At 45.9% G+C, this 60834-nt stretch overlaps 1 protein-coding gene across 2 annotated transcripts; it reads right to left on the bottom strand.

Moving 5' to 3' along the window:
- Nucleotides 1-5622: 5622 nt before the first annotated feature.
- Nucleotides 5623-33074, bottom strand: TSPAN33 (tetraspanin 33). 2 transcript variants are annotated; one of them, XM_023223487.1, is made up of 8 exons: nt 32705-33074; nt 14141-14198; nt 13352-13476; nt 12966-13040; nt 10962-11057; nt 8403-8531; nt 7749-7910; nt 5623-7537 (listed from the first exon to the last, which is right to left on the bottom strand). In XM_023223487.1, the coding sequence occupies exons 1-8, from the start codon at nt 32804-32806 to the stop codon at nt 7436-7438; spliced, it is 849 nt and encodes a 282-aa protein (XP_023079255.1). In that variant the 5' UTR covers nt 32807-33074; the 3' UTR covers nt 5623-7435. The 2 variants fall into 2 exon arrangements, with proteins under 2 accessions (XP_023079255.1, XP_023079254.1); XM_023223486.1 differs by having other exon boundaries at nt 6474-7537; nt 13352-13479.
- Between the last annotated feature and the right edge of the window lie 27760 nt (nt 33075-60834).

Raw genomic sequence — 60834 nt, 5'->3', positions numbered from 1 at the left:
AAAAAAAAAAAAAAAAAAAAAAAAAAAAAAGAAAGAAAAAAGAAAGAGAAAGAAACAGTACAAAAAAATGCTTGATCATCTATCTTACCACAAATGGTCATAATATATTCTATTATGCATCTGTGGTTGGCAAAATAATAGGCCCTAAAGATGTCCATATCCTAATCCCCAGAACCTGTGCATACATTACCTCATATGGCAAAAGGGACTTTACAAATGGTGTGATTAAGGCTACATCCCATGAGATGGGGAAAGTATCTTGGATTATGCAGATGGGCCCAACGTAATCACAGGAGTGAAGAATCTTTCCTGGCTACAGACAGACAGTAGTGCCAGAAGTTCCTGCCCTGCCTTTGCTGACTTGGAAGATGTAGGAAGGGGCCACCAACCAAGGAAAGCAGGTAGCTTCAAGAAGCAGAAAAAGACAAAGAAATGTATTGTCCCTGGAATCTCCAGCAAGGAATGCAACTCTGCTGATGCCTTGGTTTCAACCCAGTGAGACTCATAGCAGACTTCTGACCAACAGAATGTAAGATAAGAAATTTGTGTTATTTGTGTTGCCTTTTTTTTTTTTTTTTCGAGATGGAGTCTCACTCTGTCACCTGGGCTGGAGTGCAGTGGCATGATCTTGGCTCACTGCAACCTCTGCCTCCCACATTCAAGCGATTCTGCCTCAGCCTCCCAAGTAGTTGGGATTAGAGGCATGTGCCACCACACCTGGCTAACTTTTATACTTTTAGTAGAGACAGGGTTTTATCATGTTAGCCAGGCTGGTCTTGAACTCCTGACCTTAGGTGATCCACCCACCTCGGCCTCCCAAAGTGTGAGGATTACAGGCATGAGCCACCGTGCCCAGCCAAATTTGTGTTGTTTTGAGCGCTCAGTTTGTGAAAAGTTGTTACAGCAGCAAAAGAGAACTAATACAGCATCTTACTCTGATTCTAGCTTTTCTATTAGCTCTGCTTGCAAGCAAGAGAAACCAGTTGAGCTTCCCCCAAGCAAACAAAACAGGCTTTACTGTAAGCAGACAGGGAAAGCAGTGCCGCTGCAGAAAGGTTCTGGATCATAGAGAAAAGGTGCTTCCAGGAGGACTCCTCTTCTTCCTCCTCACCCTACCCCACTCCTTCCTTTTCTTCTTTCTGGGAATAGACTTTCTCCATAATCAGTCCCTGGAGCCTAAGAGGGCTGGCACCTCAGCCTCCCTTTGCTTTCTGTCTTTATAAGACCAACCCAGGCTGTGACTCGAACCTCATTCTCAATTCCCAAGTCCCAGGGAAATAATTCTGTTTGTTACTGTTTGGGTTAGGTGCCTGTTGTGGGTTGAACTGTGTCTTCTCAAAAAAGATATGTTGAAGCCCTAGACCCCCGCACCTCAGATTGGGACCTTATTTGGAGATAGGGTCATTGCAGCAGTAATTAATTAAGATGATGATACAGAGGCCAGGTGCGTGGTGGCTCCCACCTGTAATCCTCGCATTTTGGGAGGCCGAGATGGGCAGATCACCCGAGGTCAGGAGTTCAAGACTATCCTGACAAACATGGTGAAACCCCCGACTTTACTAAAAATACAAAAATTAGCTGGGCTTGGTAGAGTGTGCTTGTAATCCCAGCTACTAGGGAGACTGAGGCAGGAGAATTGCTTGAACCCGGGAGGCGAAGGTTGCAGTGAGCCGAGATTGTGACACTGCACTCCAGCCTGGGTGACAGAGCAAGACTTCATCTCAAAAAAAAAAAAAAAAAAAAAAGATAAGGATACTGGAGTACAGTGGGCCTTGATCCAATAAGACTGGCATCCTTATGAGAAGAGGGAAACTGGGACACAGACACAGGGGAAGATGAAGAGGGAGGCAGAGTCTGCATTTACGCTGCCGCCAGCTGAGGAATACCCAGCTACCAGAAGCTGGAAAGGACAAGGAAGGATCTTCCCCTGGAGGCTTCCGGGGAGCACGGCCTGGTCAACACCTCGATTTCAGACTTCCAGCCTCCAAATCTGTGAAACAATACATATCTGTTGTTTTAAATGATCTATGTTGTGGCACTTCGTGATGGGAGCCCTAGGAAACGAATAGAGTGACTGAGCTGGATCCAATCAGCTATGCCTAGGGGACCAGGCCTTAGAGGATAAATATGGCTCCTCAAGACTCACCCCTGTGGCTTGAGGGGTGGACACTAGTTTCCAAAGAAGAAGGAATCATGGCAAGTTGGGCAGATACACTGAAAAGCTGTCTACTCTAGCTTCCTAGAGCTAGGACAGATTGATATTCCCGTTTTCTTGTTTGTTTTACTTTAAAATCTTAGCTCTTTTACCCTTCTGGAATGCTTTGCAGTGCACAGTGTGAGGTGGAAATCTGTTATTTATTTTCCACACTGTAATAATTCATTTGTCTAATAGTATTTATTAGTGATTACAATCACAGCTTCTTCTCAACATTGCGTTGCTTCTTGTTTATTAGACAGTGAGCACCGATGTCCAAAATATTTCTGGAATCCCTTTGCTATTTCCATTCATTTGATTGATTTTCCAGGTTCCCGATACGGTAATGAGAAGACTCGGGAGGCTTAACTTCCAACCTGAGTTCTAGACCGTGGTTTTCCCTTACTTTATTCCATCCCGTAAGTGCTTTATCTAAGATGATTTGAAAGATCTAATTACTTTTATTTTTGGGGGTGGGGTGGGCGTGTTTACAAAATAGAACAGAAGAACTGCTGGTAGAAGCAGCTATGCTGCTTGCTGGTTTTTTTTTTTTTTTTTAGAAAGAGTCTTTCTCTATTGCCCATGCTGGAGTGCAGTGGGGGTAATCACAGCTCTCTGCAGCCTCAACACCCACCTCCCTGTCTCCCACCCCCACCCCTACCCGCCCCCAGGCTCAAGTGATCCTTCCCACCTCAGCTTCTGAAGTAACTGGGACTGACCCAGAAGGCTAGATATCAAGAGACAGTAGAGGCCAACACGTCACCATGCCTGGCTAATTTTTGTGTTTTGTACAGACAGGGTGTTCCTATGTTGTCCAGGCTGGTCTCAAACTCCTGAGCTCAAGTGATCCTCCTGCCTTGGCCTCCCAAAGTGCCAGTATTACAGGCATGAGCCACTGCACCTGGCCTGCTCTCCTTTTTGAACCTGGTCTCTGGCCCTGTTAACATATCTGGTCTTCAGGATGAGGATAAGTCAGAAAATAGCAAAAGTTACATATTAAACTTCATAATAAATATGTGCCTGGTGCATAGTAAGCACTCGATATATGTTACATAATTATCAGAACAAAGGCCAGAGAACACCTCAAACTCTTGCTAGCATCCAACATCAGCTCATTCCCAAATGCCCTGCACCTGAAGGCATGCATGAGGCTGGAAAGGGGGATGTAATGAGCTAAATCCTGCCACCCTAAAAATGTCCACGCCCTAATTCCTAGAACTGATGCATCTCTTTCCTTACATGGTAAAAGGGACTTTGTAGACGTGGTGAAATTCATGATCTTCATTGGGGAAGGGTGTCATGCGCGTCCGTGTGAAGAGACCACCAAACAGGCTTTGTGTGAGCAATAAAGCTTTTCAATCACCTAGGTGCAGGAGGGCTGAGTCTGAAAAGAGAGTCATCGAAGGGAGATAAGGGTGTGGCTGTTTTATAGGATTTGGGTAGGTAAAGGAAAATTACAGTCAAAGGGGGGTTGTTCTCTGGCGGGCAGGAGTGGGAGTCACAAGGTGCTCAGTGGGGGAGCTTTTAAAGCCCAGAAAAGGACTTTCACTAGGTAATGTCATCACTTAAGGCAAGGACCGGCCATTTTCACTTCTTTTGTGGTGGAATGTCATCAGTTAAGGCAGGGCAGGGCATTTTCACTTCTTTTTTGATTCTTCAGTTACTTCAGGCCATCTGGGTTTATACGTGCAAGTCACAGGGGATGCGATGGCTTGGCTTGGGCTCATAGGCCTGACAAAGGGCATCCTGGATAATCTAGATGGGCCAATACAATCACAAGGGTCCTGTCAGGGGGCAGTATGAGAGTCAGAGAAAAAGGAGATGTGATGACAGAAGTTGGAGAAAGGGACCACCCAAAGGTATGCACGTGGCCGCTGGGAGCAGGAAGCCCTGGAGAAGGAATACAGCCCTGCTCACACCTTGATCTTAGCTCAATGAGACCCATTTTGAACTTCTTACTTCCAGAATGTAAGATAAATTTGTGTTGCTTTAAACTACTAAATGTCTGGTAATTTGTAACAGTAGCAATAAAGAATTGATAGGAGGAAATCAGAATTTCACTGAACATTCTGCAAAATTTGCTCTTCTGGACACAAGTCTTTCTTTAACTGCAGGGCTTAATGCTCACACAACTTAATGGTGCCTTACTTGGCGTGCCACCCTGCCAGGTTTTCACCATCCTTCAGGCCTTTGTCTCCACCTCTGTCTGCGTACCCAGCCTGATTTCTGCTGTCCCCAAGAATCTCCTTTCATTCAACCACCTTTGCGGCCTGTATTTGATTAGCTATTCTAAAGTAGTGGTGTCAGAGACGTTTGAACCAGAGCAACTCCATCTTCAATAGGGGCTGGGTAAGATAAGGCTGAGACCTACTGGGCTACATTCCCAGGAGATTAAGGCACTCTAAGTCACAGGATGAGATAGGAGGTCTGCACAAGATATAGGTCAGAAAGACCTTGCTGATAAAAACAGATTTCAGCAAGGAAGCTGGCCAAAGCCCACTACAACCAAAATGGTGACGAGAGTGACCTCTGGTCATCCTCACTGCTACTCTCCCACCAGCACCATGACAGTTTACAAATGCCATGGCAATGTCAGGAAGTTACCTTATATGGTCTAAAAAGGTGAGGCATGAATAATCCACCCCTTGTTGAGCATATCATCAAGAAATAACCATAACAATGGGCAACCAGCAGCCCTTGGGGCTGCTCCGTCTGTGGAGTAGCCATTCTTTATTCCTTTACTTTCCTAATAAACTTGCTTTCATTTTATGGACTTGCCCTGAATTCTTTCTTGTGTCAGATCCAAGAACCCTGTCTTGGGTCTGGATCAGGACTCCTGTCTGGTAACAGTGTGTGCTTGGGGGGAGAGTTACTAGAAATAGGTAGAAATTCAAGGAGCAAACATGAAATATAAAACTTCACACATTTCCTTCCCCAGCATCAGACCGAAGAGAAAGAAAGCTAGAGACTGAGAATCAGGGACATTGGCAATTTGCAATCTAGCTAGGAACCCTGAACTGCACTATACTGAACATTTGTTCTATGCGTTACAAAGTCTGGGGCATGAGCAGAAGTTCCCAGCCTTTTAGTCCAGACCTAGGCGGCTAGATATTGAGAGACAGTAGAGGCCACGGTGAAAGTGTAGTTTTATTCAGATTTGAATGATCATTCTGAGGGTCAGGGTTCCTGGTCTCTTACTTCCTCAAAGGGGCCCCAAACGGAGCCCGCTGCAGGGTGAGCTCCTCAAAGCCGCTGAACCCAGAGAGCGCATCACTCTGGCCTCTAACCCAAGACATCGACTTCTGGGTCCGTGTCACTTAAAGAAGTTTATAAAGTGCACGTCTCTGGCACTAAGCAAGAAAGGCAAGTTAGCAAGAAAGCGCGCTTTTTAACTGTCCTCTCCCAGAATAAAGGACCCTTACTTTTTATTCTGGATTCTAGATGATTTTATTTTTTCTTCCGTCTGTTACTAGTTGGGAGCTAAACACTGGCCGGGGTCCCAGGCGGCTGCTGGAAAGGCGCCTTCCTAGGGGCAGAAGGCTCGCTTAGGAGACACTGGGGGCAGGGAGCGAATTCGCGGCTCTTTGTCCCCCCAGCAGTTCGGTCGAGGCTTTCCCCCGCCAGGCCGAGCCCCTGGTCTGGGCGCCCGATAGCTGGGTGAGTGGAGAGACTCCGGGAACACTAGGTGGGAAAGCGGCTCGCACAGTCCCCAGCTCCTCCGGGTGGGGGGACCCAGGCGCGGGCAGAGGCCGCCGCGGGGGCGGGGACCACCCACGAAGCCCAGCTCTCCGCCCCGGACGCGCCCGCCCCGCCTGCCTCGCTCGCTCCTCCCGGCGCCTGGAGGTCCAGCGCACCGCGCCGAGCTTCCTCGGAGTCCTCCCTACAGCAGCCTGGGGGAAAAGGGCGTGGAGGGCCCGGATAGGGAAAAGGGCCTTCTTCCTCCTCATCCCCCGTCCCGGCCCCAGTGGAGTGCTCATGTCCCTCCTCCCCATCCCCCTCCTGTTTTGGGTGACAAATTAATTTTAATTAGAAAAAAACACATCAGGTTTTGGAACAAAATTATGCTGTTTCTAGATCGGAACTGGGACTCTTTCGACCTAATTTAGAGCTGAGGGCGAGGCTGTGGGAGGGTGGCAATGCATCGGTTGAAGGAGACGTGCGTGTGGGGGGCAGCAAAGGGGAGGTGTGTGCGTTTAGGAGTCTCCAGTGCCGTCCTCTGCAGGGCCCTTCTACTCCTCCCCTTCCAGTTGCCAGAATGGAAAATTCATGGAGTCCAGCGTAGCCCAGGTCAACACGTTTTTTATTGCCACTTCTGGCTCCGCTCGTCCCAGCAAGATTCCTACCTCTTACCCTGCAGGAATACTGAGCTCCCATGCAGGGGAATGGGGTGGGGGTGTTACCACTTCTCCTCTGCACACTGCCAAGTTAAAGAAAACCCCACTTGCTGGAGAGGGAGGGCCAGACAGGGAGGAATTCAAGGGCATGTATGGCTCAGTCCCACTTCTGACTGCAGAGTATAGGGACCAGGGTTCCAAACTTTTTTTCAAAGTAGGGGAGGTGGGGAAGAATTTGGCTGCTGCTGTACCCCGTGCCCTAGCTGCCATGTTTCCATGGAAATGAAGGCGGGGCAGGATGTAGCTCACTCTGACTACCTGGGAGGATGGCAGGGCAGGCATTTGGTAAACATATCCCCCTCCACTCCCAGCTAGCACATACGGCTGTCCCCAGCCGACCCCCAGGCTCGCTCCTCACTGTCTGCTTCACTCCCTTCCCTTCTGGAGCTGGTATCATGCCAACTGAACTCCAGGCAGGGCTGCCAGTGCTACTCTCCACAGCCAGGTCTCAGTGGCACGTTAGGATCTAAGTATGTCCGCCAAGCTCAGGAGCATCCCTGATAGAGCTGGTGGTGGCAGTGCCTCGGTGAAACGGCAGCAGCACTACACTGTAACTCTCCGTGCAACTGCTGTTTCCCAAACAAAACTAAAAACATAAACCCAAACGCTTAAGGGTATCACTCTCGCACAATGCTGAGGGCTGGGATGGGGGAGAAGGGGCGCATCCTCCTGAGACCGGAGCCACCTGTGCACCCTGCCTTCTGCCCATCTGGAGTTTGCTTCTTCCCACTGGGCTGTCACTGGGGGGCTGGAATCCAAATCTCCGTTTGGTGCTGTTCTCAGCACCCGCTGCTGTTGGTTGATGAGGCTTGCCAGTTGACATGGTGAGGAGGTGCAGGATGGCTTCTCAATACCATGGGTCAGCCCGGTGCTGCTGGTTGTAGAGCTGTAGCTTGATCTGATCTTTGATCTGATTCACTAGGATCTGGGACAGCAGAATTCCCACCAGCTGGGAGAGGCAAGAAGGAATTGGGCCCTCAGCAGTGAGTGATGGCTTTGTTTTCCCTGGCTCGATCTTTCCAGTGCGGCCAGCACTATCCCTTTCCCCACCCTCAGCCACGTCAGTGCCTGACACCCTCGCTGATTCCCGAGGGCCTTCCCCAAAACAAAGGAGTCTTTACAGAGTGTGTGGGACCCACAAGTCTCACAGGGTAAGTTACCTGGGGGATGGCCAGGCCTAGAGCCACACCACCAAGTAAGAATAAGTTGCTGTGTATCCAGTTGACCAACTTGTCAATACAGCCATTGGTGTAGACGACTTTGCTAGCTTCCAAGTAGTCAAAGGCCTGCATACCTTGGCCACACATAGTGTTGATCACTGCCTGGGGAAAGAGTTGAAAAGCCAGTTGGGACTCTAATTCCAATAACTTTTTGTTTGGGGCCTTAGCTGATGGGCTTCCGGAACACCCTTCCTAAACTCCTAAATTGTCAGAGAATATATGTGGAGGATGTTGGGTTGGAAGTTGCCAAATGCAGACTTCCCTTCCTCTGAGAGGTCAGGGTCCAGGTCTCTTTGCTCTGGGTGGTGGAATAATCTGTACAACAAACCCCCAAGACACAAGTTTACTTATGTAACAAATCTGCACAGGTACTGAACCTGAACTTAAAAGTTAAATCTGTACCTTCTGAACTCCATGTGGGCTACAGGAGTGCGAGGTTAACAGAAGCATCAGGCCGGGGTGAATGAAAACACCTGGCACCTGTCCCACATGACTGGTTAAGCTAGGGGATGGGGATTCCCAATAGAAGCTGCCCCCATCAGAAAGTGACTCAGCTCGCTGCCCAGGAGGAAGTGAGGTGGGATGCTGGCTTACCTGGTCAGGGGTAGGCAAGCAACAGGAGTAAGGCACAGAGCAGCGCTCTCGACTGGGGTTGTCTTCCGAGCAGTTGAAATACATGTTCTGGGACCAGTCCTTGTAGGAAATCCCTCCACAGCAGCTAAACTGCAACAAAACCCACCAGAGGTTAACAATTACCCACCCCTCACACTGAGGTGACAAGGGGAATTCTCAGAGCCACCAAAAGTCTATAGGAAGCTTCCACTGGGAACTTCGGGTTGTGTTTTAACACAGCCTTAAACTTTGAGCTCCGGCTTCCCAGTTGCCTTCGCCTGAAGATATTCTCACTTCTTAATTTCTATTACTTTGTATATCTGGTTATAACTTACCACTGTGCTTGTTGGTATTACAGTTGAGTTGTACATATATTTTGTTTTACATAGTCAGCTATAATCTTCTTGAGAGAAGTTTTTGGCTTTGCAGGCAAATGGAAGTGATCAAAAGTATTGACTGATATAATTAAAGGATCAGTGCTGAAAAACTTCTCCTTAAGATAGAGGAATCTTCAATATTGTGAGTCCATCATTACTCCATGAGAGCAAACTGGATCTCAAAGTCAAGTGTCTATTGCACCAGAGAAAGGGGAACTCAGGACTTGTCTCAAAGCACTTTTACTTAAAAGTTAACTTTTTTGGCCAGGTGCTTGGCTCACACCTGTAATCCCAGCACTTTGGGAGGCTGAGGTGGGCGGATCACCTGAGGTCAGGAGTTCAAGACCAGCCTGGCCAATATGGCAAAACCCCATCTTTACTAAAAATACAAGAATTAGCTGGGTGTGGTTTGGGGGGCACCTATAATCCCAGCTACTCAGGAGGCGGAGACAGGGAGAATCACTTGAACCCAGGAGGCGGATGTTGTAGTGAGCCAAGATCATGCCATTGCACTCCAGCCTAGGTGACAGAGTAAGACTCTGTCTTAAGGGGGGGAAAAAAGTTAACTTTTTATTTTTTACTTATTTATTTTTGAGACAGAGTCTCTTTCTGTCACCCAGGCTGGAGTTCAACGGCACGATCTCGGCTCACTGCAACCTCCACCTCCCAAATTCAAGCTGTTCTCGTACCTCAGCCTCCTGAGTAGCTGGGACTACAGGTGTGCACCACCAAACCCGGCTAATTTTTGTATTTTTGATGGAGACAGGGTTTCATCATGTTGGCCAGGCTAGTCTCAAACTCCTGACCTCAAATGATCTGCCTGCCTTGGCCTCCCAAAGTGCTGGGATTACAGGTGTAAGCTACCATGCCTGGCCTAAATGTTAACTTTTGATTCATAGCAGCCTTGTTCACAATAGCCAAACGGTGGAAGCAACCCTTGTCTCCACTGGTGAATGAATGGATAAACAAAATGTGGCATATACATACAGTGGAGTATTATTCAGCCTTCAAAAGGAAGGAAGTTGTGGCACATGCTACAATAGAGATGAAACTTGAAGACATGCTAAGTGAAATAAGCCACTCAAAAAAGCATTAACACTGTAAGTCCACTCATTTAAGGTACCTAGAGTTGTAAAATTTACTGACAGAAAGTAGAACAGTGGTTGCTGGGGGAGAGGAAAATGGAAAGTTAGCGTTCAATGGATACAGAGTTTCAGGAGAGGAAAATGGGGAGTTAGTGTTTAATGGATACAGAGTTTCAAGAGAGGAAAATGGGGAGTTAGTGTTTTTTTTTTTTTTTTTTGAGACGGAGTCTCGCTCTGTCACCCAGGCTGGAGTGCAGTGGCCCGATCTCAGCTCACTGCAAGCTCCGCCTCCCGGGTTCACGCCATTCTCCTGCCTCAGCCTCCCGAGTAGCTGGGACTACAGGCGCCCGCCACCTCGCCCGGCTAGTTTTTTGTATTTTTTAGTAGAGACGGGGTTTCACCATGTTAGCCAGGATGGTCTCGATCTCCTGACCTCGTGATCCGCCCGTCTCGGCCTCCCAAAGTGCTGGGATTACAGGCTTGAGCCACCGCGCCCGGCCGGGAGTTTGTGTTTGATGGATACAGAGTTTCAGCTGAGGAAGATGAGCGTTTGTTCAGGTGATGGTGGTGATGGCTGCACAACAACTGAAGGTACTTCATGCCACAGATCTGCATGCTTAAAAATGGTAAATTTTACATTATGTAAATTTTATCACAATTTTTAAAATGTAACTTTCTTTTTTTTAGTTTAGTCAAGTGCAGAAGTGGAATGGGGAGGGGGGAAGAGTAGAACAAGGAGTTCGATCTGTAGCTGACAGTGAACAATCAAATGAGATAACTCACTCCCTTCGGAGCAGCCGAAAATGTCACTTTCGAAGAGGTAATATTCAAGAATCTGCGCAGTTCCTCATCCCCCTGTAGGTAACCACTTATAACACAGTAGATTACAATATATACTGTTCTGTGTCTTTAAAAGTACGTTTAAAGCACTCTGCTATGTATGGTTTTTTGCCAAACCCCTTCCCAGAAGCCATTACCTGGCAGGTAATGAAGAGCTCCACAGGCATAGAGGGTGAGGCAACTCTTGGGATGACGTTCACTTTTACCCACAGTCCCCCGGACCACTGGCTGACCCATACCTTTTTCTGGCCAAAATCAATGAGGTTCTGCAGATCCAAGTCATCTCGGTAGTGCACAATGGCATTGTTGATGATCTCACTCACTTTCCCTCGAGCCTGCCGGAGACATGGGCAAGGAATCAGAACAGAGGACTAATCCCTAACTTGCTCCTTCCTGCAAAAATAACAGTAGACAGGGGTCATCCTTCTTAATTGAGTCTGCCTTGAAATCAGAACTGAGTCCTAATGGTGGAAGACAGCCAGTTCAGTTCCAAAGCCCATCCATCCCAAGGCCCTCAGGTACCAGTGGGCAGGAGAAATGCTGGACCTGCTGTTGAAGCTTTTCAGAGACACATTTCAAGATATTCCAATGCATATCTATCTCTGAATGCTACTATCACAAAATACTTGTTGACTGATGAAAATAAATTAATTTTTAATTTTTTAATAGGAAGTAGCTTACTGAGCTGAGGCACTGCCCTCTAGTGGACATGAGATAATTGCATCTCTTTAGACTCAGCTATTTAATACATCATTTCAGGATCTTTCTAAGCCAGGAGGACTAGGAAACTGGGAATTAACTCAGCGGCTCTCGATTTCATAATTTTCTCTTCTCTCCTCCCCTCCCTACCCCTCCCCTCTTCTTTTCTCTTTTCTTTTCTTTTCTTTTTTTTTCTTCTCTAGAATACAGTTTTACTGTCGCCCAGACTGGAGTGTAGTGGCACGATCTCAGCTTACTGCACCCTCCTTCTCCTGGGTTCAAGTGATTCTTGTGCCTCAGCCTCCTGACACCCAGCTAATTTTTTTGGTGTTTTTTAGTAGAGACAGGGATTCGACATGTTGGCCAGGCTAGACTCGAACTCCTGGCCTCAAGTGATCTGCCCGCCTCGGCCTCCCAAAATGCTGGGTTTACAGGCATGAACCACCGCGCCTGGCCCAATTTCATAATTTTCTACCATAGTCTCTTCCTTCCTGCCCCACTACTTTTCTCAAATTTTCTTTCCATAGTTTTGTACTCTGCCCTTGGCAATCATTTGCCTTTTGGGAAAGGCATTCTAGTTCTTAAAAAGGAATGTCACTGAATGGCAGACCATTTCCAGATATGGCAAGCATCGTTCAAAACATTTTCGTGGCCGGGCGCGGTGGCTCACACCTGTAATCCCAGCACTTTGGGAGGCCGAGGCAGGTGGATCAGGAGGTCAGGAGTTCGAGACCATCCTGGCTAACACGGTGAAACCCCGTCTTTACTAAAAATACAAAAAATTAGCCGGGCGAGGTGGTGGGTGCCTGTAGTCCCAGCTACTCGGGAGGCTGAGACAGGAGAATGGCGTGAACCCGGGAGGCGGAGCTTGCATTGAGTCAAGATTGCGCCACTGCACTCCAGCCTGGGTGACAGAGAGTCTCCATCTTAAAACACACACACACACACACACACACACACACAACCCTTTTCTTAAGCCAAGCATGGTGGCACATGACTGTAATCCCAGATACTTAGGAGATGGAGGCAGGAGGATCACTTAAGTCCAGGAGTTCAAGGCCAGCCTGGGCAACCTAGTGAGACTCCCATCTCTTAAAAAACAAAACCAACAACCACCCCCCCCACAAAAAAAAAAGAAAGAAAAAAACCGCAAAACAAAATCTTGTTCTCTTCCCCCTTCCTTCCTTCCTTCTGTTTATCTCAATAAACAATTTTTAAAAGAAGTAAGAATGGCCCACTTGATTATTGAGTTTGATTCTGTCATTTGCCATTAAAGTTTCTAAATTATTTTAACTTTGTGTTTGTATAATTTACTTCCCTGTTAGCTTCTCAGACTGTCAGAGGAAAGCACCTTATGATCTTAAAATTCTCTTCAAATATGATGAGCTTACAGGCAATTCATTCACCCTTAATGAACTTTGCGATGGCTGGTGTTTCTCAATGGAAGGAGCGCTGTGGTTCATTAACCAGGCTAAACGTGGGCAGGAACTTTCCCTCCTCCCTCTGGGCCACACCTGAGGAGGCCTCCCGGCTCCCAGCATTACCTTGTCTGAGAAGACGAAGCCCAGGATCCCAGCGGCCAGCTGCAGCAGGAACACGGCGGTGAGGCAGAGGGAGAACTGTGGAGCAGCAGGAAGAGGAGGCGTCTGGGACCACTCAGGGCAGCGGCCCTTCCCAGGGTCATGGGGATGCTGGGAGCTGCCAGGCAATTCTCCCAGATGCCCCACACATGAGAAAGGCAGCTGCCTCTGGGACACTGTCCTGGGGGTGGCCACCCTGTGCTGGGTCACCTGGGCTGAGCTCTGCACTGAGGAGCGGACAGCACAGGCCTGGGGGTAGGGTGGGACAAGGAAACCAAAGGGCCCTAGGAGGCTAAGAGGCATGATGGGGAGAGGGCCAGGGTCTTTCCTGTGGGGCCTTGACCACTCACCGTCTGCAGGAGGCAGATGTTCTCACGGAGGGACCCAATGCAGCCACAGAAGGTGAGCAGGAACATGAGGACACCCACCACGACCAGCAGGATGGCAGGGTCCACCGCCAGGCAGGCTAGGGCTGCTTCTGGAGAAGGAGCCGGATCTCAGCCTGAGCCCGGTGCCCACTGAGGAACCCATGGATGGGGTGGGAGGGTGCCCCAAACTGTTCTCCTTCCCCTGGTGGGGGAATCTCCAGTATGGTTGGATGAAGGTTAAGGGGAGGCAGCACCCCTGTCCCAGGGGGAGAACCAAAAAGGGGCCAGAAGGGTTGTGTCATTTAATTTGAGAAACTAATGAAATAAAAGCCTTCATTCCTGGGCTTAAGAGAGGAGGGGCTGCTTTCCCTCCAGAAAAGAATTAGAATGGTATTAGGCTCACCAGCTTTGCAGATTCTGTTTCCTGGAGACTTGTGTGGTGAAATAGGAATGGTGGTTGGGTTTCTCCAGAACAGAGCTAGGGAGGGGCTACAGCCCTTGATGACTGTCTGCTCCCAGGGGCCTAGCTTCTTTCTCAGACACTTCCTAAGCCTCAAATGTAGGCATATCCTGGAAGACTCAGAGGGGCTCAGGGAAATCCAGGGGCACTGGTATGGAGGGGGTCTGACACCTAAGTAGACCATGAAGATTTGGCTCCAGGGAGGCTGCCTCCTTCAGCACCATAGCTAATGTGTGAGGGCCAGGCTGAAGGAGGCAGAGGGGGAAGGGGCATGGCACAAGGTGGAGCAGGGAGGGAGAGCTACAGCTCACCTGCATGCTTCATCAGTCGAGCGTAGACACCCACAGCCACCATCACCATGGAAATCACCTGTGGAGACAGGGAAAGAACCAGACCCTGAGATTCTGGAAACCAGAGAGCCCTGAATGCCGTGAGTAACCTAGGAGAGCAGGAGAAGGACAACTTTCCTAGGACTCAAAGGTGAGCATCTTTCACCTCCCCAGTGATTCTGCTGATAGAATCTGCCAGGGATTTACCTCCATGAGACTTTTTTTTTTTTTTGAGATGGAGTCTCACTGTGCTGCCCAGGCTGGAGTGCAGTGGCGTGATCTCAGCTCACTGCAAGCTCTGCCTCCCAGGTTCACGCCATTCTCCTGCCTCAGCCTCCCAAGTAGCTGGGACTACAGGCACCTGCCACCATGCCCGGCTAATTTTTTTTTGTATTTTTAGTAGAGACAGAGTTGCACTGTGTTAGCCAGGATGGTCTCGATCTCCTGACCTTGTGATCCGCACACCTCAGCCTCCCAAAGTGCTGGGATTACAGGCGTGAGCCACCACACCCAGCCTCCATGAGACACTTTTACTCACATTATATTTTTCATTATTCATTCAGTCCTCACAACACAATTAGGTTGTGAGGCAGTTATTATGCCCACTTTGCGGATGAGGACATTAAGGCAATCCAGGGTTAATACTAAACAGTGATTAAGAATATGGGCTTCAGGCTGGGCATTTTGGGAGGCCAAGGTAGGAGAATCAACTTGAGGCCAGGAGTTTGAGACCAGCCTGGGTAACACAGTGAGAGCTTGTCTCTAGACACACACACAAAATAATAATTAGCTGGGTGCAGTGGTATGCACCTGTAGTCCCAGCTACTCAGGAGGCTAAGGCAGGAGGATGGTTTGAGTCCAGGAGTGCAAAGCTGCAGTGAGCCATGACTGTACCATGGCACTCCAGCCTGGGTGACGGAGCGAGACCCCGTCTCTAAAAAATTTAAGTTAAAAATTAAAAAGAACACAGTCTTCAGAGCGAGTCAAACTTGGGTACATATAGGGTAAATTTCTGAGCCTCAGTTTCTGTATCTGAGGATGGGAAGTAAGAACAAACAACTGATAAGATTACTGTAAGAATCAAATAAAATAATGCATGGAAAGCATTTAACACAATGCCTGACAATAAATATTACCTATCATTATTGATAGTTAACTTGCCCAGGGTCACAGAGAAATGGAAAAGTTTTGAATTCAAATCTATCTGCATCAAAGGGCAGGTTTTATACCTAAAGCAGGCCTGGGCGGTTGCATACTCCCAGCTCTCTAACCCTCTTAGATGTCAATATCGTGTCAAGTACAAAAAGAAAGTGCACTCCAATGTGAAGGACTGTGTGTGAGTGTATGTGTGTAAGCACCGGAACTGCCTTGGCAAAGGAACCTTTATCTTCACAAACTCTGATTCCATTGTGGAGGAATAGAGAGGAGTTTAGATCTTTCACATTTTGTGGCTTCTCCCTGAGAGAACAAACCCATCAGAGACTAATAGGAGACCCCAAAGGGGCCTTATCTGCCCCCCAACCCCCAGGTCTCCAGGGGTGCAGCGCAGCCCCAGTGCCTACTTCCCTTGGCTACCCTTTTTTGTGCCCAGTCTCCAGGCTGGTGCTAAGCAGCAGCTGGCTGTTGCCATGGCAACAGATGGGGCCAAGCTCTGGCAGGAGAGAGTTCTCAGCAACAGGGTCTTGACCAACTCAGTGGGGAAGGAGATGGCTGGCTAGACACCACTGTCCTGCAAGACAGAAAGTAGCTGGAAAGAGCCACCATGAGGCTTTGGTGGAAGAAGCGAGCTAGGCCCCCAGAACAGGTAATAGGGTCAGATGAGTCCCTTGGTACAAAGACATTTTTTCCTGTAGGCCTCCTTGTTGAAGGTCCTCTGCCATCTGGCAGGGGATGGCAGGTGCATTCAGCAGTAAATGGCAATCATTATCTAAAACCACATCTTCCAGAACTCTTCTCTGCCTGTATGTACAGCCCCCTCTTTTTTGCAGGGTGGGGGAGCAGGGTCTTGTGCTATTGCTCAGGCTGGAGTGCAGTGGCATGATAATAGCTCATTTCAGCCTTGACCTCCTGGGCTCAATTGATCCTCCCACCCTAGCCTCCCAAAGTGCTGGGATTACAGGTGTGAATCACGGCACCCGGCTAGCCCCGGTCTCTTCCCACCTCACATCATTTGACCATGCCTCTAACTCAGGGCCCGAAGTGTTATTGCCAGCCTTCATACTCTTTGTCCAGGAGGGAGGGAGCTGCTAGTAGAGCTGCAGGTGCCAGCTGGCGCCTTGTCCCACAGCACTGCCAGGCTCACAGAGCATGGGGGAGGCAGGGAAACTACACGACAGAGATGCCAGTCATTCCCCAGGCCTGGTGGCCAGTCCTCCGCCACAGTGAGTGAGCATCTCTGTCTGCCCTTTAAAACCCACCACAGGCCGGGCGCGGTGGCTCACGCCTGTAATCCCAGCACTTTGGGAGGCCGAGGCGGGTGGATCATGAGGTCAGGAGTTCGAGACCATCCTGGCTAACACGGTGAAACACTGTCTCTACTAAAACTTCAAAAAATTAGCCGAGCATGGTGGCAGGTGCCTGTAGTCCCAGCTACTTGGGAGGCTGAGGCAGGAGAATGGAGTGAACCCGGAAGGCAGAGCTTGCAGTGAGCTGAGATTGTGCCATTGCACTCCAGCCTGGGTGACAGAGTGAGACTCTGACTCAAAAAATAAATAAAATAAAATAATAAAATAAAATAAAATAAATAAAATAAAATAAAATAAACCCATCACAGCCAATCACAGTTCTGAGTGTCATTTCACTGAACTATCGAAAAATGTGTATCTGCTCTTGATTTCTGTTGCTCCCAGGCTCTCATTGTTTTTCATGTTAAAATTTCACCAGGGTGTATAATTTTCCACAAAGATGTTCCCTGATTAAATCGTAGTACAGATAAAACAACAAAGGCCAAACAAGCACTCTTCACAATAGCAAAGGCATGGAATCAACCTAAATGCCCACCAACAGTACGGGATAAAGAAAATGTAGGGCCGGGCCAAACGTGGTGGCTCACGCCTATAATCCCAGCACTTAGGCCAAAGCGGGTGGATCATGAGGTCAGGAGTTTGAGACCAGCTTGGCCAACATGGTGAAACCCCATCTCTACTAAAAACACAAAAATTAGCCGGACATGGCGGCACATGCCTGTAGTCCCAGCTACTCGGGAGGCCGAGGCAGGAGAATCACTTAAACCTTGGAGGTGGAGGTTGCAGCAAGCTGAGATCGCGCCATTGCACTCCAGCCTGGGTGACACAGTGAGACTTCATCTCAAAAAAATAAAAATAAAAAAGAAAGAAAAGAAAATGTGGGACCGGGTGCGGTGGCTCACCCCTGTAATCTCAACACTTTGGGAGGCTGAGGCAGGTGGATCATGAGGTCAAGAGATCGAGACCATCCTGGTAAACGTGGTGAAACCCCATCTCTACTAAAAATACAAAAATTAGCCAGGCATGGTGGCATGTGCCTGTAGTCTCAGCTACTCAGGAGGCTAAGGCAGGAGAATGACTTGAACCCAGGAGGCGGAGGTTGCAGTCAGCCAAGATCATGCCACTGCCCTCCAGCCTAGAGAAACAGCGAGACTCTGTCTAAAAAAAAAGAAAAGAAAAAAGAAAATGTGGTCCATATACACTATGGAATACTATGCAGCCATAAAAACCAATGAAGTTGTGTCCTTGCAGCAACATGGATACAGCTGGAGGCCATTATCCTAAGCAGATTAACCCAGGAACAGAAAACCAAATTCCACGTGTTCTCACTTGTAAGTGGGAGCTAAACATTGAGTACACATGGACACATGTACTTGAGAGTGAAGGGCAGGAGGAAGGAGAAGATGGAAAACTACTAATGCTTATTACCTGGCTTATGAAATATCACCCCATGACACACAATTTACCTATATAGCAAACCTGCACATGTACCTCTGAACCTAAAATAAAAGTTGAAAAAATGGGTGAGTAAGTTAACTCTATTTACAGGCCTGTAATTACAGCAGTTGCTCTGTCTCTATCTATGGTAGAGAGAATAATGTCCCCTCAAAGATGTCCATGTCCTAATTCCTGGAACCTGTGAATGTGTTATTTTTCATGGCCAAAGGAACTTTGCAAATGTGATTAAGAATTTTGAGCTAGGGGGATTATCCCCAAGGACTCAATACAATCACAAAAGACCTTCTAAGAAGGAGGCAAGAGGGCCGGAGGCAGAGAAGGAGATGACAATGGAGGCAGAGGCCGGACTGCTGTGGTGCTATGGATGGAGGAATGAGGGCTGCCTCTAAAAGCTGGAGCAGGCGAGGAGGCGGTTCCCTCCTAGCACTTCCTGAAGGAATGCAGTGCTGCCGTATTTTAGCCCCGTAAGACCTGTTTGATTTTAGCCCGGTGAGACCCATTTTGGACTTCTGGCCACCAGAAATATAAGAAAATTAGTTTGTGTTGTTTTAAGCCACTGAGTTTGTGGTCATTTGTTACAGCAGCAACAGGAAACTAATACACTATCCAAACCCAATTCATCCGCTGCTATGCAGACAGTACACTGAGGATCCTGAATCCATGTGCTATATGGTGGAGGGACAAGAGCATTTATAGCTGAAAGCATATGCTCAACTTTGGCTGCCATTAGAGTCGCCTGGAACTTAGGGTTGTTGGGAGAGAGGCTTAAAAAACTGCTAATGCCTAGGCTGCATCCCAAACCAAGTGGATCAGAATCTTTGGCATTGGGACTCAGGCAACAGTATTTCTGAATGTGTTCTCGGTTATTTCAATGTGCAGCCAAGTCTGAGAACCTACAAGCCTAAAGAACAATCAGCCAGGGATCTAGAGCCACAGATGCAGGCTACATTAAAATCAAGATTAAGTCGGCTGGGTGCGGTGGCTCACGCCTGTAATCCCAGCACTTTGGGAGGCTGAGGTGGGTGGATCACAAGGTCGGGAGATCGGGACCATTCTGGCTGACACGGTGAAACCCCGTCTCTACTAAAAATACAAAAAAATTGGCCGGGCATGGTGGCAGGCACCTCCCAGCTTCTCGGGAGGCTGAGGCAGGAGAATGGCATGAACCCAGGAGGCGGTGGAGCTTGCAGTGAGCGGAGATCACACCACTGCACTCCAGCCTGGGCAACAGAGCAAGACTTCATCTCAAAAAAAAAGTCTTTAATATTATTAATATTTAATATGATCATTAATGATATCTCTACCCTGAGCTTTCAAATTCTACATTTCACAGCTTGACCTTGCACACCCCCATTCCTGCCCCCACTTCCCACCCTGGATTCCTCAAAGCTACTGCCTTTCCAAAGTTAGTGCTGCTGCTGCTGTTCGTAGCATCACATTTGGAGGTGAACAGAAATTTAGAAGTGGGTTTGGCCACTCACCTCTTTTTATAGATGAGGCCAAAAGAGTGGAAGTAACACTTAATCAAGTGCATATGGGTGCAGTGCACCATCTGGACCAAATCCAACCTCCCAATCTCATTCTGGAACTCTTTCCTCTATGTCAGAATTTTCTGTAAAATCCTTATAGCACCTCACAATATCATGAATGACCTCCTTTTGCGACGAGGATGGAGATAAAGACATTTCTCTTCTTTGGATAGCTTTTCACATTCTGACTAGAATGAAGCCTAGCTGGAAACTTTTAAGAGCTAGATACAACTTTTAAAATGGCTGAGTCTAGCTTTTAGCAAAATATATGTTCCTGAAAAGTTGTCAGTCAAATTATATAAAATGATTTGCACACACCAGTACCATTATCTCTATGTAAGGTGAGTGATCACCTTGTAATGAAAATAGCCATCCCCTGGGCTCCTTGGAGAAGTGGCTGATTCTAGGATGGGGGCAGGAGAGGCACAAGATGAGCCTAGGGCATCTTTTTTTTTTTTTTTTTTTTGAGGTGGAGTCTGGCTCTGTTGCCCGGACTGCAGTGCAGTGGCCAGATCTCAGCTCACTGCAAGCTCCGCCTCCCGGGTTTACGCCATTCTCCTGCCTCAGCCTCCCGAGTAGCTGGGACTACAGGCGCCCGCCACCTCGCCCGGCTAGTTTTTTGTATTTTTTAGTAGAGACGGGGTTTCACCGTGTTAGCCAGGATGGTCTCGATCTCCTGACCTCGTGATCCGCCCGTCTCGGCCTCCCAAAGTGCTGGGATTACAGGCTTGAGCCACCGCGCCCGGCCGCCTAGGGCATCTTGTAGTGCCCCAAAGAAAGGAAATGCTCACGAAGAAACAAAAATGAATTCCCCACATCACTATCCCCATCAATGTGAGCATCCCAAAGGGACACAGAAGCCAACTGAAAGAGTTCCCAATGGCCAAGGCTAGAATGATTTGAGCGTCAAAATGAAGAAATATTGAATTATTACCCAAAATAAAAAATACACATCTGTGGGCCCATGCTGATATAAATAAATGACTTAATGAATAGTGCAGAAAAGACAAATCTCCCACGTAGAAGAATTTCAAATAATTCTCAAGGAGGTAGAGCTTAACTTCTTACTCCTTCAGTGAAGACTGTGCATAGTGACTTTCTTCCAAAGAGCACAGTGCGGAACACAGGGGGAAAGGCTAACTCTACAGCGGAGGAACCTGATAAACACTACTTCATCGAGGCCATCATCGACAATGATCATGTTGCCAAATCACTTGTATGATATGATGTGATGTGATGTGCTGTGATGAAAATGGCACTTTACTTCTCTGGTCTTCCTCCCAAAAGCCATAACCCCAGTATTATAATGATGAGAAAAACAGCAGGCAAGTTCTGATAAAGGGACATTCTACAAAATACCTGACCAGCACTCCCCAAAATGGTCAAGGTCATTAAAAACAAAGTAAGTCTAGGAAACTGTCACAGCCAAGAGGAACCTAAGGAAGCATGACAACTAAATGTAATGTAGGGCAGAACATGGTGGGCCACGCCTGGAATCCCAGAACTTTTCGATGGCAGAGGATGGTTTGAGCTCAGGAGTTCGAGACCAGCCTAGGCAATATAGACTTCGTCTCTACAAAATATAAAAATAAAAATAATCTGGGCATGGTGGTGTGCACCTGTAGTCCCAGCTACTTGGGAGGCTAAGGCGGGAGGATCAGTTGACTCCAGGAGGTTGAGGCTGCAGTGAGCCATGATTATGCCACTGCACTCCAGCCTGGGCAACACAGCAAAATCCTGTCTGAAAAAGAATGAAAGAAAGAAAAAAGTAATGTAGTATCCTGAATAGGATTCTGGAACAGAAGGATATTAAATACAAATGAAAATAAAAACACAATAAAGTGTAGACCACAATGATAATACTATTAATTACAACAAATTTATCATACTAATATGTTAATAACAGGGAAAACTGAGTATGGGATATATGGGAACTCTCAATACTATCTTAACATGTTTTTAGTTGATATATGTAAATTGTATGTATTTATGGGAAACGTATGATATTTTGATATATGCGTACAGTGTTTAATGATCAAATCAGGGTATTTAGAACATCCAACACCTTGAACATTTATCATTTCTTTGTGTTAGAAACATTTTAAATCTATTTTGAAAAATACAATATATTGTTGTCAACTATAGTCATCCTACTGTGCTGTTGAACTCTAGAACTTATTCCTTCTATGTAACCATATGTTGGTACCTATGAACCAGCCTCTTTTCATCCTCCTGACCCTGGATCCCAGTCTCTGGTAACTATCATTATATTCTCTACCTCTGTGAGTTTCACTTTTTTAGCTCTCAAATATGAGTGAATACATGCAATATTTGTCTTTGTGTGCCCAGCTTATTTCACTTAACATAATGACCTCCAGTTGTATCTATGTTGCGAATGACAGGATTTCGTGCTTTTTTATGGCTGAATAATATCCCATTATTTATATGAATCATATTTTCTATATCCATTCATTTGTAGATGGACACTTAAGGTGATTCCATTTCTTGGCTATTGTGAATAGTGCTGCAGTAACATGGGAGTGCAGATGTCTCTTCAATATATTCATTTATTTTCCTTTGGATAAACACTCAGTAGTGGGATTGCTGGATTGTCTAGTAGTTTTAATTTTTGTTTTTTTGAGAAATGTCCATCTCTGTGCTATCTTCTCAATTTTTCTGTAAAACTGTTCTTAAAAAATAGTCTATTACCACCCCCCACCCAATTTGTTAGTTCATACTTTTTATTTTTATTTATTTTTTTTGAGACAGAGTTTCGCTCTTGTTGCCCAGGCTGGAGTGCAACGGCACAATCTCAGCCTACTGCAACAGCGCGATCTCAGCTTACTGCAACCTCCGCCTCCCAGGTTCAAGCGATTCTCCAGCCTCAGCCTCCCAAGTAGCTGGGATTACAGGCATGAGCCACCACACCCGGCTAATTTTGTATTTTTAGTAGAGACTGGGTTTCATCATGTTGGCCAGGCTAGTTTCAAACTCCTGACCTCAGGTGATTCACCTGCCTCAGCCTCCAAAAGTGCTGGGATTACAGGCGTGAGCCATCACACCCAGCCTATATGTTTTTTAATATCAGATTTTCATAAACTAGGGTTAACTTGCATACAGTTTTACAAACTTTAATCTGGGTGATTTCCCATCAATCACACCAAAACTTAAGGCAGTGGATCTTCCCCCCTCCCCCACCCCCACCCAACAGACAAGGTCTCACTCTTGTGTTGCCCAGGCTGGAGGGCAGTGGTACAATCATAGCTCATTGCAGCCTCAACCTCTTGGGCTCAAGAGATTATCTTGCCTCAGCCTCCTGAGTACAGGCACATGACACGATGTTCACCTAATTTTTAAATTTTTTGTAGAGATTGGATCTTGCTAGGTTGCCCAAGCTGGTCTTAAACTCCTGGCACATGGTGATCCTCCTGCATTGGTCTCCCAAAGTGCTAGGATTACAGGCATGAGCCACCAGGCTTGGCTAAGGTAGTGGATCTTAAAATTGTTCAAGTGACAGAGCACTGGGAAGTCACAGTGCTCTGCTGGTGTACATTATAGATTTTGTCATATTATTCTTTTTTTTTTTTTTTTGAGGCAGTGTCTCGCTTTGTCACCCAGGCTGGAGTACAGTGGCACAATCAAGGGCTCACTGTAGTCTCGACCTCCTGGGCTCAAGCAATCCTCCTGCCTCAGCCTCCTGAGTAGCTGGGGCTACAGACATGTGCTACCAACTGGGCTAATTTTTAAATTTTTTTTAGAGACAGGGTTTCACAATATTGCCCAGGCTGGTCTTGAACCCCTGGGCTCAAGTGATCCACCCGCCATGGCCTCCAAAAGTGCTGGGATTCCAGATGTAAGCCACTGCACCTGACCTCTTTTTTAAACTTTAATACATTAGTACTGTGACCTAATTTACAGTCCATATGTAACTTTCTGCAATTATCCCCAAAATGTCCTTTGTAACATTTTTTTTGTTTTTTATCCAGGATCCAATCAAGGATCATGCATTTAGAGATTAAATCTCCTTCAGCCTGGAACAGTCTCTTGGCTTTCTTTTCTCTTTAATTTTCTTCCTTTGTTTTTGGTCTTTAAGACACTGACTAAAATTTATGGTAAAATACACGTGACACAAAATGTACCATTTTAGACTTTTTTTTTTTTTTTTTTTTGAGACGGAGTCTCGCTCTGTCGCCCAGGCTGGAGTACAGTGGCCGGATCTCAGCTCACTGCAAGCTCCGCCTCCCGGGTTCACGCCATTCTTCTGCCTCAGCCTCCCGAGTAACTGGGACTACAGGCGCCGCCACCTCGCCCGGCTAGTTTTTTGTATTTTTTTAGTAGAGATGGGGTTTCACCATGTTAGCCAGGGTGGTCTCGATCTCCTGACCTCGTGATCCGCCCGCCTCGGCCTCCCAAAGTGCTGGGATTACAGCCTTGAGCCACCGCGCCCGGCCGCCATTTTAGACATTTTAAAGTAAACAGTTCCATGACCTTCAGTACATTCACATGACTGTGCAACCATCACCACCATCAGGGTGCAGTGCTTTATCATCACCCCAAATAGAAACTCTATACCCATTAAACCATCACTCCCCATTTCCATCACCCCGTCCTCTGACCCCAGCCCCTGGTAACCACAAATCTGCTTTCAGTATCTATGGGTTTGCCTATTCTGGACATTTCCTGTCATTGGAATCACACACTATGTGACCCTCTGTGTCTGACTTCTTTCACTTAGCAGAATGCTTTCTTTTTTCTTTTTTTGAGACGGAGTTTCACTCTTGTTGCCCAGGCTGGAGTGCAATGGCACAATCTCTGGCTCACCGCAACCTCCGCCTCCCGGGTTCAAGACATTCTCCTGCCTTAGCCTCCTGAGTAGCTGGGATTACAGGTATGTGCCACCAAACCTGGCTAATTTTGTATTTTTAGTAGAGATGGGGTTTCTCCATATTGGTCAGGGTGGTCTCGAACTCGCAACCTCAGATGATCTGCCCGCCTCGGCCTCCCAAAGTGCTGGGATTACAGGCATGAGCTACTGCGCCTGGCTCACTTAGCAGAATGTTTTCAAGATTCATCTGTGTTGCAGCATGTGTTACTTCATTTCCTGTTTGTTTGTTTGTTTGTTTGTTTTTTGAGATGGAGTCTCGCTCTGTTACCCAGGCTGGAGTGTAGTGGTGCAATCTCAGCTCACTGCAATTTGTGCCTCTCAGGTTCAAGCAATTCTTGTGCCTCAGCCTCCTGTGCAGCTGGGATTACAGGTGTGTGCCACCATACCCAGCTAATTTTTGTAGTTTTAGTAGAGGTCGGGTTTCACTATGTTAGCCAGGCCACTCCTGACCTCAAGTGATCTGCCTGCCTCAGCCTCCAAAAGATCACAGGCGTGAGCCACCGCGCCCTGCCAACTTCATATCCTTTTATCGCTGAATAATACTTGGTTGTGTGACTATAACACAATTGTTTCTTCCTTCCTCCATTGGTGGACATTTGTGTTGTTTCCACCTTTTGCCTGCTGTGGATAGTATTGCTACGAACACTTGTGTAAAAGGTCTTGTTTGAATATCTGTTTTCAAAGTTCTCTATACCTGGGAATTGCTGAGTCACATGGTAATTCTATGTTTAATTTTTTAAGGATCTGCCAAACTGTTTTCCACAGCGGCTGTGCCTTTTTACTTCCCCACTAGCCATGTGTGAGGGTTCCAATGTCTTCTCATCCTTCCCAACACTTGTTCTGACACTTCTTTGGACACTGACAGTTTTTATGTTTCGGCCAATTGTTTTGCAGAACGTCCCTTGATTTGGATTTACTTGGCTGTTTCCTCACAGTTATATTCAGATTACATATATTTGACAAGAATATTACACAGATACTGCTGTGTCCAACTCACTGTATCATGTGAGGAGACAAACATTAATTTCTATTATAGAACTAAGGAACAATTTTACTAAGAGATGTGGCTGCTAGGTGTATGTCTCTGCGTTTCATAAAACAACGCAGGCAATATTCTAAATAAATCGTTTCCTAGTTTTCCCTAATAGTTAGTTGCTACTTGTCCTCTTCTGTTTGCCTTTTGTTAGCACTTGCAGGCAGATAAACAGCTGCAGGTACTAATGTTAATGGAAGAAAGGAGAAGATGAAGAAAATTTTCTCATCTTGACTTTTTTTCTTGCAAATCTGGAAAAAATAGTCATGATTTGATGTTTAAAAGGAAAAACCCTTATTCCATCCCGTAAGACAGTAATTCAGAGAGGAAAGGCTGCAGGGCCTCAACTTGAGGTCCTGAACAAAGGTTGTTCTCCTGGTTCTTATGCCCGAATGCCAATAATTACAGGCAAATTCATTCCCAGAGTCCATCTCTACTGGATTGCATTTAAGACCAAGGTAGGGCCGGGCATGGTGGCTCATGCCTGTAATCCCACCACTTTGGGAGGCCAAAGTGGGGAAGATCGTTTGAGGCCAGGATTTGAAGACCAGTCTGGGCAACATAGTGAGACCAGTCTCTAAAACAACAACAACAAAAAAAGTAGCCGGGCATGGTGATGCACGCCTGCAGTCCGAGCTACTCAACAGGATGGGGTGGGACATTTGCTTGAACCCAGGCAGTTGAGGCTGCAGTGAGCTGTGATCCCATCACTGCACTCCAGCCTGGGTTAAAGAGCAAGACCATGTCTAAACAAACAAACAAATGAACAAATAAATACGTAAATAAAAATGTTAAAAGACCAACGTGGTGGACAAGCCTTGAGAAGCAGATGTTTCCTCACAGTTAGATTTAGTTAGATTCCTAGGGAAGGCCCCCGGAGACAACAGTGTGGCTCTGTTCATGGGATAAATAGGAAATTTCTCCATAAACTAAAAAATATAAAGCTACCAATAATGATTGTCTCCTGCTGAGCTTTTTTTCTTTTCTCTTTAATTTTCTTCCTTTGTTTTTAGTCTTCCTTTGTTATGGTAAGAACGTGAGCAAACAGGGCTGAGCAAAGGCTGGCCCTTCCCTAGCCAGTCCCTGTCTGCTTGCCAGTCTTTCGTCCTCCCTGGAGGAGCACTCAGCCTCACCCTCTACGTCCACCCCCAGCAGGTGACCTCTAGGAGCGTTTACAGGGACAGCAGTGGCATTACTTTTTGTTGAATGCCAAGGACCAGGTGCTGGGCTAAACACTGTCTCATTTAATTCTGACCACAAACCCAAGAGGGCGTTAGGATCTCCATTTTATAGAGATGATGTTCAGAGAATTCCAGCAACTTTCCTCAGTTCACTTGGCTAGTGAGCAGCTGAAGTGGGACTGGAACCTAGGTCTGGATGTCCCCAAAGCCTCATGAGCTTGGCCATTTGGTTGCCTTCCTATCTCTGCCTCTCAGCACCCCCAGGATTTTGCATATTCACCTCAGCCATCACGGGAGATAAGAAGCAGCTGCTTGTGGTTCCCTTGGGGGAACAGCTGATAATCTCCAAATGGTCTAGGGCTCAGGCAGGGGAAGGAAGATTGCAGCTGGTGGGGAGGGATAGGGTGCCAGCAGGGCCCAGGAGGTGGCTCAGAGGGAAGTCTCTGGAACAGCGCTCTGAAAAGGAAAGGCATGGCATTGCCACAGGGGGGCCACCCGCAAGTGCAGCTTCCAGGGAAAGCCCTAGCCTTGTCTGTCTTCCATAGTCCAAAGCCCAGGCTGCAAGAAGCAGTGGCACCCGACTGTCTCAGGGCCCACACCCCCTCCTTAGAATCTCTTTTCTTCCTCTTTTGAAGGTGATGGTGGAGACAGCTGAGGGTAAAGTGGTTCCCTGTGTGGCAATCAAAACCCTGTCCCTGCTCAGAGGGAAGTGGGCAAGGCAGTGGTCTCCACCTCTGGTTTCTCAGTCCTCCCTACCCTTATATCTGGATGAAGCCAAAGAACTTTCAGCCTGTGGCCCCAGAGCAGGGCCACTTCTCTCCCTGCCCATGACCTTCACATACTGGTCTTTCTGTGCTCTCCGTGGCGCTGCTGTTACAGGTGTCTGAGGTGGCGGCTGTCCATGTGAGGCTGGCTCTCAGCGCTCTCCCTCCGGATTGGGGGACACTGTCCCTCTGAAGTGGAGGAGTTCACAGGGCTCCTTCCTCAACAATGTCTGGGGCCAAGCCTTTGGCATCTTCCTCAGGCCATGGCTGACTTTGTTCTTCCAAGGTTAAGAAAGAGGAAGGGAGGTCTAGCAAGGGCTTGCAGTAAATAAACATTCAAACTCACAGCCCTGGAGGGACTGGCCTTGCACTAACCTCTTACCAGGATCTGAGAGGCATTCTATGTTTTCTTTTTCCTTTTTTTTTTTTTTTTTTTTTTTTTGAGATGGAGTTTCGCTTATGTCGCCCAGCCTGGAGTGCAATGGCATGATCTTGGCTCACTGCAATCTCCGCCTCCCGGGTTCAGGTGATTCTCCTGCCTCAGCCTCCCAAGTAGCTGGGATTACACGTGTGCACCACCATGCCCAGTTCATTTTTGCATTTTTAGTAGAGATGGGGTTTCACCATGTTCATCAGGCTGGTGTCGAACTCCTTACCTCAGGTGATCCACCTGCCCCGGCCTCCCAAAGTGCTGGGATTACGGGCATGAGCCACTGTGCCCAGTCTTCTTTTTTTCTTTTTAAAGGCTGCTTTAAGTTTATGGTTTTCTACTTGGTACAAGGCAAACAAAGCTGCTGGGGAGTTAAGAAGGTGTGCATGCGACCTGCATAGCAAAGGAGATGGTTCTTGTCTTCATTTCCCATATTTTGTAATTTTTGTTGTTTTTATAAAAAGCATCTATCTTCAGTTATTGAAGCCAGCCAAGTCTATGGGGAAGATGGGGGGCGGGGGGAAGGAGGTGATGGGCTCTACCTCCTAGTGTATTTGGAAGTATAGGATGAGGAGGCTGGATGGCAGAAAGGTCCCCTGCCACTTAGAAGAGGTTTTTGCCTGGCTTGATGCCTGGTTACGTCCTCATGATTTTTGAACCAGATGAAAAGAGATGGTGCTGAGAGTGGTCTGGGTGATTCTGAGTGCCCAAGGACTCCAATACAGTAGTCCTGCACGGGAGAGTGGATTTCTTGAAGAAGATGCCCCACCGATGGCTTGGCTCAGCCTAGGGAAGACCTGAATGGGGGTCCATATACGTAGCAGTAGAAGTGAGAAAATCCACATGCTGTAGACAGTAGGTACGTGTGGCTCTGAGGAAGGGATGGCTGCCATGTTTCTGACCTAGCTTAAGGGAAGGGATGCCAGGCCACCAGACCCATCACAGGGGAGAACACAGTTGGGTACCTCATCACCAAGGTGCTCAAGGACCCCAGGTTGAGCTGCATCTTTACAGGCCAGTGTCCACGAGGGAGGGAGGATGGGCACCATGCCCCTACCCTGTGGGGTTTGCCCTCTCACTCGTCATCCAATAAACATTCAATAAGCACCCAATTTATGCCAAATGCAGCTGGGCGTTGGGGATCCAGAGGTGAACAGGGCTGTGCTCAGCCTCGAGATCCCGAAATCTAGAGGGGGAGACGGAGAAGTAAACACAATTGCAGCACAGGTAAGGGATGTGACAATCGAAGAATACAGAAGGTGCCATGGGAGTCCTGAGGCATAGCTGCTAGGGAAGCCTGGGCTGAGACACAGGGGCTGGAGGTCTGAGCTTCTGGGCTCTGCCTGACTCAAAAGCCAGCCAACTGCTGCCCTCAGTGGGAAAAGGACCAGTGAGGAAGGAGGTGGGCGGCACTAAATGTTCCTGACAACACATGGCCAAATTCATAAAGCAGGCACCACCCCAATGTCTTTCTCTGTAAGAAGCTGTCCCGCACAGGGAGGTGAGGAGAGGCAGCTGCTCTGTAGCCGCCCTGATTTAAATACAACATTTAGAATCTTAGAGCAGCTACTCCAGGCCATGGAATCCCCATAGTCAGTAACCCAGCAACACGATTCAGGGAAGAAAATCAGAACTCCCAGGTCAAAGGGGAAGTGAGATTTGAAACACGAACAGTAGGAACTGGTCCCTGTCCCCAGAAATTCATTAGCTTTCTGAGTCAGACTCCAAATGCCCCAAGAGTCAGGGCTTCTAGAGCAAGAGCAGACATAGCCACCATCACCACCAGCACCACTGAATGTGAGCCCAGAGGACGCCAGACACCTTCCTAGTGGGTTCCAGGCACAGACACAATAACCACGGCCACGTGGCCACTCCAGAAGCTGGCCAGAGCACGCACTCTGCCTGCAAGGGTGTGGGCTGACCATCATCTCATCCATAGGTGCTTCCTGGGCAGAAGAGCGGAATTTGATTAGGATGACAGAAGTCTACAAAAAAGAAAGCATGGGAACCAGTCCCTGAAGAGGGGCTAGGAAGAAAGATGGCCCCCAGATCTGGGGAAGCAGCCCTTTCTCTCCAGCTGCTCTTGTATGGAAAATACCTGTGCAGCACTGAGTTTGGGGGAGAAGGGACATTCAATAAGACCTGAAAAGTACTGTCCCCTACGAAGGGCAATCAGGACACAGGGAGATTCATCCTTAGATCCAGCTCCAGGTTTTGAAGAAAGAAAACAGTAGGCTGGGCGCGGTGGCTCAAGCCTGTAATCCCAGCACTTTGGGAGGCCAAGACGGGTGGATCATGAGGTCAGGAGATCGAGACCATCCTGGCTAACATGGTGAAACCCCATCTCTACTAAAAAATACAAAAAACTAGCCGGGCGAGGTGGCGGGCGCCTGTAGTCCTAGCTACTCAGGAGGCTGAGGCAGGAGAATGGCGTGAACCCGGGAGGCCGAGTTTGCAGTGAGCTGAGATCCTGCCACTGCACTCCAGCCTGGGCGACAGAGCAAGACTCCGTCTCAAAAAAAAAAAAAAAAAAAAAGATAACAGTCCCCCAAATGATTCATTCATCCTTAAATAGTTCACTAAGGCAGAAATTGTTTCTCCTTTAGAAGAGAAAGATTAAAGTCAGAGAGACAGATACATTGGCTTAGGGTCACACAGTAAGTTGGTGCCAAAAAGATGCTGAGCCTCTTGTCCTTCAGTGTGCTATTTCTAGAGCCTCTGATTTTTTATGAGTCTACTGTAGGGCCAAGAAAGGGCTCTATTCTAATTTGGGGTGGTGCTAGCTTGGCCACCCGGGTCTTCTGACCTTGAATGTACCATTTTTACCAAGGTAAATGGGTCTGTGGAGCCAAACTCTTTCCTGGCTGAGATCTCTCAAAGTCATTTATCTGATAAAAGGGGGGTAGGGTGGAGGTAAGGGGTAGGGAAGCTCGAGAAAAAAAAGAAGACCAGGAACACAAGTGTAACAGATGCACCCAGCTGTTGTCACTGGCAAGCACAGACAAGGGTGAGGTGCCGACGGCTCCAATGGAGACAGTCTCAGCAGATAAAGGAAGTCAGAGTGATGACCTAAAGTCCCTGAGATGCTAGTGCTGGCTCCGAGGATGGCACGTCACTGGCCTGGCACACTCAGTGAGCACAGAGGAGACTTCACTGATACTTGCCCGTAGGTGGGGAGTCTCTTAGCACACTCTCAGCACTGGCAGAGTGGTAAGGGATTTTCTTGTTCTTTCCTAACCTCCAGCTGAAGCAGAACCTAGACTATGGGAACTTGGGTTGACTGGTTGACTACTAAAACTGCCAATACCCCAGCTATAGCAGCAGCCATCTGCGCTGAGGACTTCCCCCAGAGGCACTGTGGTTCAGTAGAAAGGTCACCAGACCAAGCCTGCTAACCAGCTGTTGGACCTTGGACAAAACATTTAACATTTCTGTGCTTTAGTTTTCTACATTTTATAGACATAAACACAGATGCTGGACAAGATGTCTTCTAAAATGTTTTTCCAGTTCTAAAACTGAGCATTTGATAGGAGCCCAAGTTTCATTTTCCCCAGGAGTATGATGGCTGAGTACGCTCTCATCACCACCCTCTGAGATTTCTCTCATTTGTCCCAACAGGCCAGCACTTATGTGCTTTGTGTCTGCACTTCACCCCACGGGCCCTGTGAAACCTTTACAGCAAAGGGCTCAGATGTCTGTTTTGCTCCCTCCCCTAGGAAACATATTTTAGACTCAATTCTTCCCTCTTGTAAGTCTGAACTTTAGGTCTCCAGCTGAAATGGGGAAGGATGGTGGGCTCTAGAAGCAGCAGTTCTGGTGTGGTAGGAGCCAGAAGAGGAGGTGAATGGAGGAAGGACGTCCCTATGTTCTCACACCCCAGAACCTCCAGGACTCTCTAGAGCCAGGAAACAGGGTCGAGCTGGCATTGCATGATCTGGTTCAGCTCAGTTCTCAGCTTCAGCAGTCTTTCTGCCACCCCTGATCACACTAGGTTGGATTTGTGGGGGAGGGAGCCAAGACCTGCAGACATGAACATACATGCTTAGGTCGGTCAAGTCAACAATGAACGGGCAGAGTGGGATGGGAATCCAAGTGTCCGGAGTCCCAGCCCAATACTTTGTCCACCCCAAGCAGAAGATTCTGAAAGAACCCCTGGCCCTCCGGCCCAACACGGGGTCCTGTTTAAAGACACTGGGGACTGTCAGGCTCCGGGGTGAAGTCTGGCCCTGAGAAGGGTGGCAGGGAGGGGGCAAAGTTTGGGGCAGTGCTGGGAAAGGCAAGACATCTGCGCCTGGAGGTGACTCTTCCCAGACTTTGGGCGGGTGTAGGTGGGGGTAGACGAGGCCTGCAAAAGGAAGAGATGATGCCCATAACCCATCTTCTCTGAAGTGGTGGAGAGAGAGGTTTGGGTTTTTCCTTCCTCTTCTTTGCCAGCCAGGCCTCCAGGCCCCCAGGCCTGAAAGTCACCTGCCACCGCCGACCCCCTTCATGAATGTGCCAGTGGGTCCGCCTTGGGCCAACAGGCTGCCTCAAACCTACATTTCTAGCCTGACACAGACCCTCCTCCAACACCCCGACAATACCCATCAGTCTTCACTGATTCCCTGGCATACCCTCCTCCCTACAACGCCCCCTGCAGACGCGGCGTCCCCGGGGTGTCCCTCCCCAGGATGAATTCCCCCGAAGTGCTGTCAGCCCAGAAAACTCGGCAGTGCAGCTCCCACGCGTGGGGCACTCCGGGCCACCCCTCCACCCCGCGGGTGGACCCCGCCGCCCAGGTGCCCTCGACCCCGAGACTCACCCAGAAGAGCATGTTGAAGAAGAAGAGCAGGTATTTCACCAGCGGGCTGACGAAGGAGAACTCCTCCCCGGAGGCGGCCGGCGCCCGGGGTCTCCGCGCCATGGCCCCGCCGCCGCCGCCCCCGGGGGCCTATTTCCCAGTGGCGGCCGGCCGGCCTGTGCGCCCAGCGCCCGGGGGCATGAGCCGCGCCGCGCAGGAGCCCGGCCGGCGGGGGAGCTGCGCTGCGGCGGGAGGCGCTGGAGCCGGGGGGCCGGGAGCCTCGCGGGCAGGGGAACTGCGCCTAGAGCCGCCGGAGCCGCGGTGGGCAGCGCGAGCGGCGGAGACTCAGCCGCGGCCGCAGGACCAGCCCGGCCAGCCAGGCGCCCAGGAAACCCGGCCCGCCCCCGGACGCCCATTGGCGCGACGGCTGGAGCCCGACTTCCCATTGGCTCGTGGCTGATGTCACTAAGTATCCAGCCATCCCTCTCCACCGAGAATCGGGGGAGACACCTGTTTTGTGAGGGACAACTTGTTAAAGGGTCAGCGGTTCTGCCTCTCCCCTACCCCGAAGGGAAAGCATTCAGGCTGCAGCTGCTCACAGGAACAAGAATGAGGAGAAGGAATGCACAGTGCATCCCACACCCATGTCCGCTGCCCAGTTGCTGTGCACGTATGCAAACACACATACATTAAAATCAACAAGTACGCACACCGTGTGTTGAGCAATGCGCCGAAAGCTCTGGGAACAGGGGAGAACAGAAACAATCCCTGGGGGATGACAATAAAATCAGGGAGACAAAGCTAACCTACACATAGCAATTAGACTAAGAGTAGATGCAATCCTGTTTAGTAACTATACATTTTAAATGCTTATTTCAAAAGCTGTACAACCCAACAGTGGAAATTTGGAAACATCACCGCCAATCCCGCCATCCTAATTCATTGCTATGTCACTTCCCGCCCCCGCAGCCCCTCTTCCCTTGGTCTACTTGGAGACACCGTTTTTAACATGCTGATCCTGCACACACAGGTTGAGTGCAGTGTAGCTGGCGAATATACTGTGCTGGCTACCCTAAGTAATACAAGCGTGAACCTCGGGGAGGGATCTGATTCCACCATAATTAGCTGCGTGAAAGCTGCAAGCTACTTAATCTCTCGGAGCCTCAGTTTGTTAAATGGGAGAGTCCATATGAGGATTAAATGAGATAATGCATGTAGCTCACTTAACACATGGCTGGCACATGGAAAGGCTCATCAAAGGCAGTACAGTATTTTGTTTTAGCAGAATTTAGAATCCAGTGTGGAAAATAACTGCACAAATAATTATAAAACATTTGGTAGAAGGTTAGTGAAGATAGCATGACAAGTGAAATTAGGGGAGGATGAGATTTAGAATAGCAGAGATGGAGGGGAAACATAATCCAGGTGGATTTAAAAAAAAAAGAGGTGAACCAAAGCCTGGAGGTGCAGAAGCAGGCCATGTGTTTCATGCAAAATAAGCAGACTAGCCGGGCGCGGTGGCTCAAGCCTGTAATCCCAGCACTTTGGGAGGCCAAGACGGACGGATCATGAGGTCAGGAGATCCAGACCATCCTGGCTAACACGGTGAAACCCCGTCTCTACTAAAAAAATACAAAAAACTAGCGGGGCGCGGTGGCGGGCGCCTGTAGTCCCAGCTGCCCGGAGGCTGAGGCAGGAGAATGGCGTAAACCTGGGAGGCAGAGCTTGCAGTGAGCTGAGTTCCGGCCACTGCACTCCAGCCTGGGCGACACAGCGAGACACCGTCTCAAAATAAATAAATAAATAAATAAATAAATAAATAAATAAATAAATAAATAAGCAGACTGCTGTGACTGGAGCACAGGGTATGCTTGGAATAGCAGCAGGACCTAATGCTGACCGATGCCGTTACATGTGGAATTGTGTTAAAATTGTGGAAGTAATTAAACATCCGATTGGGGAGTTAGTGCTTAATTGACTTAGAAATAAGAGTTTTGAAGAAAGGGATGATGAAAAACCCACGTTTTCAGTTAGAGTGGGAAAGAAGCTGGAGAGAGAAAGATTTGTTAGAAACACGCTGCTTATCATCCAGATAATCAGAAACAAGGAACTGATCAGGAGTAATAGAATAATAGATGGTTAGGAGAGGATAGAAGGGAAGGCATTGGCAAGATAGAATCTCTAGGGGTTAGGCTGTGGTGACAAGCAGGCATAACAGGAGCAGCAAGAGTGGAGGTTAAAGAAGGCAGTCACTTAGCCAGGTTACTGGGTGATTCCTGGCCATTAACAGGTCGACACTGGAGATCAGTTTTAGTATGAAGAGGGTAGGGTGGGCAGAAGTCATTTTACAAGAGGTTAGTGAGTGAATGAGTAGGTGTTCATTTTCAGATATTAGAGCGGGGAGGATAGAGAAATAGAACAAGATGCTGAATGTTTCTATTAGATGATCTTCCAGAAATCAGTTTTATTTTTTTGGGATGGAGTCTAGCTCTGTCGCCCTGGATGGAGTGCAGTGGATCTCAGGTCACTGCAACCTCCGCCTCCCTGGTTCAAGCGATTCTCCTGCCTCAGCCTCCCAAGTAGCTAGGATTACAGGCGCCAGCGATCATGCCTGGCTAGTTTTCGTATTTTTAGTAGAGACGGGGTCTCACCATGTTGGCCAGGATGGTCTGAACTCCTGACCTCAGGTGATCCACCCGCATAGGCCTCCCAAAGTGCTGAGATTACAGGCATGAGCCACTGTGCCCGGTCAAGAGATCGTTTTTTAACTGAGACAGGAAGAAGGAAGATCACAAAGTGTCAAGGAAGGAATGGGTGGTGAAATGCAAGCTGTGTACGAAGACTGTGGACATCTCTATCTGGAGCTTTGAAGGTTATGGGAGCCTTAAGGGACCTCAGAGTGAAGGGAAAGTTCTCTGTTAGCATATAAGAGACCTAACATGTTTGTAGGAAAAAACAAAACGAAACAAAACAGTAAAGAGGGATTAATGTGGATAATGGCTGGAATGAGGTTTTGGAATTAACAGGTAGAGACGGGATCAGGATTCAAAGTGATGACCACAGTGTTCCTCATGTGGAAGTCACAGACAGCACCACAAGTAGGAAGCCATGCAGCTATAGAACAAAGAATTAGGAAACTCTCTCTGTACTGAGTTGGAACGATCTCCAAGTTAGGTCATTATGTTTAAAAAGCAAAATGAGGCTGGGCGCGGTGGCTCAAGCCTGTAATCTCAGCACTTTAGGAGGCTGAGGCAGGCGGATCACGAGGTCAGGAGATCGAGACCATCCTGGCAAACACGGTGAAACCCTGTCTCTACTAAAAATACAAAAAAATTAGCCAGGCGCGGTGGCAGGCACTTGTAGTCCCAGCTACTCCGTAGGCTGAGGCAGGAGAATGATGTGAACCTGGGAGGCGGAGGTTGCAGTGAGCCAAGATCGCACCACTGCACTCCAGGCTGGGCGGCAGAGCGAGACTCAGTCTCAAAAAAAAAAAAAAAAAAAAGGCAAAACGAGGGACAGTGGATACAATATATTACATTCTGGTTAAAGTGAAAGAGAGAAAACAAAAATAAGGAATAACGTTTGTGTTTGCTTCCCTCTGCCTAAATAAACTCTGGAAGGAAATGTAAGACATCAAGTAAGAAAGGAGGTTACAAACTGGGATGGTGATGAGAACTGAAAAGAGAGCAGAGAGACTTTTCACTGTGTGCCATTTTATTCTTTCTGTTTTTTTTTTCTTTTTTTGCAGCATAGAATGTATTAATGATTCAAAATGAAAAAGTTACACAAATTGAAAAATCAAAAAGAATTTACAAATTGAAAAAATATATCTTTACTATAGAATGCCATGCAGCCATTTAAAATAACATAGAAAATATATGTACTGACTTGCAAAAAGGTCCATGACATATGAGGTGCAAAAATCAGGTTGTAGAATACAGTATACAGAGTATCTGATAATCAGTGAATAGTTTCAATTTATTTCGAGTCCTTGGAAAAGATATTCAGTTCTTTGGAATATATAATGTGGCCATTTAAAATGGAATTCAATGGAAAAGGTATTTCAGTTATTTGGAATATATATAATATATAATGTGGCCATTTAAAATGGAATTCAAAGAGGGTGTGGTGGCTCATGCCTGTAATTCCAGCACTTTGGGAGGCCAAGGTGGGCAGCTGACTTGAGGCCAGGAGTTTGAGACCAGCCTGGCCAACATGGCAAAACACTGTCTCTACTAAAAATACAAAAATTAGCTGGGCGTGGTGGCATGCACCTGTAATTCCAGCTACTTGGAAGGCCGTGGCATGAGAACTGCTTAAACCCAAGAGGTGGAGGTTGCAGTGAGCCAAGATTGCACCACTGCACTCCAGCCTGGGTGACAGAAATTCTGTCTCCAAAAAAACAAAAAACAAAACAAAAGAAAACAAACAAAAAATGGAACCCCCCAAAAATATGTAATAGTATGTAAGATTTTAACAATATAAAAATATCCGCAGTAAGAAATATGGGCAAATTTCAACAGAGATGAAAAAATATAAAAGTAAAATCAGCTGTGTTGTTGTGACAGGATGTGTAGCAATTTTTTACTTAAATATATATTTAATATTATTACATGTGATTATGAAAATAATTAAAATATTTGAATGATATCTCTGTAAAGAAAGAGGGTCATGTTGCTGGAGCTAATATTGGCAAGAAGGCATGTGAAAAGAGGAGCAGTGACAAGGTATAGATGAGGAACTTTAGGAGAGGGGAGTTCTGGGTAGAGCAAGGCAGGAGGCTCTGGGCAAGATGGGTCAGCAGCAGTGATGGCCCAGGTGGCATGGCTGATGACTGTGGTGATCCCAGTTGGCCAGGCTGGTGATTCCCTTCAAAAAGCATGTAGGCCGGGCGTGGTGGTCCACACCTGTAATCCCAGCACTTTGAGAGGCTGAGGTAGGTGAATCACGAGGTCAGGAGTTCGAGACCAACCTGACCAAAGTGGTGAAACCCTGTCTCTACCAAAAATAGAAAACTTAACCAGACGTGGTGGCACGCGCCTGTAATCCCAGCTACTCAGGAGGCTGAGGCAGAAGAATCGCTTGAACCCAGGAGGCGGAGGTTGCAGTGAGCTGAGATCAGGCCACTGCGCTCCAGCCTGGGTGACAGAGCAAGACTCTGTCTCAGAAAAAAGGAAAAAAGGAAAAAGCATGTAGTAGCCTGGAGAGCCCACGGTGAGAACTACAAATGCTGGAAACTGCAAAGAGGCAAGTGATTCTGAGATGCACCATTTGAAATGCACCATTGAAAAGCCCATCTCTGGAATCTAGGATTATTAGAGAACTAACTGCTGGTATGTAACTCTGGAAGGATTGGAAGGTTTGTCTGCACCATTCTCTCGGTTTAGCAAGTTTTCCTTCTTTTTTTTTTTTTGTATTTTAACTTTTTATTTACATATAACATATCTACAAAATGCAGCATTCTCTTTTGTGTGTGTGTGTGTGTGTGTGTGTGTGTGTGTGTTTGAGACGGAGTCTCGCTCTGTCACCCAGGCTGGAGTGCAGTGGTGCGATCTCGGCTCACTGCAAGCTCCGCATCCCAGGTTCATGCCATTCTCCCGCCCCAGCCTCCTGAGTAGCCAGGATGGTCTTGATCTCCTGACCTCGTGAACTGCCCGCTTCAGCCTCCCAAAATGTTGGGATTACAGGCATGAGCCATTGAGCCCGGTTTTATGTGCTTCTTTCTATCTTTTGAATATATCCTTTTAAAATCTGAGATCAGTACAAAACTATATGTCCAGAGCCATAACAATTTTGTAAAATAAAAATAATTATATATTTTAAAACACCATGCTGTATACCATAGATATATATAATTTTTATATGTCAATAAAAATAAATAAAGAAAAGAATTAGGTTTATAAATGTATAGAAGGAAAGGCATCATAATATAAATGATTATCTCTGTGTGGTAGGATATTCGTTTCTCTCTATTTGTGTTGCTTTTCCTTTTCCCCAGATTTTCTTTAGTGAATGTGTTTTATTTTTATTGGCAAGAAAAATTTTTGGAGCTCCCGTTTTCTCTTTTGGTTAGAAATATTTTCAAATGCACAGAAAAGTAGAAAGAATAATCCAGAAACATCTACAGTATTCCCATTACCAAATTTTCCCATTTTCTCATGTTTCCTTCATCCATTTTTTAGCTATCATGTCATTTAACCTGTTAATTTCATTTTCATGTCTAAAAATAATGACTTTTTACATAACTATAATAACGTTATCATTCCTGACAAGTTTAACAATCATTTCCTAATATAATTTTGTGCCCAGTTCATACTCAAATTTCCCCAGTTGACCCCAAAATATCTTACAGCTGGTTTGTTCAAACCAGGATTTAATTAAGAACTAGTCATTGCATCTGGTATTATGTGGGGTTCTTTTTGAGAAACCTGACTTAATTAGAACTTCGTAAGCAATATAATGTTTCACGAAGAAGGTGGCATTTGAAATCTGACTCCTCAAGGATATGTCAGAATCGACGTGAGTAGAGAAGTGAGGTCACTTCAGGAGCAGAGACCAAAGTGAGCAAATTCAGAGAGACAGAAAGGGGGCAGGTATGTTTGTCTAGTGGCAAGTAGCCCCAGGTATTTTGGATCGAAAGGGAGAGAATAAGGGGAGGATACAATTAGTAAAATAAATTAGAAACAGATCATGGAGGGCCATGAGGATTATTTCCAGTTCAAGTTCACTCTGTAGACAACATGAGAATTCTAGTAGCCCCAGTAATAATAACCCATCAGTCCATAATGCCTGTAAGACTCTGGCTGTGTTGCATTAGTATATGTACCCCTAGCACCTAGCAAAGCATGGGACATAGGATGTATTCAGTGTTGAAAACATGGTGCTCAGCCAGGTGCGGTGGCTCTCGCCTGTAATCCCAGAACTTTGGGAGGCCAAGGCGGGCGGATCACCTGAGGTCAGGAGTTCGAGACCAGACTGACCAACATGGTGAAAACCCATCTCTACTAAAAATACAAAAACTAGCTGGGCATGATGGTGTGCCTGTAATCCCAGCTACTTGGGAGGCTGAGGCAGGAGAATTGCTTGTACTCGGGAGGTAGATGTTGCAGTGAGCTGAGATCGTGCCACTGCACTCCAGCCTGGGCAACAGAGCAAGATTCTATTTTAAAAGAAAAGAAAGAAAGAAAAGAAAACACGGTACTATTGAAGGATTCTTAGTTGGAGACTGACATGTCAAAATCTCCTTTGGGAAGATTTTAAAAATTAGGTGGTAATGATGGTGACTAGAATAAGAATTTAGAGAACAGAGCTAGCAGAATGGGTTGCAGTAATTGAAGAGGAGGTGAGGCTGGGCTTCCCTAGGGGGGGACAGAGCCTGAGCAAAGATGAACAGTTGAGAATGAGTTCAGGGTGGCATAATGACTAGAGAGGAGAAAAAGCTTTGTGATGTTTTGAGAAATAAGACTCCAGAAGACAGGGTCATGATAGTTTAGGGGGTCTAATATGTCTAATATTGGTCATTTGCCTCTGGTGTTACTTAATAAATGACCTCTGCTCATATTCAAATTCAAGATTTGGGGTTTTAAAAATTGTTTCTACTTATGTTTTTTTCACATAAGAGTAACTTTTAGTTCAATAAGAAAAGTAAAATTAGATAAGAGTATTCTGAGTCTAGAAATAATTAATAACTCAGGAGAGCCTAAACTAAGGGAATATTAAATCAGAAGTATATTAGATTATGTTGATTTCAAATGTATTAGACAATTAGAATATGACACTGAGCACAACTGCATATGTGAAATGAGACTGTGATTGGCAGTGCTCAAAAAAGGAAGGGGGTAAGGATATTATAACACATTTAGAGGAAGCTTAGCAAATTTAGTTAAAATCAACTTAATAAAGAAAGCAGAACATTTGCTTCAACCTCACAGGAAACTGTGTGCTCTTATTGAAGCTTGACAGTTTGTTTCCTCTTCAAAAAGAGGTTGGACCCTTCTTTTTTTTTTTTTTTTTTTTTTTTGAGACAGAGTCTTGCTCTGTCGCCCGGGCTAGAGTGCAGTGGCCGGATCTCAGCTCACTGCAAGCTCCACCTCCCGGGTTTACGCCATTCTCCTGCCTCAGCCTCCAGAGTAGCTGGGACTACAGGCGCCCGCCACCTCGCCTGGCTATTTTTTTTTTTTTTTTTTTGTATTTTTAGTAGAGACGGGGTTTCACCGTGTTAGCCAGGATGGTCTCGATCTCCTGACCTCGTGATCTGCCCGTCTCGGCCTCCCAAAGTGCTGGGATTACAGGCTTGAGCCACCACGCCCGGCCTAGGTTGGACCCTTCTTGAGGATAATCAAGTTAAGTTGGTAGGTGTGAGGATTAGTGTTGAACTGAAGAGGAAACAAAACAAAACAAAACAAACAAACAAAAAAACCAAAACCCAACTAGCTACATTTACCTTGCTCTCCAGTAAATGATTCAAACTTGTTTGAATTATTTATTGGTGGTTCTTAAGATTTTCTGAGCTCAGGGATTGTTTGGTGAGTTTGTTGAAAGAGCAGATTTCCAGCCCTTAGCCCCAGTGATTCTGATTCTGGGTTGAGAGGTTAGGTTGAGCAAACAAGCACATTGAAAATTTACCTTCTCTAACAAGCAGGCTGTGTAATTCTGATGTGAATCATCTATGGACAATACTTTTTAAAAACATCTCTAAAGGATCTAGTACCTTTCCTCAGGTAAGCATAGGGCTTGCACAATTTAAAAAAATAAGTTCTAGTTTTTTTTTTTTTTGCTTTGTTTTGCTTTTTTTAGACAGGTCTCACTCTGTTGTCCTGGCTGGAGTGCAGTGGCACAATCTTGGCTCACTGCAACCTCCTCCTTCCAGGCTCAAGTGATCCTCCTGCCTCAGCCTCCTAAGTAGCTGGGACTATAGGCATATATATATATTTATATTTATATTTATATATAAAAAACACATATTATCTATAATATACATAACACATATATTATATATAATATATACATATAAATATATAATATATAAATATATTATTTTATATATATATATTTTTTTTGGTAGAGGTGGAGTTTCGTCATGTTGCCCAGGCTGGTCTTGAACTCCTGGGCTCAAGCAATCGGCACCCTCTCAGGCTCCCAAAGTGCTGGGATTACTGGTGAGAGCCACTGCACCTGGCCAATTTTTTTTTTTTTTTTTTTTTTAAAGCTTGTTAGGACTATGTTCAGCTGCAAATAACAGAAAAACAATCAACTATGGTTTAAATCAGTAACTTTTGTTTTGTTTTTATTTGCTTTTTGTCTCAGGCAACAAGAAGCCTGGGGATGGACTGTTCAGGGCTGATTCTTCGCACTCAAAGATTTACTAACATCCTCAAGGAGCCAGGCTCCTTCTATTTTTCTACTACCCATCTTAGGGAGCAACCTTCATTCTCATGGTCATAAGGTAACTGCTGCACATCCAAACATCACACTCACATTCCAGGCAGGGAAAGTCAGAAGCAAAAGTTACAAGCCAGACACATTTGTCCCTTTTACAAAATATTCATAGATGCTTTATCAGTAACTTGTGCTAATATCTCATTGGCTAGAACTGGGCCACATCACCACTTCTGAGTAAATATTGCTAACTGAGTGTAGTACTCTCCTGAAGGAAAAAAAGGTGGGGTTCTATTAAGAAAGAAGGCCAGCTGGGCGCGGTGGCTCAAGCCTGTAATCCCAGCACTTTGGGAGGCCGAGACGGGCAGATCACGAGGTCAGGAGATCGAGACCATCCTGGCTAACACCGTGAAACCCCGTCTCCACTAAAAAAATACAAAAAACTAGCCAGGCGTGATGGCGGGTGCCTGTAGTCCAAGCTACTCGGGAGGCTGAGGCAGGAGAATGGTGTGAACCCGGGAGGTGGAGCTTGCAGTGAGCTGAGATCCGGCAACTGCACTCCAGCCTGGGCGACAGAGCAAGACTCCACTCTAGCCTGGGCGACAGAGCAAGACTCCATCAGAGAAAGAAAGAAAGAAAGAAAGAAAGAAAGAAAGAAAGAAAGAAAGAAAGAAAGAAAGAAAGAAAGAAAGAAAGAAAGAAAGAAAGAAAGAAAGAAAGAAAGGAAGGAAGGAAGGAAGGAAGAAAGGAAGGAAGGAAGGAAGGAAGGAAGGAAGGAAGGAAGGAAGGAAGGGAAAGAAAGAAAGGAAGGAAGGAAGGAAGAAAGAAAGGAAGAAAGAAAGAAAGGAAGAAAGAAAGGAAGGAAGGAAGGAAGGAAGGAAGGAAGGAAGGAAGAAAGGAAGGAAGGAAGGAAGGAAGGAAGGAAGGAAGGAAGGAAGGAATGAAGGAAGAAAGGAAGGAAGGAAGGAAGGAAGGAAGAAAGGAAGGAAGGAAGGAAGGGAGAAAGGAAGAAAGAAAGAAAGAGAGAGAAAGAAAGAAAAGAAAGCCAGAAAGGATATGAGTAGGAAACTAGAATATCTGCCACAAAGTGTTTATTTTATTTTATTTAATTTTTTGAGACAGTCTCTCTCTGTCACCCAGGCTGGAGTGCAGTGGCATGATCTGGGCTCACTGCTACCTCTCCCTCCCGGGTTCAAGTGATTCTCCTGCCTTAGCCTCTCTAGCAGCTGGGACTAGAGGCATGCGCCACCACGCCCAACTAATTTTTGTATTTTTAGTAGAGACGGGGTTTTACCACATTAGCCAGGCTAGTCTTAAACTCCTGACCTCAAACAATCCATCTGCCTCAGCCTCCCAAAGTGCTGGGATTACAGGCGTGAGCCACCACGCCCGGCCCACAGAGTGTTTATTATATGTTAAAACGTCTATCAGAATATCTTTATGCATTATTTCAGATGCTTGTGTGAGCCTAATGTGTAAGTTAAGGTCCACGGACTTGGTTATAAATTCATTTAATAAATATGTATTTCTTGGCAAAGGCTCACAAAGATGAAGGAGCCACTGTCAGTGCCCTTGAGCAGCTCACGATCTAACTGGGGAATTAGACATGTGTATAACTGTAATGGAAGCTTTTGGATGGTCTACTGTGTCCCTATGTACCCATAACTGCTCCATCCCCATCCATAGAGGTGGTGGTTATTTTGTACCATGTGATCCTGCCCACTCAACCATCCACTCCCCGCAGATAAGTCCTGACTAAACTGGGCCAATCAGTTCCTTCTCTCTCAAAACACAGAGATACTCATTCACTCTGTGTGTGGCTAAACCTCTAACATATACACTTGGTAGTGGCGGGACACCCATTTTTTTTTTACCATGGGGACTAAAGAGCGAAATAGTTGATTTACTGCAGGAGAATGAACCAGTCACCCAGGGAAGAGCACCGAGGAGAGAGACTTGGAGAGAAGAGTGTTTAATTCCTGGATTAATCCTTCAGGCCCAGCTGGCCACATGCAGTTTAGTCTGAAGAGTTTCCTTGATATCCTTTTAACAGACTTCCTGTTAATCTAGTGTAGGTTAGTTTCTCTTTCTTTCAACCAAATAATTCTTATTTTTACAATGGCAAACTATATGATGCAATAAATAGTATAAAGAAAATATGAGCGAAGCTCTTTTGGAGCAGGAGGAAAAGAGAAGTTGACATGGCTAGAAGGGAAGTGGGCTGGAATGAAAGGGAAGTGAGGCGCTGAAGAGGAGGGAGCAGTGGCATTTGAGCTCAGCTAGAGGAAGGAGGAGGATTTTGCTAAACAGAGAAGACAGGAAAGTGCATGGTGATCCAGCGGGTTGCAAATGTATGGTCAATGGGAGGCAGCCAGTGGTCCCTGCGTAAGGCCTATGAAAGGAGTGGCAGATGAGGCTACCCAACCAGGCCTGAGGATAAGATTAAGCATGTCTGTTCTTGTCATCATGGTTATACCTGTTTAAGTATATCATATAGCAAAAGTTATGCTAAAAAAGTCAGCAAAATAAAAGATCAGAGGAACTTGAAATAATAGGCAGCGTCAACGTGAAACAATTGAAACAAGTGATTTAAACAGAAGAATGGGCTTAAGTAGGAAAAGATGATTTTTAAAAAACTTTACAGGTCAGGCATGGTGGCTCACACCTGTAATCCCAGCACTTTTGACGTCAGAAGTTCGAGTCCAGCCTGGCCAACATGGCAAAACCCCGTCTCTACTAAAAATACAAAAATTATTCGGGCGTGATGGTGCATGCCTGTAGTCCCAGCTACTCAGGAGGCTGAGGCTGGAGAATCGCCTGAACCCGGCAGGCAGAGGTTGTAGTGAGCTGAGATGGTGCCACTGTACTCCAGCCTGGGTGACAGAGCTAGACTCCATATCAAAAACAAAAACAAAAAATTTATATCATGGAATCAAATATATATGAGGTAAAGACAAGAATAGTACAACAAAGGCCCATGAGCCCAACCCCAAGCTACAACAGCCATCGACTTGTAGCCATTTTTATTTCATCACCACTCCCACTTACTGCCCCCACCACAGGACTATTTTGAAGTAAATCCATGGCATATCATTTCCAAAGTGATGATATTTTTGAATTATGTATTTACTAGTCATCATTATTACATTTTTTTTTTTTTTTTTTTTTTTTTTTTGAGACAGAGCCTGTATCTGTCGCCCAGGCTGGAGTGCAGTGGTGCGATCTCGACTCACTGCAACCTCCACCTCCCGGGTTCACTCCATTCTCCTGCCGAGTAGCTAGGACTACAGGCGCCCGCCACAACGCCCGGCTAATTTTTTGTGTTTTTGGTAGAGACGGAGTTTCACCGGGTTAGCCAGGATGGTCTCGATCTCCTGATCTCGTGATCCGCCGGCCTCGGCCTCCCAAAGTGCTGGGATTACAGGCGTGAGCCACTGCGCCCGGCCCATTATTACATTCTTATAAGTTTACATCCAGGCAGAATTCCAGGCATTTTCCTTGCACTGCAAGTTTTCATCACACATGATAGAAACAAGGAATTATGAAAACTTTGGAAAATTTCCTCTATAGCAGTGGTTCCCTACTAAAGGTGATTTTGCCCCCTAGAGACAATTGGCAATGTCTGGAAACATCTTTGATTGTCAGATTGTCACAGCTAGCTGGGTGCTACTAGTACTTAGCGTCTAGGAGCCAGAGCTATGGCTAAATGAAGCCAGGACCAGGATTAGGTGAGTGAGGTACCCAGGGCCCAAAGCTAGCTGTCTTGCTCAACTCACCCTAGTCTCAGCACTGCTGCTAAACATCCTACAATGCACAGGACAGTCCCCCACCACAAAGTCTTATGCTATGTCAACCTAAATAGCAAACAGAAAGGGAGACTCCCTAAAATAAAATGATTTTATTGGGGAAGAGGCATTGTAACAGGAATACACGTGCCATAGTAACCGAGGCATATTCAGGGAGGTAAAGGAAGATAAAGGTTTTTAAAGGAAAAATGAGAAGGATTACATAGTTGTTTTGAGATAATTATTCTCAGCTACATGGATCAATAACAAGGGAGGTTGGATGGGTGGTTGCTGTGCAGATGTACATCCCTGCAGAAGTATTTTTCTGTGTAAAGTTGAGATGACCTTTGTGCAAGATTGTGGTTTTGTGGAGTTTTTTGTAATAGTTCTTATTATCAGGCATTCATGCATGAGAACCCTCTCTTCATGGACTTCGCCACTCTATTTGCCAGAGTTTTTAACATAAGTGGCTCCATTTTATTTTATTTTTATTTTTATTTTTGAGACGGAGTCTCGCTTTGTCCCCCTGGCTGGAGTGCAGTGGCGCCATCTTGGCTCACTGCAAGCTCCGCCTCCCGGGTTCACGCCATTCTCCTGCCTCAGCCTCCCGAGTAGCTGGGACTACAGGCGCCCGCCACTGCCCCCAGCTAGTTTTTTGTGTTTTTAGTAGAGACGGGGTTTCACCGTGGTCTCGATCTCCTGACCTTGTGATCCGCCCGCCTCGGCCTCCCAAAGTGCTGGGATTACAGGCATGAGCCACCGCGCCCGGCCAAGTGGCTCCATTTTGATTCTTTCATAGTTAATAACGCCAAGACTGAGAAATTCTGCTCCAGAGTATACAAAGGAAACTTTATTCAGCCTAAGCCACCTTTGGGTCCAGACTTCAAGTTAACTAACCAAACAAACTATCAGAACCATTTCTAGCAACTTGAGCTAACAATATGAAATCCAGAATCTCTGCTTAGTGAGCTCATAGTAATCCACTTAGCCTAACCCCACTTTATATTTCTTTCATCCTGATCCCATACTCTGAGGACACAATCCCACACATATTCTCCAGATTGATATAAATTGGTTAATACAAATTGGTATATGCGAGAGGTTCTGCATCTGTGAACTGTTTTCAGTCTGGGAATTGGTTGATATAAATTGGTAAAACATTGTAATTCTTCAGTGTGTGTTCTGTCTCTTCACAGGTTACACTTTGTACCTCATTCTGAGGGACCTGCTATAAGCTATATCGTATATGTCTAGGAGCAATGAAAGTAGTAGCGATGAGTGCTAAGGTGACCCGCAGCCCCTTGCAAAGTGTCTACCTCTGAGGAAGACCATTAAGGGTTCTTCAGGCAAGGGGAGTCCGTCACAAACTCTTAATGGAATGACATGGGAAAAAGAAATACAAATATTAAAGTATAATTGAATTTTGCATTTCAAGTATGATCGGTTCATTACAGATATGATTTTGTTGAATAAAAATAGATGAAATTGGCTGGGTGCAGTGGCTCATGCCTGTAATCCCAGCACTTTGGGAGGCTGAGGTGGGCAGATCACGAGGTCAGGAGATCAAGACCATCCTAGCCAATGGGGTGAAACCCTGTCTCTACTAAAAACACAAAAATTAGTCGGGCGTGGCAGCAGGTGCCGGTAATCCCAGCTACTTGGGAGGCCGAGGCAGGAGAATTGCTTGAACCTGGGAGGTGGAGGTTGCAGTGAGCTGAGATCGTGCCACTGCACTCCAGCCTGGAGACAGAACTAGACTCTGTCTTAAAAAAAAAGAAAAAGATGAAATGTGTCTCTTATTGAAAGAGGTCGGATATAATTGGGTTTCATAGACTACATTATCTCTATTATTAAATTCATGTATTTGTGATAGCACTTGCAGGGGGTAGAAATTATCTCTGGCAATTTTGACTAAGATTAGTCTTGGATTTTATGTCACCTTGATTATAGGAGAATTGTGACTCACCTTTTCAAGGTGATGTATTTGTAATAGGATACTATTCTTGGTGGTACTGTGTGTGGATACTCACCATGGATGAAAACCTGGGATAATAGATTTAAACTGTTTAATCTGTGAAAATAATTTGGATCCTTGCATTCAGAATGAAGTTATGCTTACAGGAGTGTTCAAACGCAGCACAGCAAGCAAGCTGTGAGCACCCATTTCATGTCAGGTATTGTACCAAGGGCCAGGGTGCAAACATGAATGAGGCAGGCCTTGCTCACTTCCGCAGCACATACACTGAAATTGAACGACACAACCTTAGCCCTGACCTAAGGAGCATGCGTTCTAGCCACAAGCCTAGCTACAGAGTTGGGATTTAAAACATAAGTGACTTCTGCTTTACCAATAATGACACAATGTAAATTTGAAAAGAATCATGATAATTCCGGAAAAAACCTACCAGCACCTTTTTAAATAGAAAAAAAATTACTTCAAACTATTATACAATTAGGACATATTCATTATAAAAATATATAAACAATAAAAAAGAAGAAAATAAAAATCACTGCCACTGCCTTCCAGAGTTTTCTCTGGGCACATGCACACAAATATGCAAACATGTATTTTTCACAAAAAGTAAACCTGACATTTAGTGTTTCTAGAGACGTAAACAACATCATGAACAATGTCTGACGTTTTTACTTTTTATTTAATTTATTTATATTTTTTGAGACAGTCTTGCTCTGTCACCCAGACTGGAGTGCATGGTGCGATCTCAGCTCACTGCAGCCTCTGCCTCCTGAGTTCAAGCGATTCTTTTGCCTCAGCCTCCTGAGTAGCTGGGATTACAAGTGCCCACCATGACACCCGGCTAATTTTTGTATGTTTAATAGAAATGGGGGTTTCACCATATTGGCCAGGCTGGTCTTGAACTCCTGAACTTAGGTGATCTGCCGGTCTCAGCCACCCAAAGTACTGGTACTACAGGCATGAGGCACTGTGCCCGGCCAATCTCTGGAGTTTTTAAAGAACAGGGAAAGAGTTCTGTGATTGCTATTTGAACAATTCTCTGATGATCCTGCTAATTTTATTTATGTAGCTATTTTGAGGTTAATTTGTAGTGAGCATTAAAGTTGTAACTGTCCACTTTGATGCTGAATTTGATATGTTCATCAGGGTATGTTTTGCCTGATGGTTTGAAAGAGAGGGCAAGCCTGAAAACCAAAGGAAAAGGAAGAATAAAGTGATCTTAAAACAATCTTGAGTAGATACTAAGAAGCAGCAAAGATAAAGAAGTCATTCACAAAAACTTGGTTAGAATAAAAAGTGGTCAAATCAGCTTGGTTTGTCTGATAGTGCTAAAGCTGGGGCAGTCTGGGACAAACTGGGGTGATTGGCCATCCTAGACAGAACCTGGGGTGTTGTGGAATACATGCTGTATGCACCTTATTACTGCCTAAACCTGAAACGTTCTGGATTCTGAAACCCATGTCTCCAAGGGAACTGGATGTACATAGGCTATCTCTGGAAGGAGACAAAAGCCCTGGCCACAGCCTCTGGGGAAGGAAACTGGTGGCTGGAAAGCAGGGATAGGAGGGAGAGTTTTCACTGCATGTCCTTTTGCCTCTTTTGACTGTAAACCATGTGACTGTACCAGCTACTCAAAAAACAAATACAGGCCGGGCGCGGTGGCTCATGCCTGTAATCCCAGCACTTTAGGAGGCCGAGGCAGGTGGATCACCTGAGGTCAGGGGTTCGAGACCAGCCTGGCCAACCTGGTGAAACCCTGTCTCTATTAAAAATACAAAAATTAGCTGAGCACGGTGGCAGGCACCTGTAATCCCAGCTACTCGGGAGGCTGAGACAGGAGAATCACTTAAACCCCGGAGATGGAGGTTGCAGTGAGCCTAGATTGCGCCATTGCACTCCAGCCTTGGTGACAGAGCGAGACTCCATGTCAACAACAACAAAACAAAAAACAAAAAGTACAGAAATTATTAGGCAAAAAAAGTGGTAAACATTCATTTGGTGTCTTTATGCATCTAGTACCATAAAGTTTCCTGGCTATTTATTTTGAGATGGAGTCTTGCTCTGTCACCCAGGCTGGAGTGCAGTGGCTCGATCTTGGCTCACTACAAGCTCCCCCTCCCGGATTCACACCATTCTCCTGCCTCAGCCTCCCAAGTAGCTGGGACTACAGGTGCCCACCACCACGCCCACCTACTTTTTTTTGTATTTTTAGTAGAGACAGGGGTTCACCATGTTAGCCAGGATGATCTTGATCTCCTGACCTCGTGATCTGCCCACCTCGGCCTCCCAAAGTGCTGGGATTACAGGTGTGAGCTGCTGCTCCTGGCCTTTCCTGGCTGTTTATCATATAAGATCATTGGTTTCCAGTATCACTTTAAGTTGCTCCCCTACCTTTTTGGGCAGGTATATGATATCACTATGAGCGGAATCACCCCTCCCACCAAATATGTAACCCCAGTGTGATGGTATTTGGAGATGGGCCTTTGGGAGAAAAGTGGGTTTAGATGAGGTCATGAGGGTAGGGCCCTTATGATGGAATTAGTGTCTTTATAAGAAGAGGCTGGTGCAATGGTTCATGCCTGTAATCCCAGCAATTTGGGAGGCTGAGACAGGAGGATCACTTGAGGCCAGGAATTCAAGACCAGCCTGGGTAACATGGTGAGACCCTGTCTCTGCAAAAAGTAAAATAAAAAATTAGTTGGGTGTGGTGGCATGTGTCTGTAGTCCTAGTTACTCAAGAGGCTGAGGTGGGGGGATCACTAGAGCCCAGGATTAGAGGCTGCAGTGAGCTATGATTGTGCTGCTGTGCTCCAGCTTGGGCAGCAGTGAAACCCTATAGTAGGCCAGGAGTTCGAGACCAGCTTGGGCAACATGGCAAAACCCTGTCTCTACTACAAAAACTAGCCAGGTGTGGTGGCTCACACCTGTAGTCCCAGCTACTCCAGAGGCTGAAGCACAAGAATTGCTTGAACCCAGGAGGCAGAGGTTGCAGTGAGCCAAGATCGCACCACTGCACTCCAGCCTGAGACACTGTCTGAAAAAAAGAAATCAAATATTAAAAAAAAGTGCAGAAAATGCAAATATTTCTGGGAGGGATACCCAGCCCAATATCTGCACTTCAAACCTTAGAAGTTAAACATTTATCAAGACATGATGCTGTACACCCTCCATTCAAGCCACCAGAAATCTGAGACAGAATCTCATGTGTCTGAGACTCAATCACTCTGATTTTGAGGTGAAATTATTTCAAATGCTTAAATGGGTAGCATTGCTTGTCTGTTATTTTTTCAAGCCCAGCACCTATTCCCCATTCTGGTACCAGCATGGTAGATTTCCTTTGGGAAGCAACTCCACCTTCTATCTCAGGCTCAGTGCGCATGGGAGAGATCTACCCTTAGGCCTGGCAGGAGGAGCACTGGACTCTGTTCTGGTCAATCAGAGCCCAGGGATGGTTATGTGCTCTAACTTGGTCCAATCAGACTGAAGCCTAGAATTTAGCTGGGGAGTGGGACCATTACCGAAAGAGATTACCCCTCACTTTTGCTGGGACCCCCTGGGATTACAGATGACCTGCAGCCCCTGGGGGCTACCCCAGGGCTCCCGAGAGAGAAGGTAACACTGAGGAAAGGCAGAGCTGAGATGGGGTTAAATCAAGTCCCAGTGACATAGTTTGAGTCACAAGATCAGTGGTGCCTGAAACAAGTCCTAACCTTAGACTTCTCAGTTACGTGAAGCAGTGAAATTGTGTGGTTGTTGTTTATTGGTTTGGTGCTTTGTTTCGTTTTGTCTAAGTCAGATAAAAATGGATTTTCAGTTACCTTGGAACTGAAAATCTACTGACTGGCATGCCATCCCACCAGCTTGTGTGCTGTGCACATTAACAAGACTTACCTTTTCTTAGGATTCACCCTATATGCAAAGATCACCAGGATGTAGCCAGATCCAGGACGCCTGTTTTTATAGTTTAGTTACAGACTTTTTCTTCACCTCTAGCAATTGCCTATGCCCTCCTTTCAGCGGCCCCAGCAGGGAGAAGCACAGCGGGATTCCTTGAAAGGCAGATCTAGAAGGCTGGTTATGTGGACAGCTCACCACAGTTAACTGGGGTAACCACAGTTGGCCTGGGCAGTCCTGAAGCAGATGACCCACCCCCATACTGTGGGCAGCTCTTCCTGCAGTGCTTAACTCCAGAAAAAACCCTCCACCAGTTCCTTACTAAGGTGGTAAACAACCCTAAGAAATCTGGCTCTCTAAGCTTGGGACAGCCAAGAAATGAGTCAGCCTTCTGGAGAAACCCCCCTTGCCACAGCCTGTGCTTCCCCATTTCTGCCAGGGCTCCAGCCCCAGCCCCCACGTCAGTAAAGCCTATGCATTTCTTTCAAGAGCATGATAAAACCTCATATCTGAAAAGCACTGAAGTGCTGTACCTCTTTCAAAGTACTTGTGCATTCATTATCTCATTAGGATACCAGATTTGCTATTTTTTTCTTCAGATTCTTTTTTTTTTTAAACTCAAATCCAGCAGAGAAGTTTTTTCATGTGGTTCTCAATGAGATTTGAGAAGAGAAAATCAGAATTCAATCCAAGAGTGCAGCTTTTCTAGAGGCACAAATATAATCCTTCTTTCTCATGCCAAAAATAACAAGGGGGCAGAGGCTAGATTCTAGAGGAAAGAACCTTGAGTATGAATTGAAACCTTTCTAGTTACAGATCTGCCACTAAGTAGCTGTGTGACTTGGACAAGCCCCTTAATCTCTCTGCACTTCAGTTTCCTCCTTTGTAAAATGGCAGCATTGAGGCTTCCTGGGAACATTGGCCTTGATATTTTCTAAAGATCTTTGAAGCTCTGAGGTGTTATGGCTCGGTGAATTGTAGAATCTGAAGAGACTGATTTATAAGCAAGTTGGCACGTTTTTCAAGCCTGATCATTCTTTTGGTGTGTGCCCCTGGCCAGGCTGTCAGGAGCCATAGCACATTGGGATGTAGACTGAGCATGGCCCACTTCCCGAAGACCCCAAGGCCCTCCTTAGGCCCCCCTCTGATGGTGGTGGTTGGTTGGTGGTGGTTAGTTGGTTAAATGAAGGGTGAGATCCTGACCACTCACAAAATGCTGAACTCGATAGATTAGGAAGCTCTGCTATCTGTGGGATGAGGCACAGCAGATGACGTGGTTTGGCTGTGTTCCCACCCAAATGTCATCTTGAATTCCCATGTGTTGTGGGAGGGACCTGATGGGAGATAATTGAATCATGAGGACAGGTCTTTCCCATGCTGTTCTCATGATAGTGAATAAGTCTCATGAGATCTGATGGTTTTAAAAACAGGAGTTTCCCTACACAAGCTCTCTCTGTGCCTGCTGCCATCCATGTAAGATGTGACTTACTCCTCCTTGCCTTCCGCCAAGATTGTGAGGTCTCCCAAGCCATGTGGAACTGTAAGTCCATTAAACCTCTTTCTTTTGTAAATTAGCCAGTCTCAGGTATGTCTTTATCAGCAGTGTGAAAACAGACTAACACAACAGCCGTCAGATTGGTTCTTGGAATGGAAGGTAAGTGAACTCTAGTGTTTATTGAAGACAGGGCCTACGTAGGGATTGGCAGGCTGGGGTGGTAGGTCCTACTTAGCAGTACAGAGACTGGTCCAAGGCACTTTTCTTGCTGAGTTCAACCTTCTTTTGCAACCCTTTCTTCTGGCAAGTGCCTTCTGCCCAGTGGGGAGGTGAAAGGGTCCCTCACCTTCAGGAACCCCTTCTGTGTGACTATACCCTCCAATAAATCCTGACTCTTGTTTCCATTTCCAATGACTACTTTGAGAAATTAGGATGTCAGTGTTTCATCTTGTCTCATGCAAACCTGAATTATGTATTCTTTAAGAACAGTGACTATGATCCATCAGACTGTCTTCCACCTGTCACTCAGCATGACTTTGGCTCTGAACTCTCCACCAACTTTTTCCTTCCCTGCAACATACACATTCAAAATTAAAATAACCCATTATCACCACCACTAACAACCTGCTCCCAACCATCCCACTATAGATCATATCCTCCCAGGAAGTTTTTCTTTGTTCCTAAATTAATTCATACTAATGTGCTGATGGCTGCTCAGGCTTGTTACTTGTCTACCTGCCCTACCACCACTCCAAATATGTATTTCCATTTTAACAGGAGACATTGGATCCAATTTGTCAAAAACTATCTCATTAAAGGAACAAACTTGTTTCAGCATCAGACCTATGATGTGATATTTTTGTCTTAATCCCTCAAAGTACTGAGAGAAGATTGGGAACTAGTGAAATCAGAGCTATTGGGGGGCACCCTGGCCAATCAGATCTTCCTCTCAGCCAGCAGTGCCATCCTATTTATACCTGCAGTTTTAGCATTCAGAACAAAATCTTACTACACAAAGAAATTTATAGATTTAATGCAATTCCTATCAAAATACCATATCAATGACATTCTTCATAGAAATGGAAAAAAGAAATCTTAAAATGTATATGGAACCACAAAAGACCCCAAATAGTCAAAGCAATCTTGAGCAAAAACAAAGCTGGAGGCATCACACTACCAGACTTTAAAATATCCTACAAAGCTGTACTAAGCAAAACAGCATGGCACTGGCATAAAAACAGACACATAGAACACTGGAACAATAGAGCACCCAGAAATTAATCCATGTATCTACAGCTAATTGATTTTTGACAATGGTGCCAAGAACCCTCACTGGCACCCTCAAGGGTGCCAAGAACCCTTATTGATAGTCTCTTCAATAAATGGTTGAGGGAAAACTGGATATTCATATGCAAAAGCATGAAACTAGATTCCTGACTCTCATCCTATACAAAAATCAACTTAAAGTGGATCAAAGACCTACATGTAAGACCCAACACTATAGAACTACTAGAAGAAAACATGGAGAAATGCCTCAGGAGATGGGTCTGGGAAAAGATTTTATAAGACTTCAAAAGCATAGGCAACAAAAGTAACAATAAACAAATGGGATTATATCAAACTAAAAAATTTCTACACAGCAAAGGGAACAATCAATAGAGTGAAAATACAATCAACAGAATGAGAAAAAAAATTTGTAAACTATTCATCCAACAAGGGATTATTATCTAGAACATACAAGGAATTCAAACACCTCAACAGCAAAAAAGCAAACAATTCAATTAAAAAATAGGCAAATGGGCCAGCACTTTGGGAGGCCAAGGCAGGCAGATCATTTGAGGTCAGGAGGGTGGATCACTTGAGGTCAGGAGTTGGAGATGAGCCTGGCCAATATGGTGAAACCCCCTCTCTACCAAAAATATAAAAAATTAGCTGGGTGTGGTGGCACGTGGGTGTAATCCCAGCTACTCAGGAGGCTGAGGCAGGAGAATTGCTTCAATCTGGGAGGCAGAGGTTGTAGTGAGCCATGATCATGCCACTGTACTCCAGCCTGGGTGACAGAGCAAGACTTGGTCTCAAAAAAAAAAAAAAAAAAAAGGCAAATGATCTGAACAGATATTTCTCAAAAGAAGACATACAAATGGATGGTCAACAAATATACAAGATTATGCTCAACATTGCTAATCATCAGGGAAATGCAAATCAAACCCACCATGAAGTATCATCTCACTCCAGTTAGGATGCTATTATCAGAAACACACAAAAAAATAACAAATGCTGGTGAGGATGTGGAAAAACGGAACTCTTATCCGCTGTTGGTGGGAATGTAAACTAGTACAGCCACTATGGAGAAGAGTTGGAGGTTCCTCAAAAAACTACAAATAGAACTACCATATGATACAGCAATCCCACTACTGGGCATTTATTCAAAGGGAAAGAAATCAGTGTATCAAAGAGACATCTGTGCCCCTATGTTTATTGCATCACTATTCACAATAGCCAAAATATAGACTCAGCCTAGGTGTTCAAGAACAGATGAATGGATAAAGAGAATGTGGTATGCATACACAATAGAACACTATTCGGCTATTAAAAAAAGAATGAAATCCAGTTATTTGAAGTAATGTAGATAGAACTGAAGCACGTTGTGTTAAGTGAATTAAGCCAGGAACAGAAAGTTAAATACTGCATGTTCTCACTCCTATGTGGAAGCTAAGAAAAGTTGATTTCATAAAAGTAAAAAGTAAAACAGAGGATACTAGAGGCTGGAAGGGCAGAGGGAAGTGGGAGATAGACAGATGTTTATTAAATGATACAAAATTACAGCTAGATAGAAGGAATCAGTTCTAGTGTTCTATACAAGCCGTCCTCAACCTTTTTGGCACCAGGGACCAGTTTCAAGGAAGACAATTTTTCCACAGACCAGGGTGTAGGGGATGGTTTCAGGATGATGCAAGTGCATTACATTTATTGTGCACTTTACTACTATTATTATTGCATCACAATATTAATATGTAATGAAATAATCATACAACTCACCATAATGTAGAATCAGTGGGAGCCCTAAGTTTGTTTTCCTGCAACGAGATGGTCCCATCTGGGGGTGATGGGAGACAGTGACAGATCATCAAGCATTAGACTGTCATAAGGAGCCTGGCATGTGCAGTTCACAATAGGGTTCGCGCTCCTGTGAGAATCTAATGCTGCCACTGCTCTGACAGGAGGCAGAGCTCAGGCGGTAATGTGAGCAACAGGGAGCAGCTGTAAATACAGATAAAGCTTCTGTAGCCTGTTTCTCACCTCCTGCTGCGTGGCCCAGGTCCTAACAGGCCATAGACCGTTTCGCGACCATGGCTCAGGGGTTGGGGACCCCTGTTCTATACCACTGTAGAATGACTGGATGTAGCAGTAATATATTATATAGTTTCAAATAGCTAAAACGAACCAGGTGCAGTGGCTCACGCCTGTAATCCCAGAACTTTGGGAAGCTAAGGCCGGCGGATCACTTTAGGTCAGGAGTTCGAGACCAGCCTGGCCAACATGGTGAAACCCCATCTCTACTGAAAATACAAAACTTAGCTAGGCAGAGTGACATGCACCTGTAATCCCAGCTACTAGGGAGGCTGAGGTAGGAGGATCGCTTGAACCCGGGAGGCAGAGGTTGCAGTGAGCCGAGATTGTGCCTGGCAACAGAGCAAGACTCCATCTCAAAAAAAAAAAAAAAAAAAAGAAAAAAGAAACAAAACAGTAGCTAAAAAATAGATATAGAATGTTCTCCACACAAAGAAATGATAAATGAAAGAGCGGGACATCTGGTTTCTAAGGGGGAACCTTCACAGTGCCAGCGAAAAAAGAGAGAATTAAATATGAGTGATGTCGAGAAAAGCAAGAATATTTGTGTTCAGAAGTGTGCCCAGTGCTACACCATGGAAAATGGAGGCAAGCACAAGACTGAGCTTAATCTCCATGGTCTCTTTGGGTGGAAGACAGATCAGGCCATTGGATTCTGCTACAGAGACACCAGTAAGAACAAAGGCATCACCTGAGGAGAGGACACACTGATAGAGTATTTGGAGAATCCGAAGAATTACATCCTTGGAACAAAAATGATCTTTGGTGGCATTAAGAAGAAGGGAGAAAGGGCGGACTTGATAGCTTATCTGAAAAAAGCTACTCATGAGTAATAATTGGCCACTGCGTTGTTTATTACAAAAGAGAAATATCTCATGAATTTTTTATGTGTACTATAATTTAATAGATTTCATACACCAGAATTAAAAAACAGAGAGAAATGATAAATGTTTGAGATGATGGATATGCTAATTACCCTTATCTAATCACTACATATTGTATGTATCAAAACATCGCTAGGTACCCCATGAATATATATAGTTATTATATGTCAATTAAAAAAAAAGAACAAAATGTCACATTGCATTTGCCAGCCCCTCAGCTTTCATAATATTATTTTGTTGTTTTGTTTCTGGGATCTTCTCTCTTTCTCCTTAAATCCTGACCCAGCCTCAGATGCTCCTAGCTCTGTACAGGCCCGAAACTGGAACATGGAATCTTGACACCCTCTGAAAACTCTTCTGGATTTACCTGCCCTGTGCCCCTCCACACACCATTTCTGTTCCCCTTACAGAGGCTCCTGCTCCTCACCCTCAAGCCCCAGGACATCATGGCCCAAGCTTAAAACAGGACCAGAGAAAGGGACCAGAATCCATTAAGTAAAACCAAATTCAGGTTAATAGCAGGAAACCAGCTGACTCTCAGGAGCTTCTGGATATATACTACAAAGGGACAACTTTCTATTCCAGGAGTTTGCCAGCTCTGAATTTGGTCCCAGGCCAGTACTATTTGCCACTCCCCTATTTTCTTTTATTTTTAAATTATTATTATTATTATTTTATTATACTTAAAGTTCTGGGATACATGTGCAGAATGTGCAGGTTACATAGGTATACATGTGCCATGGTGGTTTGCTGCACCCATCAACCGATCATCTAGGTTTTAAGCCCTGCATGCATTAGGTATTTGTCCTAATGCTATCCCTCCGCATGTTCCCCCACCCACTGGCAGGCCCTGGTGTGTGATGTTCCCCTCCCTGTGTCCATGTGTTCTCATTGCCATCCTATTCTCTTACACAAGGTTGAGAATGTCTCTGTGAACAGGAACATTCCTCAATTCCCCCATCTTGGAAGTTAGCTTGATTCTTTGAATGGAAGGGTTAGAAGGATCAGACTGGCCGGGTGTGGTGGCTCACACCTGTAATCCCAGCACTTTGGGAGGCCAAGGCGGGCAGATCACCTGAGGTCGGGAGTTCAGGGCCAGCCTGACCAACATGGAGAAACCCTGTTTCTGCTAAAAATACAAAATTAGCCAGGTGTGGTGGCACATTCCTGTAATCCCAGCTACTTGGGAGGCTGAGGCAGGAGAATCACTTGAACCCTAGAGGCAGAGTTGGTAGTGAACCGAGATTGCATCATTGCACTCCAGCCTGGGTAACTAGAGTGAAACTTTGTCTCAAAAAAAAAAAAAAAAAAAAAAAAAAGAGAGAAGGACCAGATTCAGCCCTGGGACATCCTCAGATGTTGAGATGCTGTGGGTTTTGATGGCCTGTACTGGCCTTAACACACAACCATAGGCAAACTATGAAGCAATTTGCACTGGTGTACAAAATATGGTGGCTGAGCTGAAGTAACAACATGAATAAACAAGTAATATAAGGCAATATCTCTTAAGCTTGGAATATTCCTTGGAGAGTCCCATGGGAAAATCAATACCACTCTTAACTATATTATTCCTACTCCCACAGCCGGGGGCTGAATCTTGGTGCTGGAGAGAAAGGAAAGAGCTGGCTTTCTTCCAGTCTCTCATTCATCTTACCTGGCTCTGCCTGGTCCACACTTAAACTTGTTTGTTAGAAATATGGTCACTTGGCCGGGCGTGGTGGCTCAAGCCTGTAATCCCAGCACTTTGGGAGGCCGAGACGGGCGGATCACGAGGTCAGGAGATCGAGACCATCCTGGCTAACATGGTGAAACTCCGTCTCTACTAAAAAATACAAAAAAACTAGCCGGGCGAGGTGGCGGGCGCCTGTAGTCCCAACTACTCGGGAGGCTGAGGCAGGAGAATGGCGTAAACCTGGGAGGCGGAGCTTGCAGCGAGCTGAGATCCGGCCACTGCACTCCAGCACTCCAGTCTGGGCTACAGAGCGAGACTCCGTCTCAAAAAAAAAAAAAAAGAAAGAAATATGGTCACTTTGGTCATCTTCTACCCAGTCATCAACTCACCCTTTCTGCTCCCTGATATGGATTTGGTAAAAGCCATGGCAAGTGCTCAGGAGACGGAATCACGAGATACCTTTGTTAGTTCAGAGTTTAGAGATTAAGGGTAAGCCTCATAGAGATTGGGAGTCTTATGGGGACTACATAAGAGATTACTAAGGAAAGGAGAAAGAGGCATATGAGGGCTGAGGCTGAAGGGAATCTGCTAACAGCAATCCAAGGTCATCCTTGCAGCTAAGTCTGTGGCTGAGTAGATTCCTGTAGAATAGATTCAGGTGGACTATGTTCAGCAACACTAGAGCAGTCAAGCAGGCTTTGATCCTAACTTCACTTCTCTTATCAAGGAGCTTTGTCACCATCTCTAGGCTTCTAAAACCTCATTGCTATTTCCCAGTTTATTACCCCAGAACCAGACTTGGGCCAGCATGGATGACAGAAAATGTTCTTTGCTCAGCTCTCTGATTCCTATACTTGCCAGCAGCAATCACGACCACCAGCACCAAAAGAACAGAGGGAGTCTGGGTCAGCCCTGCTTTATGCACAACTGAGGTGTGGAAATCCAGATGTTTTTCCCAAAATAACACATTTGGGAGGAGAGTATGTATTTATTTGCTTATTTCATTTAAAGTTCGCTTTCCAAAAACATCTCTGAAGGATTTCTTTAGCTTTTATACGGTTCTATTTTTAAAAAAATTATATTTGGTATAAAATTATATCATCGGTTTACCAAAAAATTTGGGAAAACATTGAAAAAAGAAAACAATCACACGTGACTTTATTGTCCTTTTTTTTTTTTTTTTTTTTTTTTTGAGATGGAATCTTGCTCTGTCACCCAGGCTGGAGTGCAGTAGCACATCTCGGCTCACTGCAAGCTCCGCCTCCTGGGTTCACACCATTCTCCTGCCTCAGCCTCCCGAGCAGCTGGGACTACAGGTGCCTGCCACCACATCTGCTAATTTTTTCTATCTTTTTTAGTAGAGACGGGGTTTCACCGCCTTAGTCAGGGTGGTCTCCATTTCCTGACCTCATGATCCACCCGCCTCAGCCTCCCAAAGTGCTGGGATTACAAACGTGAGCCACCACGCCTGACTGACTTCATTGTCTTAATACATCTGTCACTTGCTAGCGTTTGGAATATTTCTTTCCTATCTTTTCTCCCATACACATTTTTTTTCTTATAAACATTAAAGATTCACTTTGTTTTAAAAAAATTTTAAGTAATTCATGCACATAACAAAAAGTGTAAAAAGTGACAGTCCCTCTCCTCCACCCTTATCCCCAGTGACCACTTTAAGTCTTGTACATCTTTCCAGAAAATAGTTTCCCTCCCCCTC

This window comes from Piliocolobus tephrosceles, chromosome 8, assembly GCF_002776525.5.
Source record: "Piliocolobus tephrosceles isolate RC106 chromosome 8, ASM277652v3, whole genome shotgun sequence".
NCBI lineage: Eukaryota > Metazoa > Chordata > Mammalia > Primates > Cercopithecidae > Piliocolobus > Piliocolobus tephrosceles.
This window is presented reverse-complemented; position numbering and strand designations above follow the sequence as displayed.

Coding starts and splice junctions, on each gene's coding strand:
- TSPAN33 (XM_023223486.1), bottom strand. CDS start 32,806: ATGGCGCGGAGACCCCGGGCGCCGGCCGCCTCCGGGGAGGAGTTCTCC. Junction 13,480..14,140: donor TCGACTGATGAAGCATGCAG/GTGAGCTGTAGC, acceptor CTCCTTCTCCAG/AAGCAGCCCTAGCCTGCCTG. Junction 13,041..13,351: donor ACATCTGCCTCCTGCAGACG/GTGAGTGGTCAA, acceptor GCTGCTCCACAG/TTCTCCCTCTGCCTCACCGC.